This window comes from Strix aluco, chromosome 1 (assembly GCF_031877795.1).
Source record: "Strix aluco isolate bStrAlu1 chromosome 1, bStrAlu1.hap1, whole genome shotgun sequence".
In the NCBI taxonomy this organism is placed as follows: Eukaryota; Metazoa; Chordata; class Aves; order Strigiformes; family Strigidae; genus Strix; species Strix aluco.
In genome coordinates, this window is record NC_133931.1 from 16500902 (window position 1) to 16572990 (window position 72089).

Below are 72089 nucleotides of genomic sequence, written 5' to 3' on the forward strand. Positions count from 1 at the left end.
TTGGGAGGTCTACAGCAGACTCCCACAGCAAGATCTGCTTTATTGGTCCTTAACCTAATCCAAACACTCTCAACCCCGTTATCACTATACTTGATTTCTGAGCTCTCATAGCATTCTCTTACATACACGGCCACTCCATCATCTCTCCTTCCCTGTCTATCCGTCCTGAAGGGCTTGTAGCCATCGATTGCGGCACTCCAGTCATGTGAGGCATCCCACCACATTTATGTTGTAGCTACTATGTCATAGTTCTCGTGTTGCATCATGGCTTCAAGCTTCCCCTGTTTGTTGCTCATAGTGCGTGCATTGGTATAGATGCACTTGAGATGAGCTGATGAATCCAACACCTTTTTGTGAGTGTGGGCTCCATTCCCTACCAGACCCTTCTCAGGTGCTTCCACGGTTCCTAAACATCTTTCCCTTCTCTCAAATGAAGTGGCAGAGGGAGAGCCCTCACCAGTCCACCATCCTTCAAGCTTTGGCATGCTTCCCTTGAGCTTATTCCTAACAGGCCCAGTTATCTCCCCCTCCCCCCCTCATATCTAGTTTAAAGCCCTGTCAATAAGCCCTGCTAACTCCTGCCCCAGAATCCTTTTTCCCCTCTGGGACAGCTGCATCCCACCTGTCTCATTAACTTAAGACTTAAGACCTCCGTCTACCACCTCATCATTACCTGCCTGGATAACCAACAAAAGGTAGTAATCAGAGGGCTGCACCAGAGCAGTGACCTTCCCTTTAATATCTCTAACCCGAGCCCCAGGGAGGCAGCAGACCTCTCTATTGTATGGGTCTGGTCGACATATGAGCCCCTCTGTACCCCTTAGAACAGTGTCACCTACTACAATTACCCTCCTTTCCTTCTTAATTGAAGAAGTCGCAAGTTGTGTGGCTGAGGAACAAGCTGTTGATGACTCAGGTGGATCGATCAGGTCAACTATCTAGTTGTCTCTTCTGTCTTTAGCACATCATAGGAATAAAGCAAACACATTCTACTGCTTCCCTAGGCTATCTTACTCTCCCTATCTCCAACAATGTGCAGCTCATAGTCTGCCAGAGTGCTAACAGCATGGATGACCATATTTCTGTGCTTAAGCCTGTACTAGGGCTCTACTTAATTTACTAATATAGATGGAGCCTTTAATTTCTCCCTGTCCTCTATCAGATGACAGCAAAGGACATTGTTTTTCTGGGTTTCCCCTCCCTTGGACCTGTCTGGGAAGGTCTGCTCTTTACTTTTAGTCCTTGCAACTAGCTTGGCATCTTGCTGGAAAAACTACCTGGTATTTGCCACAGAGCCACATGATAATTCTACTAATGGTCTGAAGTGCATATTCTTGATGTATAGGGGGACTTTGAAATAGGAATGATGATAAAATAGCCAGTGGGAGTGAAGTCAGAAGTAGTTTAAAATGCAGACTGGATTCAGTGGTAACAGTGTTAGGTATATAATCATACTGAAGGTATATACTGTCTTAATTAATATTTTTAACCTTATTGAAAGTAATGACATCACCTTGGTAGTGTCCACAAAGAGAGAAGTTAATGGAGCTATATGATCGCTTTGGATGCATCTGAATTTACCAAATGGGAACTGCAAATTATTTCAATAAATTCAATAGCAAAGTTTCTTACTGTCTAGGAAAAGAGAAGAAATAGAAAGAAGTGAGATGTGTGGCATTATGAGCAAAACATCTAAAAATCAAATATTTTCTTTTCTGGCTTTTTATAAATCATTCACACATAGGTAGTTACAACACTTTATGGTTTTGAGAGTACTTCTGAATTTTTTTTTCTTAAATGAGAACTCACCACAACTTAAGCATGCCACATTTCATGGATCATGGCATGCTGGAAGCTTAATAGTTATTTATCTATTCTATTCAATCTAATCTATTTTTAAGGCACCTACCTATTTAACCTATTTTTAAGCTGTGTAATTACTCTAGCAAGAGAGCTATATAAGACATAGGTCATATCATGAATGTAAAAAAACCTGGGAGTAGGTCTAGGGATGTAATTTTATATGCTTGATTTAAGGGTGTGTTGTGGTTTAACCCCGGCAAGCAAGTAAGCACCACAGAGCCACTCACTCCCTTCTGGTGGGATGGGGGAGAAAATCAGAAGAGTAAAAATGAGAAAACTCGTGGGTTGAGATAAAAACAATTTAACAGGTAAAGCAAAAGCCATGTGCATAAGCAAAGGAAAATAAAGAATTCGTTCACTACTTTCTATTGGCAGGCAGGTGTTCAACCATCTCCAGGAATGCAGGGCTCCATCACATGTGACTGCTACTTGGGAAGACAAAATGTCATCACTCTGAATGTCACCCCCTTCCTTCCTCTTTCCCTAGATTTATATGCTGAGAATAATGTCATATGGTATGGAATATCCCTTTGGTCAGCTGGGGTTAGCTGTCCCAGCTGTGTCCCCTCCCAACTTCTTGTGCACCCCCAGCCTCCTCGTGCAGTGGTGTGAGAGGTGGAAAAGGCCTTGACTCTGTGTAAGCATTGCTCAGCAGTAACTAAAACATCCCTGTGTTATCAACATTGTTTTCAGCACAAGTCCAAAACATAGTCCCATACTAGCTACTATGAAGAAAATTAACTCTATCCCAGTCAAAACCAGCACAGGGTGTGTCAGCTCTATGCTCCTTATAGTATCCCAGCACAGCAACAGTCTGTCCCCTACTTCTGCTGTTCTCTGTATGTGGCTACTGAGCCACGTGCACTTCTGATCAGTATAAGTGCAGCTCCTACACCTTGGCTATGTTGTGTGATATGAAATAGGAATGCGATAGCACTGGGGTTACCAGATAAGTAAACATTTTGGTATGTAGGGTGATTGACCCAAAAGAGACTCATAATTAGGTTGAAAATTGTAACTCATTCTCTCTATGGAAATCTTTGGTACGAAGAGAAACAGTTACATGGTCTGAAGAAGAGCATTAGCCAGGGATATATTATATTAAAAATCATTACAGAATCAGTCTTAAAAAGGGATCATTGTCCCTGGAAGGTGCTAAGGACTAAAATAAAATCACACAGAGGTTTCAGCAGAAAATAGTCATGTGGGAAGTTTCTTTCTCATACAGCTTTTCTGCTTTGAAGGAGCACCCTGAATGTTTTTTGCAGTTGTGATACCTGCCTATACTGAAGTATATGTGGGCACACGGAAATTACTTAGTGCTTTCATGAGTTTATTGTAAAAAGTGAAATTACTGAGTCACAATAGTTACATTCTGGTGATTTTCCCATGTCTTCTTTTGTCCGTGATAAAGAAAGCTTTCAGGGCATAGCATTCTTATGGGTATTTCTCAGCTGCTTCAAGAGCATCCTCTGGCCTGGTCAGGACACCACAGTTCCTTCCAGACACAATGTAGTTAAAGAAATAGGATCTCTGGTGAACTCCTATTGCCAGAGTAGTGCACTGTCTATCCTCCCACCTGATCTCCATATCTTAACCATCAACAGCTTTGACTTCTCAACTCATAACATGAGATTAATTGCCTTACTTTCTTTCATGCACAGGTATTGGAATAGTCAAAAAGGGTCATAAAATAAATGAAAGCAGACTGTATTGTGATCGTACTTGTACTATACATGTACTTTAATTTCAAGAAAAGGAAATTCATATCTACTCATTTCAAACATGCTGAATGTACCATAAATGTTACTTAAGTTCTAGCTAGCAGTACAAGAGGGCTGGTAGGTTACTCATCCTCTTTTATGGCAGTGACTCCTCAAAGTACACAACTCATTGCAAAACCAAGTCATAAACCCCTTTCTTTGTATACATCATACACTAGCAACAGCATCACTGTATATTGCTATATAAATAACCTTTCTGTATTTAATGGCTCCATTGGGCATGTTCTTTGCTTACTAGCTGCTTGGATCAGGGACTGACTGAGGTTTTACCTCCCGTCTGTGTTAGTTTAAAACAGACTCTTAGTTTCCACTTTTAGTAATCTGTACAAATAGTGGCAGTGGCTAGTTGTAACAATGCATGGACTCAGGACAGGTGTTTGTGTGTGTAAGCTTCAGAGTAGCTCAAGCAAGAGCTAGCGACGTGTGCACACTCAACTGTTTGGAATACAAAGCTGGGACTTGAGCACAGCTAGTATTTACTCATTTTTGCTGCTGCTGCTAAGAAATACCTTTTTTTCAAAGAGCTCAGTAATGTCACTGAACTCCTAAGTGCTGGAGAAGAAATGAACCTTTTCTATTAAACAGAATATGTTGAACTAATCTGTTTAAAATGTTTTAAAAACTAACTATTTGAGCATGAACATCTCCTTTACAAGGCTATGAACTTACATTGCAGATACTGTCATTTTTCAGAGAGTTAAAGTACTTTTTTAAAAATTTCCTTTGAAAACAAAAAACCCAAAAGATTTTTAAAAATACAGTCAAAAGCAATTCTTATCCATTAAGAAAAAAGGGACTCACATTGTCCACAGTTGTTCTGAAAGGGTCCATTTATTTTTTAGGGTGAGGAAATTCTAAGCAAGTTTAACAGTATTGCTGATTAGACCTTTGTACAAGCTTGTGGTAAATGTTGAACACCAGCCTCCAGCCACAGTCCTCTAAAACCCTTGTCAGCACAAGGTAAGGAAACCTCAGCAATGTTAAATAAGTCTGTGAAAACTACCATGTGAAGCAGCTGGAAAGAACAGAATGTATGTAATGAAAATGAATCAGTCAGCAAAGAAACACAAAGGTTAGGAAAGCAACCTTTAACAAAATTTCTTAATAAGTTTGACAGTTGTGTTGTTTTGGGTTTGTAGAGTTTATGTGCTTTTTAGACTACAGAGAAAGCTTGAAAAGGGAAAGAAAGGGGAATTTTCTCAATTTTCCATCCAAATAGGTATTATGACTTCTTTGTATGAAGATGTCTAAAACTGTGTATTTGAAAACTACTTTCTCCTGATCCATGTACAATCACCATGCACAAACAATTACACTGCCTGTATTCTGATTTGACAACAAAGCTCTATTTAATTTCACATCTAATGAAAAATGTGGATAGCTAGAAATACTTTGTTAACAATAAAAATCCATGAACAGCCTTTGCTAACTCTTGGAATTGTCATAGTTAGGTTAGGAATTTCTCCATAAAAATTCTCTCTCTCTCTCTCCCCCTACCTACCTACCTACCTACCTACCTATCTGTCTATCCATCTATCCATCTATCCATCTATTTTTTCGCAGTTTGGGATACAGTACTCCTGATTAATCTACAGTCACATTTCTTAGTTGTGAAAAGAGGACTTTTACATAAAGGATCTTACTCTTATACACATAATCCAAGAATATTAGAGATAAGTATTAATGCCTCTAACTCATGGTTTTGAGGGTTCCTCATGGCACCCTCAAAACAGACCAAATGAACAGATTGCAATAGGGACTACCTATTTATGTGGGAATGTTCTGTACCACTACCTGGAAAAGGAGGACTGAAGAAATTGCAATTTCATACTGATCATCTCCTTACATGTAATCTTCTGTAGTGTAACTGTATCATGAGCCAGTGGTTAAATGCCAAACCTGGATCACAAGGAGAAACCTGCACTCATTGAAGTGAAGGACTTACTACACTGGGTGAAGAACAAGGTATGTGTCTTATAGGCATTATTGTTGTTGTTGTTGTTACCATTATTATTATTAGTAGTATTATTATTATTATAGCAAATGCTAACTATATATTAGGTAATTATAGTTCTATGGATCATGAGAAATAATATTTAAAAAAAAAGTTAGTTATTAGCCTGCAAAATGTATGACTGTCATGGTTTAACCCCAGCTGGCAACTAAGCACCACACAGCTGCTTGCTCACTCCCACCCCAGTGGAACGGGGGAGAGAATTGGAAGAGTAAAAATGAGAAAACTTGTGGGTTCAGATAAAAACAGTTTAACAGGTAAAGCAAAAGCCACATGCTCAAGCAAAGCAAAACGAGGAATTCATTCATTCACCACTTTCCACTGGCAGGCAGGTGCTCAGCCGTCTCCAGGAATGCAGGGCTCCATCACATGTAATGGTTACTTGGGAAGACAAAACGCCATCACTCTGAACGTCACCCCCTTCCTTCCTCTTTCCCCAGCTTTATATGCTGAGCATGATGTCATATGGTATGGAATATGCCTTTGATCAGTTAGGGTGATCTGTTCTGGCTGTGTCCCCTCTCAACTTCTTGTGCACCCCCAGCCTACTTACTAGTGGGGTGGTGTGAGGTGCAGAAAAGGCCTTGACTCTGTGTAAATGCTGCTCAGCAAGAAGAAAACCTCCCTGTGTTATCAACACTGTTTCCAGCACAAATCCAAAACATAGCTCCATACTAGATACTACCTCAGCCAAATCCAGCACAGTGACTTTGATACTGAATTAACTACCTGGTATATGTTAGTAAGATAAAACTTAAATAGCTATTTCTGCAAAAATTCCTATTGATTTTGAGTAAGGTAAGGAAAATGAAAACTATTTGATTTTGAATAGATTCATTAAGCAGTATAAATGGCAAAAATGAACACTGACTATGTTACTTATTCCTTGGTACTACTCACAGTTAATTTCAAGCACTGGAAGATGACATCAAGAGACCTACAGGAAGAGGAGTTGCAACTATATTAATGTAGAAGACAGAAAATGAGAAACTGCTGAAGAACAACTTTTGGCGTGGAGGAGGAAAAGATTTACTATAAAAGATTTACAAAGTAATTATTGGCAAAGCATTATCAAAAATAATCAATCACCTTTAAAAACAAATGTTTTTTTCCATTGGACATCAGCCAGTGACCAGGGCAAGTATGGACTCCTCAGAAGAATTAAACCTGTTAATGTCTACAGTATTTATTATGCATATTATTACAAAACGTTCCTTCTTAATGTAACAATTTCCTGAAATACTTCCTATAATTACAGTTTGTGTTAGAGAAGTTTATCTTATAAAGCCAAAAGATAAGGACTATTTCAGCTAAATGGAACATTTTAGGAATGGTGGAGGTTTTAATCTTATCTCCCTCTTCCAAGTGCTGTTGGAATTCAGCTGTCAAAGTGAAAGGGCCTCACTTTCATCTTTCCTTACCTTCCAACCTCAAACCATGTATGAACTCCCCATTTTAACACAATAGTAAAACAAGTTTCTGCTTATACAGCTCTTTTATTTTTAAAGTCTCTAGTACCAGCAAAATTTTCTGGAGTAAATGCAAACCACCTTTACAGAAAAAAATAGTAAAAAAGTAGTTGCTAATGTCTACAGTATTTATTATGTATGCTGCACAGGCAGTAGACTACAATACTGTGTAGAAATCTCATATTTACATTTTGCATATGAATGGACATTCATATATCCATTAGGCTCATAATTTCATCATATTTCCACTTATATTCTCTTGGAATGATGACTACTTGGGGGATATTAGATGGAAAGCTATTAAGGAAATTCTGTAATTTTTGATGCACTGCTCTGCAGCAGTTGAGGATAGGAGGAAAATGCCTTGTGGCTTGTCCATGCTTTGTTCTACGTAAGCCTAAGGCTCCCACTGTATGGTCTTACTTTTTGATTGGAAGACTGTGACAGTTTATACAAAGATTGTGAAATCTCATATCCTGGTCATGCAAGTGCCACTCATAGAGCAGATAAAATTCATATTTGGGTCCAGAAAATGCCACTCACAGAACTTCTTCATGTCACTGTAAATCCAGAGTAATACTGAAAATTTTCTAAGGAAGTGATTTTCTGTCATTTATACAATCCAGCAGACTTTGCACAATAATTGAGTCTAAACCATTCTCTGTCTATAGTAATATATGACTTTGGGTCTGGCTTCCTCACTGTCTGGGAAGATGAGCTGAGCAAAGATATATATGTATTTGCTGCTTCCATATTGTGATAGAAGGTATGCCTGATGTTTTTTATTATGATAGATCCTCTGCTGAATTTTTCCAGATTAATCTCTTGTTTGCTAATTCGTAGAAACCTGTCTTGAAGCACTGGCTGTCCTGGCAGCAGGAGTCATCGTATTTGCACAGATAGTCCATGCAGGTGCTGAGGGAATGATCTCTTCCTTGAGGATCCTAGATAACACAGGATGAGTGTCTTGATATCATTCAGTTGTGATGTTCATAGCAGGGTTGTTTATTGGTTAGTTAAAATGTCTTTTCATTAGTTAGCTGGTCTGCATTTTCAGCCTTTCTTGTGGGTACAACTGATGGGATTAAAGGTGATCTAGCAACCATGGTTCTACTGGTACAAACTATTTCCTCAGAGAACTCAAGTCCAAATGGAGGAAAACTAATCCAATACAGTATAACAGAATACAAATATGAAATATAGATTAAATGAATTCGGAAATTTTCCTTCCAAATGTAACCATAATCCATGGTAAGCATACTGAGGAACTACTGCGAATCCAGGATTACTCTATCATAGTTTCTTAGATAGTTTGATGGATATATTTAACATGTATCTGTAAGAATATGTGGTATGGACTACTATCCATTAATATTACTTCATTCATAACGAATGGCCTACTCATATCTGTTACACACACACTCCCAACAAGACTAGCTTAGTTTCTTATTCATTGGGAAATGAAAAATTTATTAAAGAGTTAATTTTACTTGACTGGTCAACTCAATATTGTGGCTGATGACAGAGAAAGTACCAAAAAATATTTATTTAATTTTAGTTATTGTAACACTAAAGATTATTCTCTTTATGTAGTTCTTATGCTTATGCTTAAAGACTTCAAAAATGAGTAGTAAATGTTAGTTAAATAATCCCATGCTTGAAAGTAATTTCAAAAAAATAAAATAAATCAATTACTCCTTTATAGAAATTATACTGGTTATAAAAGAATTAATGTCTTGTTTATTTTCTATCAACAGTTAGAAAGAATAATGGTAATTTTGTGATACTGCCTGCTGTCAAGAAAAGAGCTCTTAAGGGCCAGATTTTATGGTTTTGTTCAGATTAGTCAAATAGTTTGGTACACCGTCACTGCATGCTTGATGAGAGAGGGACAAAGGTTTCCCCCCATCTAGCCACAAAACTAAGGTACATTTACCCAGAAGCATCTGCTAATGCAATGACCACAACACTGACAAATATAAAAAATAAGACTGGGAGAGATCCTGAGACTGAGGGCACTGAGATGTGTGTTAGGGGTTTCTCTAGTATGTTCTTAAGGGACCTAAGTATTCCACAGCTATGTCAGGCAGTTTTCTCAAGTGCATCCTTTTTCTGTCTTTTCCTAACATCTGAATCTTAACATTCTTGCTGCAGTTTAAGTTCATTACTTCTTGCCGTCTCCACCATGGACTTGGAGAGACGTGAACAGGCTAAACAACTTAAGGTTTCTCAGTGTTTCCTTATGTATTACTGTGAGAGACGAGAAACCAGGCCTGAGAGAAACTAAGAAAAGCAGCCTGAGAAAGCAAAAGTTGAGGCTGATCAAAGAAATGCCTCAAACACTTGCAAGACAAAACTATGAGTCACAGGGTGGATAGTGTGGAGGTCAAAACTGATAAGGCTGCCCGAATAACGTAGGATGCAGCTGGAGGAGGGAGCCCTGTGGAGACAGGACAGTTCTGCTCTGGTACACCTGGTCAAATTTCAAGGGCCATCTGTCCGGTGAATGACCTTTGCTTCATTATCCATGAAATGCATATTAAAGTTAACATCCCTGAATATGCTAATGAAGACTAACAAGATCATGTTAATTACATCATCCCATGAAACACCTTACCCCTCCCCGTACATGGGATATGTAGGTATGTGGGTTGACCTAGGGGACGGACCCAAGGAAAGTGGGTATAAATCAAGTGGGGGGAAGAAAGGGGGGGCCCTGGAGAGTGTTGTGAAGCGAAGAAGACGGATGCAAGCAAGAAAGACGGATGCCTCCTGGAACCCTTGCTGGCGGGATCAGTGCAGAAACCCAGACTGGTGATCTGTATTTCCCCATTCCCTCTATCTCCTTCTTTTCCCTTTCCCATTAAGAAATGCAAGGCATATTGTATTGCTTGCCACAACTTGCTATATACCTAGCCAATTATCATTTGTTCAATTAGTACATTGTGGGTAGTTAATAAATGTTTGGACTTGGAGACTTGTTGTCCGCTCCACTGGGGATTTGTGAATCTGAGTCACTTGTCTCCCTCATCTGAGCAGGACATGACAAATACCTTTTTAACACTCCTGAGCATTCTGACTGTCCTTTAGATCCTCTCCAGTTGGTGATCTATACACCTCTCATTTTGTGGTTCCTCAATGAGATGACACCTGTCCAATGCAGAAATACAGGAATGATTTCTTCTTTGTATTCCATTTGTTCTGTAATTCTTTGCAGATACTTGCATCTGTTTCTGGAAGATTGCTAGGTCAGTCACTCTCTATAGTTTTGAAATGGAAGCTTCTTAAGGGAGGTTGGCTTCATCTCACAAGTTTTGCCATTTTGAAGATCTATTACCTAAGCTAGTTTTCTAGAATCCCTGTTTAGTCACTGTAAATAAAGCCTCTGACTAAGAGAGAAAATCCTAAGTCTCTAGTTTTTCATAACTTCTTCCTAACTAAGTTGAATTTTAGCTAGACTACTCGAGGGCTAGTTGTTCTGCTGAAATGGTACTTTTGCAGCAACATCTATCATGATTTGCATCGGTGGATGTGATGGGATGACCTTGCCAGGGTCCCACCAAAGCCACTCTATCACTCCCCTTCCTCAGCTGGACAGGAGAGAGAAAAATATAACAAAAAAATTGTGAATTGAGATAAGGACAAAGAGAGATCATTCATGAACTACCACCACAGGCAAAAGAGACCCCACTTGGGGAAAAAAAAATAATTAATTTATTGCCAATCAAATCAGAGTAGGAGAATGAGAAAACTAAATCTTAAAAACACCTTCCCCCCATGTCTCCCTTCTTCCTGGGCTTAACTTTACTCCTGAATTCTTTACATCCTGCCCTGCAGCAGTGCAGGGGAATTGAAATAGGGGTTGCGGTCAGTTCACCACACGTTGTTTTTGCTGCTCCTTCCTCCTCCAGGGGAGGACTCCTCACACTTTTCTGCTCCAGCATGGGTTCCCTGCCACAGGAGACAGTCCACCATGAATTTCTCCAATGTGAGTCCTTCCCATGAACTACAGTTCTTCACGAACTGCTCCAGCATGGTCCTTTCCATGGGGTGCAGTCCTTCAGGAACAGACTACTCCAGCCTGGGTCCCCCATGGGGTTGGCCACAAGTCCTTCCAGCAAGCTTGCTCCAGCGTGGGCTCCTCTCTCTCCATGGGTCCACAGGTCCTGCCAGGACCCTGCTCCAGCATGGGTTCTCCATGGGGTCACAGCCTTCTTTGGGCATCCACCTGCTCCGGTTGCTGCCCTCCACGGACTGCAGGTGAATATCTGCTCCACCATTGACCTCCATGGGCTGAAGGGGGACAGTGTGCCTCACCATGGTCCGCACCATGGTCTCCACTGGCACCTGGAGCACCTCCTCTCCTTTCTTCTTCACTGACCTTGGTGTCTGCAGAGTTGTTTCTCACATATATTCTCACTCCTATCTTCTGGCTGGAATTACAGTTGGTTTTTTTCCCCCTTCTTAAATATGTTATCACAGAGATGCTATCACTGTTGCATTGGCCAGCAACGAGTCCGTCTTGGAGCCATCTGGCACTGGCTCTATCAGACATGGGGGAAGCTTCTAGCAGCTTCTCACAGAATCCACCCCTGTAGCCCCCTGGCTACCAAAACCTGGCCATGCAAACTGAATACAGTGTATTTATAAGGTAGGTGGAAACTTGGTTGGACCACCAGGCTCAGTGGCTTATGATCAGTAGTACAAAGCATGGCTAGCAGCCTGTCATTAGTCTGTGAAGAGCCAATTGGGGCCAATTCCAATTTAACATGTTTATTGATGACCTGATAGATGGGATAGAAAGCACTCAGAGAAAATCTGCAGATGATACAAAATTAAGGGAGCCGTCAATAAGATAGAGGGCAGGACTACTATTCAGAGAGACCTCAGCAGACTGGAGAAATTGGCTGACTGAAGCCTCATGAAGTTCAACAAAGTAAAATGCGAAATCCTGGCTTTTGGGAAGAAAAATCCTATGCACCAGTACAGGCTGCAGTCCGACTCACCGGAAAGTAGTTTTGCAGGAAATTAATTGGGGGTCCTGGTGCACAAACAGGCAATGGCCTTCTGGACAATATGAGCAAGAGTGCAGTCAGCAGGTTGAAGGAAATAATTCTTCCTCTCTGATCAGCACTTGTGAGAATCCATCTGGAGCACTGTGTCCACACAACTGAGCAGATTTTGTTTCCTCTAGAAGAGTCAGATTATTAAGAGATGGGGAAGAATGACCTGTATAACCTCCAAACAGCAGATTTTGGCAGAACATGCAGATTAAAAAATGTTATTGCATACCATGAAAGTTATTGCTGCTGTGGTGTTGGCTAATTTATGTCTCACTCACTTTCTACCTTTATTTACTTGTCAAAATATACAAAACCCCATTTCTCAACAGATCTGGACATAGATTGAATACCCACTCATAGTGCAGAAGGGTTATCATGCTGCAAATATATTGTATGTATTATTATATAATTAATATCTAATGACTTGGACTGCTGACTCTCTTATTCTGGATTCTGTGTTACTGATTTTAGAATTTAATGTTATCAGTTGTCCTCAATATTGCTATATTCAGATAGTTCCCATACTTAGAACTTGGGTGGGAGGCTTAGACAGTTCTCTGTCCTGTTGAACAAAGTATTTTTTCATTTTCTTGAATTTCATGAATTCATATTTTTTAATTATCTTTTGTAGAGGAGGAAAGTTCAGATCATAATCTAGTTATTGTTGCAGCTTTTGGCATTACTGTATGGTCCTTTTTGCCTTGTCTTTGAGGATTTTTCCTTCAGTGTGATTTTGAAGAGAAAACCTAATCGTGTTGTGAAATTCCACATGCAAGTTACTCAGAGTTTAGAAAGGTTGGAAAGAAGACACTTGCAAAAGTGCTGATTGATCCAATGTACAAAGCAGCTGTTATACATCTTTCTGAATTAAACATTTATAGAAATTTCCTTTTTGCCAGAATGCTCATATAAACCATGCATCATATTAAGCTTGTTCAAGATCCAGCTCTATTCATTAACATGGAATAGATCTACCATGAGATTCTGCAGGAGTGTAACTCAGTTTTACCTTGCCATTTATGAAGCCAAACCACACAGAAATGATAGGGCCAAACAAACAGAGCCAATTGTAGGCTAGTTAATGATGCTGAGACTTCTGAGAGAATTAGATTCCATCCATGAATTTGGCATTTTCCATAAAAAGTTTAATCAAGACCAGTCAATTTGTTTGGTGACAGAGCAAAAATTCCTACAGAGCCTCACTTCCTACTATGCTTGTAATAAATCAATCAGCAGAGAAACTTATTGAAGCAATTGTATCACAGAAAAATATATTCCAGCTGCCTATTACATTTTGGCTGGCCACACAGCACTAGTGAGGATAAAAAGGTTTGATACAGACATAATCATTGAGCACAAACATAAAAGATAATTCATACTATCGGCTGGGATTTGTAGGTTATATGTCTTACATTTTCTGGATACAGAGGTGTTATTCAACAGGTAAGATGAATCCCATTCTAAAATTGCCTGGATCTAGTCACATTAAAAAGCTCATGGGCACTCTGAAGCTCTGATGCAGATGTTTCCCTTGTAGGTAAATGAGGTTAAGAATATAAGAACACAGGATAATAACTCCATACTTGATCAGAATAAAGGCCTGTCTAGGCTTGCAGCCTATCTGCAATAATGACTAATGAAATATGCAAGAGGAATATAAAGATAGAAGTACAGAGAAATTATATTCTGATACTATAATATACAGTATGCATCTTTCCTTACTTTCTCTCCTCTGTATTAGAAAGAAAGAATGTAAGCATAGAATAAATATATAGAGATACTTTACGAAAATAGTCTAGCATTTGGTTAACTGTGGCCTTGCAGCTTACTGAGTCATAAGGTGGAGTTCCTTGTATTTCTGTCTTTGATGTAGTTCTCTGCAATGAATTTGTCTAAATCTATTAAATGCAGGTAAAATTTTAGCAATATTAGGTGAGATACATCCTGGCATAGTTGACCACATATACTGGATTATGCTGAATGCTAAGATTTTTCCCTGTATATCTGCTGTATGTTTTAATGAAATACATATTCCAACTTTTGGAACTTGGTTCTTATTGTGATTAGATAAAGGATACCTGTTTGCATTTTGCAGCTTAAAAATACTTGGGCCTGAGGCAAAGTCAGAGTAAAAGGAGAACAGTTGTAGAAGTCATTACAGAGGACAAAATCTACATGCTCTTGAATTAAATTAAAAATAGGTTTAGCCCTGGGAAAGAAAAATCACTCATTTGTCTAATGTAACAAATAAACTTTTCAGGAGGTTCTAACTTCAGGAGAGGCATCTAGACAAATAAGGCATGACTCACATTTTTCTCTATTTTATTCAATTTCTTACTTCATGTCATGAAAGATTGCACAAAAAGATTGCACATGAAAGACTGTCATGAAAGAAAAACACATGTTATTGACTCTCTCTTTAACTTCCACTTGGAAAATAATTACTGAAAAGAAACTCTAATGTGATATTTTAATATTTAGAATCTTTTGAAAGCTTTTGACTTAGTTAACAAATTCTTTAGTCTTCTGTAATTTATCGCTAGCCTGTTAAGAATTTTGGGAAGCTAATATTTTAATCTTTATTTACAATAAATTCATTTAGCAATGGAGAGGGATTCATTCCTCTATATACTGATTTTGGCTGGGATAGATATAATGTTCTTCATAGTAGCTTGTAGGGTGCTGTGGTTTGGATTTGTGACCAAAACAGTGTTGATAACACACTGATGTTCTGGCTATTGCTGAAAAGTGCTTACACAGCATCAAGGCCTTCTTATACTGCCCTGCTAGGGGAGTGCAAGGTGTTGGGAGGGGACACAGCTGGGACAGCTGACCCCAGCTGACCAAAGGGATATTCCATGCCATATGACATCATGCTCAGCAATAAAAGCTGGAGGAAAGAAGGAGGAAGGGAAGAATTTTGGGGTTATGGAGTTTGTCTTCCTGAGTACGTGTATGATGAAACCCTGCTTTCCTAGAAATAGCTAAACATCTGCCTGCTGATGGGAAGTTGTGAATTAATTCCTTGGGGTTTTTTTGTTTGCATGCACAGCTTTGCTTTACCTGTTAAACTGTCTTTATCTCAAGCCACATTTTTTCTCATTTTTACCCTTCTGGTTCTCTTCCTCATCCTGCCAGGGGGGAGTGAGTGAGCAGCTGTGTGAGGCTGAGCTGTCTACCAGGGCTAACATGAAACATTCTATCATCTGTTATGGATTCCCTGTCAAATGCATTTGGAAAATAACTTTAAGATGTACATAAGACTCCATGCTGGTATGGCTAGGGCTAAAGGCCTAAAGGATTGCTATGACTGCCAGGCAGTACTGTCCTGCCACTTTTGAGCTGTAGTATTTCTTAAAACAAAGAATTACTGAGATAAAGCTGCTTATTAAATGTCTTGTGTAAAGTATGTGGCTTGGGTCAGAAACTAAAAGAACATTGTTTCTCTTCAGATTGTGGATCACATACTTGGCACATTGTTAAATTGATTTGGTCCCTGAAATATAGGCATCCTTCCCTAAATCTCTAATGAATCACCCGAAGACACCTATCTCTCTTCATTGTGTATGCCTAGCTTGGTCTGGGCACCTAAATTTGGAGGCTGAATTTAGATAAAAATAAATTGTACTTACAATGCTTAGAATCAAACTCTTTAATTTAGTTAACTGTTGGGGATGTCCTTCAAAGTAATTTCTATTCCTTCAGTCTCTGACCAACAAAACAGGAAAAAATATGTACTGAATATAGTGTAGAAATACTGACTGCAAAGTACTGAATACTGCTGCTGTCGCATATCCAAAAGATACTTTGCATTTTAACTTGCTCATATTTATCTCTGCTTCTTATGCATTGTAGAGGTTTGTAAAATAAATCTTAAAACATCTAAATATCGCCTACAATCCGTATTTGGGTGACTTTCCAACTTTTCCCTATCTTTACATTCCCATGAATGATAAACACAGAAATTATTTGCTGCAACAGAAATTTCTCACTGTAGGGAGAAGAGCTTGTGGAGGTTAGGATTATAACATTTCAGTCAAATTGTGATTCAGAAGTTACCTACCAGACTGTGAATCAGATGCAGTATTGTAATCCTATACTCTGAAAAGATTCCTGTGATATTCTAAGTGCCAAGTGTGGATGTGAAGGCTTTCCATCCCTGCAGGAATGATATGCAGTATATTCAGAATTTAAAATTGTGTTAGGATCTACAGTCCTTTGAAATAAAGTAAAAATATCCTGTTGACTACATTAGTGACATCAATGCAGCATTTAGATCATAGCATCACATCAGAAGAAAAATTTTTCCACATGTGTTTAACATCAGGATTGCTGTTCTAGATCAGTGACAACGGCTATATTACCAATCATGTTATAGTTCATTTTTGCCCAAACAAGGAAGAAACCAAAAGTAAGGTAATCTTCACTTGAAACATTTTGCCATCACTTCAGCATAAAATGTACTAAATATGAATATTGGTTTTTTTTCCCTAAGACTAATTATAAGAAGGGAACTTTATCTTCATTCAGCAGGCCAAGAAATGAGTTAAAGTTGTATATTTAAGAGTGAATTGTCTATAAAAGATAAAACAGATTTGTGGACACTTTCATATAATCTAAGAAGGGCAATTCATCCAAAGCCATAAAGACATAAAATATGGAAGTAACAACAGGAAAATACCAATTCTGGAACATTAGAATATTTAAAAACCAGTAGGACATGTAACTTAATGTTGGTTTTCATTTAAATTATCTGGAATATAAATGTCTAAGAAAATACAGAGCCATTCTCACATGCATCTAGCATAATCATTTCCACAGAATCATCATGAGTTACCTATTTACATCCTTTTCAAAGGTTTGGATCATAAGGCTATGAAAAGGATATTTACAAGTTACTAAGTATCTGAGAATATGCTTCTACTATCATCAGGTAATTCTGCTGAAGCATTTGATATTATCAGAGAGGACTATGGAACAGATAGACCATTTCTTTCTCCTACTATAAGACATTTTGTGAACTACAATATCAGTGATATACTTACTATTAGCTGCTATTAAGATAGTCCATTTATATTAGCTAGAAGGTGTCAGTCTAAACTAATTTACTTTTTTGATAATTATTCATAGACAAATGTAATACAATGAAACCACACTACTGAGTTTCTGATTTAAGATGGAGTAGAAGGGAATTAATACTAGAACTGAAAGATAGATGAAGGCTACAGAGAGTCAAGAGTAGGAGTTATTAGGACCAAAAGCAATTAAATAAGTGGTTTGGGAAATAGTGTTAGGATCACTTTTGTTTAATGGTATCATGGGTTTATTTGAAAAAATTGTTATGTACAGTTACTGTACTTCCAGGTCATATAAATTATTGTTAATATAGGAAAGGATCAGATTATCATACAAACAGATGTAAATAATCTTGTGGATTAGTGTCATAGAAATGAGATAATACTTTGGTGGTAGAAATTGTTAAATCTTTCTGCCTGGGAAGAGAGGAGGATTCTTGAGGTACTAAGTGATTTGAAGATAATGCCTATCAGTTTGGATGCAGTAGACTAATATGAATCTAAAATATAGCAGAATCTTTAGTAGAAGTGAGAAAATATTAGTATCACTTTACAAAATATTCATGATACTTTATCACGCTCTATCCACCCATATTCTGACAATAAGAATTTAGACTGGAATAAGTATTGCAAATACTTATTGGAATGCAAAGGAATTGGAATGCAAAAGGAATGCAAAGATACTTCTGTGTATTGCAATACTAAAGGTATGAAAGAAACACTCCATTATCCCCAATGCACACTAGGTTGTCATAAATAAAAAAATGTTATATTATTCTATTATTATAAAATATATATATTATTCTTTTATTTCTTAATATCATGCATATCTCTGAGCATTTGCTTCCCATGAATTTAGATCAACAAAGCTGCTAAGCAAGAAAAGTAAAAGAATTGCCTAGATAACCAGGATCCTAACAGGAACTTACATACAGTTGCCAGATTTATGGTTGTGAGTGTAAGATTCCTCCGTTCCACCCTTAAGGCAGAATTGCTTTGCCAAGTCAAAGAAAAGACATCAAAGAGCACTAGAGCATTAGGGAACTCCCTGGGCCTAGCAACAGTTAGAGTTAGACAAATGTCCAAAATCTGGCCAAAAGGTCCTAGTGCAGGAAAGAGGGTTACAGTGGGCACTTCAGTGAACTTTTCTGGACTTCAGTTAACGTCTCTGTGAAGGACTGGACTCAGCCTTTAGGGTCACTTCAGTTCCTCAGAGGCATATAGCATTTACACTGTGGAATACAGTAAGCCAGAGCAATAAATAAAACTTGGGAGTATTTTCAGCTATTCTGTATGTGACTGACATGCAACTTTTCATGTTGAGGTTATTGCATGTAATATGTATGGAAAGTGAGCCAGAAAATCGGAGACCCTGAAATGAATATACCTGAAGGTTATCTAGTGAGAAGATAGAAATACGCAATCATTTTCATTGGCATCTGTTAATATATAAGCTTGGAGGTGGTGCTGCCAGCCACTCGGAGAATAACTGTTTTCTTCTATAAATATATAGAGTTTAAATATCGCCTCAGGGATTTTTAAAGTATTGTTGTTAATCCAGTTTTCATTTGCCAGGTATATCTTAAATAGGTGCCAAGAGGCAGATATAATTGTTTGGAATATCATAGGTAGGTACTTCAGGAAGAAAAGGATTTTTAAAAGGGCATTCATTTTGATGGCTGTGATTATTATAACCACCTCATAGCAAAAGTCGACATTACCCACTCCCTGAATCCTTTATGAGTTTTATTCTTTGTGAAGAGGAATTCTTTTTATTTACTATTGTTTTAGACTAATGGAAACTCCTGATTTTATTTACAATGAAATAAATCTCCAAAGTCCATGTTCTAATCGTTAGATGTTACCATACTGTCTGTGTGGTATTTATCTACTTGCCACCAGTGGCTAATCCCATCTCATCCTAAAACCACAGAGCACTGATTTTTAGGAATGTAAAATGTGATATTGTTTGCAAGTAATAAACATTATTTGCTACTGTCCTTTTTAGGAGCATCAGAATCTTAATTTCTTTCATGATATTCATGAAATTCACTGTTGATACAAACAAATGTAAGATATTCTGGACCACTGGGTGGATAAGGAATTGGCTGGATGGTTGCACTCAAAGAGTTGCCGTCAATGACTTAATGTCCAAGTGGAGCCCAGTGATGAGTGGCATTCCTCAGGGATTGATATTGGGACCGGTGTTGTTTATTGTCTTTGCTGGTGACATGGACAGTGGGATTGAGTGCACCCTCAGCAAGTTTCCTGACGACACCAAGCTGTGTGGTGCATTGACACGCTGGAGGGAAGGGATGTGCCATCCAGAGGGACCTCGACAGGCTGGAATGGTGGGCCAGTGCAAACCTCATGAAGTTCAGCAGGGCCAAGTGCAAGGTCCTGCACATAGGTCAAGGCAATCTCAAGCACAAATGCAGGCTGGGCAAAGAGTAGATTGAGAGCAGCCCTGAGAAGAAGGATTTGGGGGTATTAGTGGATGGAAAACTGACTATGAGCCAGCAATGTGCACTCACAGTCCAGAAAGCCAACCATATCCTGGGCTGCATCAAGAGAAGTGTGACCAGCAGCTCGACGGAGGTGATTCTTCCCTTGTACTCTGCTCTTGTGAGAGCCCACCTGCAGTATCGTGTTGTTCAGCTCTGGAGACCCTAACATAAGAAGAACATGGACCTGCTTGAGCAAATCCAGAGGAGGGCCACAGAGGTGATTGGGGACAGGAGCACCTCCCCTGAGAGGACAGGCTGAGAGAGTTGGGGTTGTTCAGCCTAGAGAAGAGAAGGCTCCAGGGAGACCTTATAGTGGCCTTCCAGTACTTCAAGGGGGCCTACAGGAAAGATGGGGAGGAACTCTTTATCAGGGAGTGTAGGGATAGGATGAGGGGTAATATTTTTACAGTGAAAGAAGGTAGATTTAAGTTAGATATTAGGAAGAAATTCTTTACTGTGAGGGTGGTGGAGGCACTGGAACAGGTTGCCCAGAGAAACTGTGGCTGCCCCCTCCCTGGAAGTGTTCAAGGCCAGGTTGGACGGGGCTTTGAGCAACCAGGTCTAGTGGAAGGTGTCCCTGTCCATGGCAGGGGGATTAGAACTAGATGATCTTTAAGGTCCCTTCCAACCCAAAGCATTCTCTGATTCTATGATTGTCCTAGATTCAAGTCATTCATCCATACTTTAAAAGCAAAGAGGCAAAGTCCTATCTCTGATCCAAGAAATAGATTATAGGAAGATTACATTATTTATGTCTAGTGTTTTTGAATTAGCTTTTAAACTGCATACAAACAGTTATTAATAAAAATACTACTACTGTTAGATATACCTTAAAATTATTAACTTTGGACCCTAGTTTCTGCTAAGATTTCTCACATATAAGAAACAACATTATTGCTTCAAAGGACATAGATAAGACTGTGTTAAATGTCATTTTAAACTTTTCATCTTTGGTAACAAAAGAAAGGTTTTGCTGCCTATCCTAAAGATTTTGAAAAGAAAATAAAAGCTTTCCATAAGCCATGAAGGTGTAGTATAGCAGTGTGCTACACCATACCACAAGGCTGGGTTTTTTGTCTTCAGCATATCTGAAGCAAGTACCTTCAGAGGTGCTCAGCACCTGCAGCTGACATCTACTCAATCAAATTGATTTATTTTATTTATTAATTTTGTTTACTATTATTCTATATAAACCAATTACAAATATTAGGATCACAAAATTAAACATTCAAAAGTAAGGTAATGAAGTAACGTTTGGATTAAAGTTGTCTGTACAACCTTACTCTCACTAGATAACAGTAACTAATGAAGTTGTTAGAGACAGTTATTGCAGTTTTAATCTGCCAGAAAGAGCGTGATTCTTATCTTTGTCCTTCCACAGATGTAGTTTCATGTTTATGGTCAACAAACTTTTTAAAATGTAACCTTCACAGCTGTCTCCTTGATCTGTCTTTCCAAAATGACAAGCACTCAGAAAGGTGGTTACAAATCAGCAGATGTATGTTACATAACACTAAACACACCACAAATCCAAGGTTTTCATTGGTTGCCCAAATTGTCCATATGATGCTGATTTTTGGTCCTATGCCCAAACTATAAGGGCCAGATAATATCATCCAGTACCCCTTGGTACCGATGTGCAAAACCACTAATGTCCATTAAACTGCTCCATATTGCAGCAATGAACACCAGATGAAGTTAACTAATAATTCAGTTTTCACTGTAGGTCTGACTAATTGGCAGGGAAGGTTGAGTGATGTCATGTTTTACACTAAGAAGAAAATAAAATACCAATTACAAAAGGGAGCAGTATACATGAAAGAAGAAGGGACCCTATCGAGAGGTGAAAAAGGAAGCTGAATACTTAAAGGTAATCTTAACATCTAACCATGACAGGTATGTATACATGTTTATGCACTGTGAATGTGCTAATTAAGTTTTCCTGATTAATATTAATTATATCTTTTCTAGACTTTGTTCATTTGTCCTTCTGATGCTAACTTTCTTCTGGCCCGTGTCTTTCTTTATAAAAGAGATCATATATCAATAGGATATCACACTAGTGATTAGCAGTAGTGGAATCCAAAGCTATGTCTTATTGGGAAATTAGTGTGGGTCCACTTTGTAGAGCAGACACCAAAGAACTGATGTCCACTGTAACCGTTTTATGGAGATTTGCTTCAGACTCGCTCTCATCTGGTCCCATGGATTGGCTGCCATTAGTGAAAGGAACAGACTCAGGATGCATCTTCTGGTTCACTTCCACCCAAAAGGAGTCCAGTTTGTAACCACTCCCCAAAGATAATCATGCTACAGAAAGTGGGGATTATTGGGAGATTTATTTCAAAAGTGCACACCCAATCTGTTAAATATTATGAAGCCAGCCTTTATACCAACTACAGAAATCCTTACGTTAGGAGCTACCAGAGCAACTGATAACAATACTGTGCTGTCAGCTTCTCTGTGGGCACACAAAGCAATGGATGTCACAGGTACAGGCAAACAGCCAAGGGCTAGTGAGACTTGAATTAATTTGATTCTGTTCTTGGCATCGAAGAAGAAGGTGTTTAACTGAGCACAGACTCTTCAGCCAGTTTTCTTCCAAGCCTGCCTCAGTCCTCTCTTTTCTAAAAGCAGTTTCCCCTGCCACCTTCTGTAATGCAGTTCCAACATGCACTTCATCTAATTTCAGTTTCACTCTTCTTGCTCAGTCACATCCTTACTCCATTCACCTACAGGGAGAAGTAGCTCTTCTCCTTCTACTGTACCCTCATCCAATCTTCTTGCCTGCCTCAGCTCTGCAATTCCTGAGCCAAGATTTTTCATTAATGTCACAGAGACAGATGGTTTCTGATGAATATGCAGGATACAACTAAACTATTTTTACAATGTATTTTTCCTTTTTTAAAAAGGGAATAAAACCTCGCAGCTAAATTAGCAATGCCTAGTACTTTCAACACAGAATGTCAGACTGAGGAAATATTTTTAAACAAGAAACACATTTAATATAAATAATATAATGATTCTGATATTGATAAAGATCCTGTGTTTGCAAAATTATGTGTTAAATTTATTGTGTTAGTTATCAGTTTCGAATAATTTATTTTCTTGTCATGAACCTGAAGAAGAGAATGGTCAGAGTGGCTCCTGGGCTTGTGTTGAATTGAAATTGTGAAATGCATGACCACAACTGGCATGACTACTTTAAGTTACTTATGTTGATGTACTACTGATATATATGACTGAATCTAGCCCACAATTCTTAAGAAACAATGCATACAGATGCCATAGAAAACATTGGTGGTATCTTAGAAGAATGACAAAAAATATTCATTATGATGGCAGGGAAATTGTCCTCAGAAGAGGAATGGCTTTAAAATGGCTTAGAACCAAGCCCTTTTAGACATTGAAGAGAATTTGTTGGAGGCCCACTGAACTAAATGGACTGTTATCATTTGCATTGGTTTGTGGCCAACACAGTTTCGCTGAAGTCATTGTAGTTTTTCTGGCTTCTAACTGTTGTGAATGAGAACAGAATCTGGCCAGCAGAGCAGTACTGCTGTAAAGCTCCTGCAATAGAAACTGGGAGGAGATCCATATGATTAATGCAAACTTGACTTAAAAAATAGAGTAAGGTCAACACATATCAATTTCTCCACACTGAAAGAGCTGACAATACCTGTAATTAGTAGCATTCATACACCTACTAAAAATAATTAATGTCATTCTGTTCTAGCTGCTTTTTGTATGATGCTATCCTGCAAATAAAATCTATTTAATAACCCACACATTTGTAATGTTAATCTCTTATAAACTTAAATTAAAAAAAAAAAAAAACCAACTCAGTATGTTCATTTCCTAACTGAAGCAATTTTGTTTCTATGCAATCTTTGTTTTACTGCTTCTGCATCTAAGGAAACATGCTGTCCACATGGGGACATCAGATCTAAATGCAGACCATACCCCCTATTGTTTTGCTGCAACCTGACTTGGAATCATTATGCAAATTATGATGCTCATTCCAGCAGAAAGAAATTACTCAAAAACCTTGAAAAAAAAGTTTTTCTTTTAGAAAGTTAAATTTATTAAAATCAAAACTGTAGATGTGAAAAAACACATTTTTGACCACTTCTTCATTAAGGAGTATGATGCACAGGGATATATTTGCACCTGAAGAAGAATTTATAGGAAAAAATGAAATGTAGTGATGTTTAGTTAACCATACTAAAGAAAGGGATACATCTTAGGTCCTGAGCGAAAACCTTCTCGGTCCCCCTCACCTTCCCTGTTGTCATTATACAATAGGTATGAGGCTTTGGAACTAGACAGCCAGCCAAATGAAGATGGAAACGAGGACCCATCTGGTGAGTCATCCACAGCTTGTCCCTCAGCCCCACGACTTGCGACTTCTTCAATTAAGAAGGAAAGGAGGGTAATTGTAGTAGGTGACTCTGTTCTGAGGGGTACAGAGGGGCCCATATGTCGACCAGACCCATACCATAGAGAGGTCTGCTGCCTCCCTGGGGCTCGGGATAGAGATATTAAAAGGAAGGTCACTGCTCTGGTGCAGCCCTCTGATTACTACCTTTTGTTGGTTATCCAGGCAGGTAACAATGAGGTGGTAGATAGAAGTCTTAAGTCACTCAAAAAGGACATCAAGGCACTGGGGTGGATAATTGAAGGCTCAGGAGCTAAGGTCGTGTTTTCATCAATCCCTTAAGTGGAAGGGAAAACCACTGAAAGAGGGTGGAAAAAATATCTGATTAACACATGGCTCAGAGACTGGTGCCACCATCAGAATTTTGGGTTCTTTGATCATGACGAGGTTTATAAGGCACCTGGTCTGCTGGTGACAAATGAGACAGGTGGGATGCAGGGGAAAAGGATTCTGGGGCAGGAGTTAGCAGGGCTTATTGACAGGGCTTTAAACTAGATATGAGGGGGGAGGGGGAGATAACTGGGCCTGTTAGGAATAAGCTCAAGGGAAGCATGCCAAAGCTTGAAGGATGGTGGACTGGTGAGGGCTCTCCCTCTTCCACTTCATTTGAGAGAAGGGAAAGATGTTTAGGAACCGTGCAAGCACCTGAGAAGGGTCTGGTAGGGAATGGGGCCCACACTCACAAAAAGGTGTTGGATTCATTAGCTCATCTCAGGTGCATCTATACTAATGCACGCACTATGAGCAACAAACAGGGGAGCTTGAAGCCATGATGCAACACGAGAACTATGACATAGTAGCTATAACAGAAACGTGGTGGGATGCCTCACATGACTGGAGTGCTGCAGTCAATGGCTACAAGCTCTTCAGGAGGGATAGACAGGGAAGGAGAGGTGATGGAGTGGCCGTGTATGTAAGAGAATGCTATGAGAGCTCAGAAATCAAGTATAGTGATAACAGGGTTGAGAATGTTTGGATTAGGTTAAGGACCAATAAAGCAGATCTTGCTGTGGGAGTCTGCTATAGACCTCCCAACCAAAGCAGTGAGTTGGATGAAGCGTTCTATAAACAGTTGGGAGAAATCTCGTGGTCACTTGCCATTGTTCTTGTGGGGGACTTTAACCTCCCGGCTAAACAGGGACCTTTGGCTGCATCTCGAGAACAAAAGGAGAATCTATTGCCTTTGGAAGAGGGGCCAAGTCTCTCATGAAGACTATAAAGATGTAATGAAGTTATATAGGGAGAACATTAGGAGAGCTAAAGCACAGCTAGAGCTCAACTTGGCTACAGCTGTTAAGGATAATAAAAAATGTTTCTATAAATTCGTTAACAGCAAAAGGAGGATTAGGGAAAATCTCCCTCATTTACTGGATGCAAAGGGAAACATGGTAACTAAGGATGAAGAAAAGGCTGAGGTGCTCAACACCTACTTTGCCTCAGTCTTTAGCAGTGGAACTGGCTGTTCCCTGGACACCCAGACTCATGAGCTGGGAGATGGGGAGGGGAAGCAGACTGAGGTCAGCACAGTTGAAGAGGAGGTGGTCAGAGACCTGCTACACCACTTGGATGCACACAAGTCTGTGGGACCGGATGGGTTACACCCAAGGGTGTTGAAAGAGTTGGCAGATGTGCTCGCAAAGCCACTTTCCATGATTTACCTGAAATCATGGCTAACTGGGGAGGTCCCATTGGACTGGAAGGTGCAAATATGACACCCATCTAGAATAAAGTCAGAAAGGAGGATCCAGGAAACTATAGACCTGTCAGTCTGACCTCGGTGCCAGGGAAGGTCATGGAGCAGGTCATCTCGAGTGCCATTAAAAGTCATATAATGGACAACCAGGGGATCAGGCCTAGTCAGCATGGGTTTATGAAAGGCAGGTGCTGCCTGACAAACCTGATCTCCTTCTACGACAGGGCGACCTGCTTATTGGATGAGGGAAAGGCTGTGGATGCTGTTTACCTTGACTTTAGTAAGGCCTTTGACACCGTTTCCCACAGCATTCTCCTGGTGAAACTGGCTGCTTGAGGCTTGGATGATCGCACGCTTTGCTGGGTAAAAAACTGGCTGGATGGCCGGGCCCAAAGAGTGGTGGTGAACGGAGTTAAATCCAGTTGGCAGCCAGTCACGAGCGGCGTCCCCCAGGGCTCGGTTTTGGGGCCACTCCTGTTTAACATCTTTATTGATGATCTAGACGAGGGGATTGAGTGCACCCTCAGTAAATTTGCAGATGACACCAAGTTGGGTGGGAGTGTTGATCTGCTTGAGGGTAGGGAGGCTCTGCAGAGAGATCTGGACAGGCTGGAGCGATGGGCTAAGGCCAACTGGAGGAGTGTGGTGGTTTAGCCCCTGCCGGGGTCTGAGACTACGCGGCTGCTGCCCCTCCCCCACAAAGGGAGTGAAATACAAAGCCCCAAGACTGAAATAAGGAAAGGTTTAATACAACAGTGCAATAGCAACACCACCACCAACAACAATAACAATAACAGTAATAGTGATGGCAATGAACAGAGCAAAATAGCTACCAAATACAGCAGTTTGAAGCACGATGTACAAAACCACGAGTGCACTGCGCTCCCGCGCCAGGAAAAATGTGACCTGCCAGGATGTGACATCCGCATGGTATCTGAATAACCCGGCTAGAGCTCCCCCCCCACTGCTGGGGAAACTTAACCCTATCCTGGTTAAACCAGGACAAGGAGTTTCAATAAGGCCAAATGCCGGGTGCTGCACTTCGGCCACAACAACCCCCAGCAGCGCTACAGGCTTGGGGAGGAGTGGCTGGAGATCTGCCATTCAGAGAGGGACCTGGGGGTGTTGATTGACAGCCGGCTGAACATGAGCCAGCAGTGTGCCCAGGTGGCCAAGAAGGCCAATGGCATCCTGGCTTGTATCAGAAATAATGTGGCCAGCAGGGACAGGGAAGTGATCTTATCACTGTACTCGGCACTGGTGAGGCCGCACCTCTATTCCTGTGTTCAGTTTTGGGCCCCTCACTACAAAAAGGACATTGAATTACTCGAGCGTGCCCAAAGAAGGGCAACGAAGCTGGTGAAGCGTCTCGAGCACATGTCTTATGAGGACTGGCTGAGGGAACTGGGGTTGTTTAGTCTGGAGAAGAGGAGGCTGAGGGGAGACCTCATCGCCCTCCACAACTACCTGAAAGGAAGTTGCAGAGAACTGGGGATGAGTCTCTTTAACCAAGTAATAAGCGATAGGACAAGAGGTAATGGCCTCAAGTTGCGCCAGGGAAGGTTTAGACTAGATATTAGGAAACATTTCTTTACAGAACGGGTTGTTAGGCGTTGGAATGGGCTGCCCAGGGAGGTGGTGGAGTCCCCATCCCTGGAGGTGTTTAAGAGTAGAGTCAACTTAGTGCTGAGGGATATGGTGTAGTTGGGAACTGTCAATGTTAGGTTAATGGTTGGACTTGATGATCGTCAAGGTCTTTTCCAACTTAGACGATTCTGTGATTCTGTGACTCTGTGATGTCTGGTTTGTTGGCACCTATCATGCTTAGCAATGTACCTTCTCCTGAAATTCAGCATCTACTCAACTAACTAGTAAGTAAGTTATAATAAGATATCTGAATCTTAGTATTTAAAAAATAAAATCAGGAAGGAGCATCAGAATAATATATTGAATATTAGTGTTGTGTTAATTTTGAAAGACCGTGAAAGTCATCTATTGTCTGAAGACAAGACATTCTTGTGTGACATAATCACTCTTTCTTACATGGATAGAAAAATAGTCATTCATTTGGACAATGGGAGACAAAAGGTGAGCAATTCATGAGATGGATACTAGAGCATGGGGAGCCCAGGTAATGATGGTGAAATCTCTAAGTCTCCTAGATTTGAGACTGCCTTATCCTTTTCCTATATTTGCCAATATTTCTATGGTGTTTTCTCCTTTTCCTCCTTTATTCTGTGTTTTCAGATAGTTCTGAAGTAAACTGATGTTGAGCCTACCATCACTGGACATAAATGCTTAAAATAGCTGTTAGATTTCATAAATGGCTACTGTAGATCTGCCTCTCACAATACATGAATGAAAATCTGCTGGGAGATACAGATTAAAAATGGAATAAATCTACATTATGTGAGTTGAGAAGAATACTGAGTCATTAATATTGAGAGCAAATTAATAAAGAATAGGCTATTGGCAGTCAGACTATAAGACACCTGTGGTGTGTTAACCCCAGTAGGCAGCTAAGCACCACCCAGATTCTCACTCAGTCCCCTCCAGTGGGATAAGGGAGAGAATTGGAAGGGCAAAAGAAAGAAAACTCTTGGGTCAAGATAAAGACAGGTTAATAAGGGAATGGACAAAAAATCCCAACACAAAAAACCCCACTAACAAGTTATGTAAAAGCAATTACCCACCCAGCGGACTGATGCCCAGTCAGTCCTCAAGCAACAGCAGCTTTGGGAAAACTACCACCCAAGTTTTATTGCTCAGCACGATGCTACATAGTGTGAAATATTTCTTTGGTCATTTCGAGTCAGCTGTCTTGGCTGTGTCCCCTCCTCGCCTATTCACTGGTATGACAGAGTGAGAGACAGAGAAGGCCTTGATGTTGTGCAAGCACTGTTCAGCAATAGCTGAAGGATTGGAGTGTTATCAACACTGGTCATCAGTCTAAAACATAACACCATATGGGCTGCTATGAAGAAAATTAAATCCATCCCAACCAAACCCAGTCCAGAAATAACCACAAGTGCAGGAAGGCCTGACATTTTTGATTGTTGGAAACTGGATGCTTGTATCTTCTCCCATTTCTCATTTCTTATGTATTTTCTAAGAAGCTGCTACTTATCACTGAAGAAAGAAGGCTAGGATGAACAGATGAACTTTGGATCTCTTTCCAGCGAGACCATTTTTCAGATAGATTTATACAGCTTGTGTGCTTCATTGGGACCACATGGTGATTAAGAACTAATTTGTAGGACAATGTATTTTAAGCTGGTACTAGCCTAAAGTTAACTACTGGACTAATTGCACTGCGGTTTAGCTTTCTTCAACTATCCTTTTATTTTTCTGATAATGTTCTACAGTATCATAATCTAAGATAACTCACAATATTTTCAGCTTCTGTCTTCATAAGACAATGATATTTATACATATACACTCTCCTGGTAAATATATGGGGCATTTTGAGTTGTTTTTTTAAAAAGGCAGAGTATATTCTATAATATAATATAATATTGTATAATCTATTTATTGTGTTGAAAAAAAATCTCACATGGCAATAAACAAGGACCTGTCAGAGTTTGTAGCTGACTGTCCCCTTACCAACCCAGTGGCTTTGTACACATTTATTGACAAGAACGATGTCTTCTTCCCTTCCTAATACAGACAACATGATGGCATGTTAGACAAAGACCTAGCAGAGTACAGGGGTATGATAAAGAACTGATTGTTGTTCTCTTATTTCTTCATTTACCCACCTCTCTGTCTTCAATATACATGTTGCCATCTGAGAAAGAGAAACCATATACTCCAGAGTTTTTCAATCAATCTTACCTTTCTTCAGCCTCATTAAATCACTCAGTTGACTGCTGTGAAAATGATTTGAATGTCTCTGGTTTTTAAAATGTATGATACCCTGACCATGTAGGGAAACAGTTTCACTTTACTACAAACTGGTAGCTACTGTAAGCTTCATTAATTTAAAACAAATCAGGTGTGAAGGTTATTTATTGCTTGACAGATTGAACACATTTTGAAAGGTTTCTCAGAGTGTCTTATTTTGCAACCAAATCGTACTCATCAAAATGCTTTTAGATAGTTTGGTTTTTTTAGACAAGAAATTACATAATCTTATCTTCAAAAAGAAGACCTTTATTTAAAAACAATTGAAATTATTTGTTATGTGTCCAGTCAGAAGATAGTTAGAAGTAAGGACTTAACAACTTTTACTACTACCTGACCAGAGCCACAGCATGTTCTCCACTAACATTTGTCTCTCCACCCAAATTGCTCTATGTCAACATGGTAATCCTTCTTATGCCATGAACAAAACAAAACAATCTCAAGATCACAGGAATATCCAACATATTTAGATATTCCCAGGTGCACCCATCAAGTGGCAGATATTTTTTATTTGAAATAGGAGGTTGGTTATTAAGACCTTATAACTGCTGCCCAGCAGTCTCTAATTCTTTATTATTATAAATCCTGTAGATTACAGGGAATGGTAGCACTAAAGAAATTAAAGAATTATATGTGTTAATTTAGATAATCCTCAAAAATTTTGTGTGTTCAACTCCTTATACTGCAAGCCTCACAACTGATAGAAAAGTTATATTGTAAATGTAGATGTTGGCCCAGAAGTATTAGGGTATTGGAAAGAACCTTAGCCAGGAGAACAGTATTTAAGCCTTGAAGTGTGGCTTTTAGAGTAGAGTAAGCAGTAAGATAGGGGGGTATTGAGCATCTGAGAGTAAGTACTAAACTAATAAGAATTTTAGAGGTTTTATTTTTTAATTATTTTTTGCACAGTTTTTAACACATGGGTCCACAGACTCTTTTAGAGTCTTTATGAACCACCCAAAGAGAGTAATGTGTTCAAAAAACAGGACAGAATTTTTCATTTTGAGATACTAGATGTGAAGAACTCTTAAACTTCTATTAGGCTGATCCACAGGCAGTTTAAGAAGGGCAGGCAGCAGCAGGGTTGGGAAGTTTCAGTGGAGAGAGGGGATTTTAATTATTGCTCAGTGATGGTCATTCACTCAGTATTAATAACAGAAGAAATCAAATAAACTGCCTGAAAATGAAAAAAAAACCAAACACAAAAACCCAAATGAAATTAAATACACCTGGAATGTTGCAAACAGACTTATATTGCCTGTTGGTGTGTCATAGCTACACATAAGACACCATAGCTGATCTGCAGTACGAAGAAAAGATATTAGTAAATGTAAAACAGTCTGACATCTCAAAGGACAACAAATTAATCATTAATAACTAAGCAGGACCTTTCCACTTCTCCGAAGCTTGAAACACAAGTGCAACATTGGCCAGAATATCTGCAGTTTGGGAAGATATCCAAATTTGAAATATTAATCATTTTGCTGCCATAAAAAACATTTAAAATCCATATTCAGCAGCCCCACAATATATGAGGCAGTGAAAGATGGTTGTTTAAAGTATAAATCTTTAGGTCTGTTGGTAATGTTAAGTTTAGAATTATATACATCTGTTTATGTAACTTTACAAACTTTCTGATAAAGCTATGCTAAATGGATCAGTGACTCTGTCCTGACCTGGTTATTGCTTCAATCATCAGCTGGAATGATTAGATGCAGACTGTGCTTTGTCTCTGCCAGCTTTAACACCCCCTCAGAAGTGCAAATCCAAGAATAACAGAGATGATAGAAAAGTTCGAGTTCACCCAGTCTTCCCCCAGTGCCAAGTCTGGTAAATCCACCAGTGTGTGGAGACTTCACGTGAGATTTTCCTATACCTTAGGGAAGACTATGCATGGTCTCTGCTCAGAAAGTAGGCACTGGGAAGGCTCCATCTTTGTCAAGAGCTGTTAGGAAGCTGTTCTATCTGATCTGCATAGACCTGGGAGATGACTTTAGGGAAGGCAGGGTCTTGCTTGACAGGTGGTTTGCAATTATGCTATCAAATATGCCAACACTGTCCAGAGAGTATGGAGAGCCTGCAGCTCATATCTATTTGACCTCTGTCTTGGATCTTATTTGCTTTCAAGCACCATTAAGAATTCTCCTGCTTATTACAGAGCAATAAAATAGTTTTGAAGTAATTAAAAAAAAAAATCAGCCTTGGTACTGATTTAGAAATTATATAAAACATCACCATATAAAGGTGGGAAATCTGTCACTACCAAAAATCTTTGTGTGGAGGTCAACTGTTACCATTTCAAATGATGCCTCTTCCATTGATTAAAACTGTATTATTCTGTGTTAATAGCTATCATTGAAGAAATAGCTGACTAATAATGATGCAGAAAATGGCTTTTACAGACAGGCAATCAGATCTTTCCTGGGTTTGTAAAGTTTATTGTTATGCAATTATTAGGTTTTGCCTTCAACACTCTATACAGTATCTCATTGTTCCAACCAGATGTGAAGGAAAAAAACTGGAAGATGAGGAATGATGTTGACTTGAACACTGTGATTTCAAGATTAGTGATTGGTCTCTCATTGTATCAAATAAAGTCAGCAAAGATAGCAGTATTCTGCTGGGAAAAGCCATTAGAAGAAGTTATTTTTTTTAAACAAGGTATTGATGAATGCTCAAAAAAAATGGTTCTGAGTTGGATTTCTCAACAAGGGACAGGCCCCAATCTTTCCTTTTAGAGCAGAGCTGTGGGATTCCAATCTGCTGAACAAAAATATTTTAAAAAAGAATCCTCAGACAGCAGTGTAACTGGGAAAAGAATATACATTAAAATGGAAAGAAAATTCATCAGGAATATACAGTAAAGAGAGGAGACAAAATAATGATGAAGAAAGAAAAAAGAAAGAATATTTCTTTTGAGTCAACACAAGAATCTGCTTTTAGGGAAAGGTACTGGCCTGTGGCATGTTCTGAAGCTAAAACTGTAGTGAGGCTCACATACCTATATTTGTGCAATATGGCATTCAGGAATTTATTGTTGAGCTAGACAAAAGTAGGCTTTTCTTCCTCAGAGAATTATAATCCCTTCAGAAAAAGGGAACATAGCATCGCAATACAGGTATAAAGTTGTTACTGCTGTTGTAAAGGATAAAATAAGAAAATATGTGTAAAAATGCCCAATGTAAATGCTTTGCCTAGAGAAAACAAGCAGCATAATAATCTTAATTTCTTACTTCTATAGGTATGAACTAAGCATGATCTTGCCAGTAAAGAAGAGAATTTGGATGCTATAAATCATATTTTGTGTGAATCACTGAAGGGACAGCAATGATTATTGCAATAATCAGAACACTGTAACTAATTTACTGGAGGTGCAACTAGCAGATTTACCTCTTTCTTTTCCCCAGTGGAGAAAAAGAATCTTTTTTACCTGAGCCTGCATGAGCACAGGAACTCTTAAATCATTAAACCAGTATTTTAGGTATTATGCTTTTTGTTCTTTTTTAAAAATACCTAAATAAAGATCAGATTTCAAAGCTTCTTTGCACTCATCATTTCCCATTATGATGTCTCAGATCAGATTTTCAGAACTCTTAGAGAGTGAGTTCTTTTGAAAGTGCTTTTTCTACAAGGAAACAAAAGTATTTTGCAAAGCTTCTCCTAACTGTTGCTGCTTTCTAAAAGTCCTGACTAGAATGCTTATTACCTCTTCACAAAGTAATAATCTTTATTTCCTACTTTTATAATAAACCTGATTTTGACATGAACTTCTCAGTACAGAAGAAAATTTGGATGCTGTACATTATTATGTTTTCAGTTATTTATTATTACAATTATGTGCATAGTTATTTTAATTTCAGCTGTTACTATTACAATTATGTTTTCATTTTTCATTTCTAAAATGTTCTTGTTTGTTTCTAGGTGATACTTTTCTTTCACTCCTTCACAACTTCTCTTAAAAAAGTTAAAATTCAGGAAAAGAAAGCTGGGATAGAATACCCATAAAAGCTAAAAATCCTGTATCTTCAGAATAGATATGTCATAGCAAATTCTCTTCCTCCTTATTACCACAGGATTTATTATGCTGCCCTCAAAAAGTGTCTGTGTTATCTATAGGTGGCGAAAGTACTTCTCTGTGTCTGCTCAGGCATTCTGAGTGATAGGATGGACAGTTGTTTGTATATGAGTTAGGCAACCTAGAGGCAGTCCTTTAGGAGACATATATGTTTAAGGCATGCTCAGAAAGCTTTTAATCTCATCTATGTGAGATGTCTACTTTAGAATTAAACAAATCTCTTGTTAGAAGTCCATAATTCTCTCTATAAAGAGGTAATACACAATAAGTACCTACATTTGATTAGATGAGTCCCACTTCAAATGTACAGATTAGTAAACTCTGAGTAAAGGACTTGCTTTAGGCATAGCCTGTTGCCTATGGCAGTAGGCACAGGAGAGCAATGACATCACAGTTTTAAGTAAAACAGAAAGAGGTTTTCCTGATCTCACAGATGCAGCTGCAGCTTCTTCAACATGTTATTTCTTGAGAAGTTGCCTTCCACAAACACCACCTTCCCCAAATAGCTCATGTTATAGAGACCAAGAAAACTTCCTGGTAATACATACACAGGGCTCTACTGTCTTCCTATGCAACCTCACCCATTTGTCCCTATTTTGAGAACAGCAAAATTTAATTTTGTTCATAATACAGAGAAGTCTTCAGCTGTCTATAAATGGGACTGACAGGAACAGACCAAGATCTGGGCTTCTTATGATGCAAGACAAAAACAATTTTACTGTCAAGGAAGTTCTTGAGATATAAGAAGGGAAAGTGTTCAGTGAAAGGTCTGAGTACAAAATAAGGGAGGCTGAGAGACAACTCAGCAAAGAGAATAGGAGAAGGGACAGTAGGCTTTCATCAGATTGTGAGATGTCAGGGAACATATAAGCAGGTGTGTAGTTTCCTTAATTCTCTCCCAGCCACTGTCCTATCCCTCTCACCTTCTTCCTCAAAATCTCTGTCCCTTTTCCTCCCTCCAGTTCACCCCCACTTCCATATTCATATGGGTCTTTATGCACCCACCCTGAGAATACATTGCCTCTTCTTATTCTTCTCAAAAGTCCCTATTTAGTCTCTTACACCACTTGGCATGCTGAGGGAAAGGCAGGAGAAGAAGAGGAATGTGGCTAGGACTAATAGCCTGCTCCAAAGGGGTCAGGGTGCAGTGGTCCAAGATTCATGGCTTGCTTCTCCCTCTGCTGTCTTTGGTTGTATCTGGGGTGGTGTTGCAGAAAAGCATCATTACCTATAACAGAGACTTAGTTGTCCTTTACATCTCTCGGCCATCTTTCTCTGCCCAGCTCCACACTTCTCCATAGCACTAATGTTATTTGGGTTAATTTTATATCTCTGGGTATAGGAAGATCAGAAAGCATGCTTATGCAAAACAGATCACCACCTAAGCAGTTGCTATTTCTACCTATGCAATAAATTGGCTCTGAAAGTTATCAACATATTTGTATCAGTTTGCAAGCCCCGGGACATCCCAAGAGGGATAGAACTGTCTGCTCCTTCCAGCAGGAAGAGGAAGGAGACCAGGCACAGGCAGGAATGGTGTTTATCCTCCTGCTTGGAATTTTATTCTGTTTTGATGAGCCTATGTCATCCTCTATCATCCTCCTGCATTCAAGAAAGGGCAAAGGAAGTACTTGGTACTGGCATGAGTTGAAACTAAATGAAAAATAGCAAAAATACAAAATAAAAACAACAGAAAGCATATTTTTATTAAGCAGAAACCTTCCTTTTCTTCCAGCATTGACTTCAACTATAATATTATGTTCTACGGTACAGATTAAAAAAATTGTCCAATTGCCTTCAAAAGAATTGCAAGAATTATAATTTTCATTTTTTTCATTTCAAGGTTTCAGAAGTGTACTTTGATAATGAATTACAGCTAGATATATGCTACAGCATATTAGTTATTATCAACAGCTCTAATCTTTCTGCTTTGCACAAAAAAGTCATGCAAAGAACACTAGCAAAATTTCTTTTATAGTTTTAAGACATATATCATATTTTAATTTAAACTGCACAACACAGTAAGTTCTTTGACTTCTTAAATGGAGTACTGTAATTTAAAATCATGCAAGGACAAATAGCTGGACCAAAAATTCCACTCAGTTTCAGAATTACTCTGAAGTCATAGCCAAAAATTATATATAATTACACATAACTACAAAAAGTTTTCTCCATCTACTGGGTGCCACATTATTTGCTGCTTCATTAGTAATAAGGCATATTATTCCTTGAGAGATAGTGCAAACTATAATTAGAGGTTATTTTGAGGCTTTCATTAGAATCTTCTGGTTTTATGTGCAGATGAATTTCAGAACAATCCTTCTTTGGGGGTAAATTTTTCCAAGTTTGGTCTCGCCTAAATGTTTGGTTTTGTTTGCCTTTTGAGGTATGAAACTTCTGAGGCAAGTAACTCCAGGTGTTTTGGAGGGGAGAATAAATGTAACTATTCAACATCACTATAAGCTTCTTTTTCCTTAATAAATAGGTAGCTAAGACAAAAATGCCCTCTTAGGCCCTGCGGTTTGGAAGTGAAAGCTTAAAGAAATCAGAATGTTTTAAACCATTGACTTGTGTGTTGGCAATGCTGGGATGTTCTGCAGCCCACCTAGGTATCATCACTGGCCATGGGCCCTTGGCAAGTGAACCCATTCCTCTGAGCTGTTTTCCGTTCACAATAGTGAATGGGAATCTCCACTGACAGATTTACAGCAGTCAATGTCAAGAGAGTGGCCTTGGCTATCAGAGCAATGCTCCACAATGATTGTGCCCGTGTTGTTTCTCAGGGCCAGCCCCTTGAGACCAAACAGATGTATCCTTCTGGCATAGGTTGGAGTCTGTTCTTCCTTGCTCCCTTCCTTGTTTCCTCCTTTTCTCCCTTTCTCTCCTCTCTCTTCTTCCTTTCCTTCCTAGTGGTTTTGTGTCCTCCTGAATTCTGGATAACTTCTGCAAGGATACGCTTCAGAGGATTTATGGGGCAAAAGGAGTAAAATTCAAGATTTTACAGTCAGTACAGGGCTGTACTACCCGTTTGTAGCTTTCTCAGACATAAAATACCCTGAAAACTGCACCCAGGTTTATGTTTCAATGAGACCCATGCAGTTCAACTAGTTGAGTAATAGAAGAGAAATGACAAGATTCCATGCCATTCATGGAGTTCCCCACGAGCAATGTGAAGGGCAGCATATCCTCCTAATTTCTGCTTCTGCCTCTGGTACCAGACATAATACACACCATGGGCCCTTGCTGTGAATTGTTGTCACCAATTCAAGTCCTGGCAGTCCCACCCACCCACCCAAATAGCAAGTGGCATCACCTCTCAACAGTTGACAGGTTTCCTCTGCAGACAGTGAAAACCATAACAAGATTGGGTTTTATTTGTACAGTGCAAAGATCAGCTTTTACTCATCCCTAAGTGGCAGTGCAGGGCAAGATGGAGCACAGCCCTAAGATGCTGGTGAGTGAGTCCACAGTAAAAGAGACAGTCTTAGCAAACCTAGGATAACACAGTTATTCCAAAAGGTCTTTATTCACTTCTGTCCTATTGCTGTTTTCCAGTACCAAGCTCAGTCTCACGGACATCTCTACCACAGACTGACCTGCCTTCATCCAGCTTAATTTCAAGACGCATCTTGGGTAAAAGCTGTTTAGAAAGGACAGGCAATTGGATTGGCATTGTCACATAATTTGGACTCTTCTGGGGAAGGAGCTTGCCAGCACTTCCTCTGCTGCCTTGGCTGAGACAAAAGAGGCCATGCTTGCCACTGGTTTCACACTGAGACAGTCTCTCTCCAATATTGCTATTACAAGGCAGGGGTTGTGTCGGCTGTAGAACACATAGCCCCAGGCAGAGTCATCCTGCCATTTAAGAGCTTCCACTATTGGAAATAGCTCTCCCACTTCTTTGCAGGGTTATTTCAACTCTCAAATGGCTGTCTTTGGAAATATATGTGTCTTTTAAAAGCCAAAGCTGTTACAGATAAGAATGAACTAATAGCATAAATATGGTTCTCTGGGAAGATTCACAGCCTCATTTAGTCTCATTCCTTTTTAAAATTGCCATGTTGATGTTTCATCTGAAAGAGAAGATGACTTTCTTGTTTCTTGTATACTACAAAATCTTTCTTGTATCATCTCCACAGCCAAGTACAGAAAAGGTCTGCATCTGAGATATCTGGAAAATTCTGGTGCAAGGACTGTGAGTCTAATACTTTTGGGAAATCCAAACACAAACCTAAGGAGTGTTTGAATGCATTTTTTGAATTTTGAGATGCTTTCTATATCACAGACTATACTTTTCTATTTAGACAAACTGCTTGAATTCCTGGCAGTGACTTCTCTTGACATTACCTACTTCTTGTGGAACTTTTCCTTCATAGGAAAGCTAGGTTAGGCTTCATTCCCCTGTGACTTTCAGTTATCATGTGGAGCTTTTTGTGGCATCTGTCTGACAACAGAGCACTGAACTATAGGAATTCCTGTTGTTTGAGGATTTGTCTGAAGACTGTAGGGCAGAGAACAACGAAGTGTTCTGTTGTAAACTGTCACAAAGTCAAAGTCAACATGAATAAAGTGAGTAAAGTGTATTGTGTCCTTTGACCCACTGACATGAGAAAGGGCCTTATGTCCTATATCTCCTGCCCTTGAACAGATCCTCTTTGAATCTCCCAACTTGCGCTTTGCTGTGCTGTACCTCTTTGTACTGGCACATGCCTGAATTCCCAAACACATCTGTAGCCTCTCACCATGGAAAAACGTTTATGCTTTAATGTACATTAAGATAGATAACTAAAGAACCTCTAGGAACTCACCAAAGTACCCTAGCCCCAAAGACAAAAAAAAAAAAAAAAAAGAGAGAAAAGAAAAAAAAATAATTTTTTAAGTGATCCAAATCCATCAGCATGATATCATGCCCCGTGTGGCCCTAAGTCCTGTAGGAGTAGTTTGAGGAAGTCTAGCATCCTATATTTAACATTTGAATCATGACCCAAGGTGTCCTTAACTTGTCCTATAACTTATAGGGAAACAGTTTCATACATTTTTGAGGTGTATTTTAATAGTGACTGGTGGGATAGTGTCATGTATATGGTTCAAGGGGACTATGGAAGTGGTCCTGCCAGTGAGTTGCTACTAGTTGTGAGTTTAGTAGTGTGCCCAAACAACTCCCATCCTGCACAACATAGAAATCTCTGGGGTGTTCTGGAGTCCTGTTCCAGCCTAGAGCATTCTCACTTGGATGGAAATTGGGTGAGATCTATCATAGCAGCTTTGGCTCATTTTATCTCTTTTAGGTTTCCATCATTGTTATAACAATATTCACTTGTCATTTTAATAATTATTCTCCTGTTATAAAATATTGTAAGAAGATATAAAATGACTTCTCAATGTAGTCTGGTCCTTCAGGTAAATATGTTATCAGCTCCTATTTTTAAAAGCATATCATGTGCACAGGGGGCTGAAAAGGCTTTTAATAAGTCTTCTGGTATGATAGGTAAATATTTATAAATAAAGCAACGTATTATTTACCTGATAAATACCCTGTCAGACTGTTCTGGTCTTTTGCACGCTGTAAATATGTGTTCAGGTGGATCTCATTATTTTTAATTGTATATTGTGAATAGTTTTACTTTAAAGATTGTTAAATTGATACCAGTTAAATACCTCCAAAGCTGTGACAGATGAAGTTCAGAAGAACACTGACCTAACACTGACCTCATCTTCTACCTGAAAGCAACAGCCTTTGAAGGTGTTGAGAACTAGTTCATTATTCATTTCTTCATAGGATCATGTCTTGTTTCAATTTAAGTTGTCATGTTGGTTCTTCACGGTGATATATTCCTTTTCATGGCAGATGAAGAGGCTGAGTTAAACCCATTTTATGAAGGTCATCTGCATCCTTGAACCTTGATCTCAGTAGTGAGATACAAGTATTTTATTCAGTGTGTCAGGTTGTCCTTCTCACGTACAGTGACAGGACATAGTTTTTTAACTGAAGTCAAGAACTCTTGTGACAGGCCCATAATAACTTGTCATTGGTGTACGTATTAAAACTATTAACAAAAAGCCAGAGCTGCTCCTAGAGCTTTATTGCAGGAAGCATATTCAGGCAAGGTGATCAACACTTGTTAAATATACATAGTGAAATAATCTAAAAACTACTGATCATAAAAAATGTTTACAAATCAAATGCTCCGATGCTTGAATTCCTTCTCTTTTTTTTTTTTTTTTTTCCAAATTGACATGGATGATAGCTCATTTTAGAGCTGGCCAAATTCATCATAGAGAGGATGTCACCTGATGGATGCAGCTCTTTCTCTTTCATGTTGGTTGTCTGAATATGGTCACAGTCATCATTTTCCATTTAGACCATGCATTGTTATCCACATGGGAGGTCTGTTATACCATTTCCCAGTTTGTTTCATTCTACTCTGAGTTGTTACCAGATTCCTTTCTCAGGAAAAAAAAAAAAAAAAAGACAGACATTCTTGGCTGAAACCAACTGCATTCTAGAATCCTGCTGCCTCCCATTGCTTTCAGAAGGTTTTTTAGTTTTTCATCTATTCAGCTGGCCTTGGCTATTTTTGTTTACTTTGGTGCTAAAGAGGAATGGTAGGCACATTAGTATTGTCTCCCAATTTTTGGCAATTACTGTTGACAAGCAACTATAAAATTCTGGTATTTATCAAGAGTAGCACATAAATTTTAAAGCAACAAGAAGTTGATTGACATAGAATACACCAAAGAACACAGGAAAATGTTGTGAGTAAAGAAATGTACTGGATTTTAGGATGTATGGGTTTAATTTTCCAGTGTTATTTTAGATTCCCATAGTCTTGAAAGCTGTTGAAGGAAATAAAGCAATAATGACATTGCATCATGACTGGAATCAATTCACTATTCCAATGCAAGGTTCCCTTAAAGAAAATGCACCCTTTCAAAAAGAAATCCGTTTTGGTTGAGAAATAAAGTAAAATCATTTGATGATTAGAATATTACTGACAAATGAAAATCAGAGACAAAAATAGTTTTCCAAGCGACTGTCCTACTTTAAAAAGAATTAGAAAAACAAACTTGTTTCTAAATCTTACTCAAAGCCCAGATTTTTGACAGTTTTTGTCTCTTCTGATTTTTCTTCATAATGGTATATGTCACCTCTGAGAATTTAAAAAATACTGGTGTGACCAGAAAATGACAGTTACAGTGAAACAAGGAATGAAGTGTTGCATTCTGGCTGAAAAACCTCACTTTTTGCTTCAGAAATCTTTTTTCTTTTGCTTAGGTAGAGTTATTGTATAATTTGGATAGTTTCCAGTATTTGATTGTTATAGTTGGGCATGCCATCATGATCTCAAATTCTCTTTCTAAAGAAAGCGCAGGGCAAGAAACCCAAAGTGACTGTGCCTCTGTTATTAGACTTAATAGCTTGAAATCATGATTAATATATCACCAATATGAGTGTACTGGAAACTGTAAGTTGACTACATTAATGTAATTCAAATATCTGTCTGTTGGATGATGAAGTTAATAATAAACATCCAGGCACATACGTTTAATAAAACCCCAAACCTACAAATCCAGACAGTAAAACCAGATAGCTCTTATAACTGCTACGGTTTCCAACTCAGCTATCATCTGTTAGTGGTGTTACAGAAAGGGATAGGAGACAAATCTTTGTTTACTATGTGGAAGGTGAAAAAAGATATAATTTTGATTTTTTTCCAAGGAACTCTGTCTTGTGTCACCATAACATCTTGTGTCACGTGGAGAATGTCTTGACATAAAATGAATTGGTAAAGTGTTTCTGTATGAGGGAAAGGAATAGTTTACATTAGAAAAAGAATCCAGACCAAATATAAACAGATGAATCAGAGATCATTAGAGCTATTTACCAGATAGTTAACTAAAACTAGTTAACTAGAGAAATGAAATCTTGTTCCATCTAAAAAGCTGGAGATGTTTCTCCAGAAAGTGTTTTATTTTTCTAAGAGGATTGGGTAAGGAAAGGTGAAAAAAATCTTTGATTTCCCTGCTGCATAACTCCTGTATTTGAAAATGCTGTTGGAGTAGACATGAAGCTCTGTAAGCAAGGCTGGATTTCTTTAATCAAAGCAGAAGAAAGCACAGTCTGATACTGTGTCTCTGTCAGAACTAAGGGCTCTTAATTCTCAAACTGCCATAGTCATTTCTTACTTGATTTTGTTTTTTGGGTTTTTTTTCCTAATTTACTCACCACTATTTGAGAGTTAACCTGGAAAATCATTAAAACTTCTTTTGAGATAAATGATAATATTGTATTCACCATGCATCCTTTCATAAATAAAACACCTTAAAAATCTGGGCATGTTAAGAAATATTCTCTATATTGCCATCTTCCCAGCAAAGATGGCTAAAATCCAGAAGAAACTGTTCTGGGATACTTAGTTGTGCCTTCTGGGTCAGACTCTTGAACTAAAAGACGTGGAGTGTGTGAGATCTGGACCCACAGGAATGGCTCTTGCGCTAATGTGCTTCCTTACATTTATATTGTGTTTGACATTTTTGAGGCTGGTTTCTTCCGTGAACTCTTAGTCTATGGCTGGGGGCTGGAATGAGATTAAGCTCATTCCCAACATAAAAGACATGAACAAGGGAAAAATACAAGCCTATATTTCTGACTAGCTGAAATACGACTTTTGGCTTGATTGCACAGTCGTTATTCATATTAATAAAAACTTATTGAGGAAAGCAGGCTTACCAGTTTCAGTAGGAGAAAAAAAAATCCAACCACAAAACAACCTAACAAAAAACTCTGTGACTACTGTGAATAAGTATTTATCCACAGAAGCAAGATTTGCACAGTCTAGTCCAGTTAATAGTAAACTATTATACACATTTACTTGACTATCTTTTGTATGATTCTTGGCCAGAAAGCCTTGAGGATAGAGTACTCTGCTTTTCTTACTGGGAGAAAGAAGAAAAGCCAGTTCTGATCAGACTTATTTGCATGTAATTTACCCACAATTCCACCTGCTAGCTTTTGATTTTTTGATTTATTTGTGCCAGTGGGTGGTTTGGCACCTTACTGCTCCCAGGAACAAGGGAGGTATAAAGTTGGTTTGGAAGCTACCTTTTCCTCTCAACTGTGACAAGTGTAAATTCAGCATAGCTGAATGCTCTGAGTTGGCCCCACAAAAGTAGTTTGGCACTTGAAGTATCATCAAAGTCCAAGCTCCAGCTCAGTTTCTTGCTGCCTAACCTTGCAGCTCCTTCCACTTTTTAGAGTAAAAGCTTCTTGATACTCATCTAGATTCTTAAATGTCTTGTAGTGGGCACTCCAAGAATTGCCCATACCCAGGCTGTGCTGCTCATTAGGTGCCTTGTTCATACTTGAGATCTACAGAGTTACAAATCTGACTTTTTTTGACTCTTTCATTTTAGGATCTGCTCAGGAAAATGTGCTGTGAGCACACTGATTAGTTCATTAAAACATGGTGTGAGTGGTAGTGAGTGCCTTAGCTCCTTTCTTCTTCCTCCTTAGCATGCTGTCTTCAACTACATGTGCAAAATGGAATGACTGAACAGAAAGGACAAAAGAAACAGAGTTATACCAAGAAATATACTACAACCAGACACTGGAGTCCTTATTAAGGTCTGGGAGGTAAAGACTATATTCTCAGAGAACAGAAGAAATATTTCATCCCATATGCCAGCTAAACACTGTTGAATAAAAAAGGAACACCATCAAGAGTTGCTAGCATATTTTACAAGACATGTGTGTGTGGCTTAGTGAGAGTTTTCATAAGTGTGAGTTGAAGGTGGAAGGAGTTGCCTTCTGTCAGCCAGAGATCACTGCCAAATTCAGTTTGAATTGTGGTTCTTAACGCTCTGCTTGAGAATGTCCCATTCAGCAGTCTGGCTTCCATGAAACTGTTCTGAGCAGCTAACTCTGCCCGAAGAGGCAGATCAGGGGCCTAACTCAGGGCTTTGAGGCACTCATCTTGGTATAGCTAACTATTAGGTTTAGTTATGTTATTTATCTCAAGAGAGATATGTTTGGTCTCAGTTGCCCTACCTAAAAACAATCTAACATGGTTTCATGTTATATGCATTAGGAACAGATGTAACAGTTACTCAGTGATCAAGTGTAAAGGATTATACTGGAGAATAAGATTCCTCTAGTCCTCTAAGATATTCAGTTGCCAATTTTAATTTTCATAAAAATACAGTTTCATAAGCTTTCTATCTTCAACAGAATGTACTGCATATAAATATTTGCTTTCATTTGCATTAGTATATTTTCTTCAACAAATTGATTGTCAATAAGTTTTTTTCAGGATGTCACTGACATTTGGTTCATAGCTGCTGTGGCAAGTGGATTAATATGTATGATAATTTGGATAACTAGTACTAAAGGCCAAAGAATGATCAAGAAATATTTTAAAAGTTAATGTGTTGCTTACCCAGATAAGAGCTTTATATATCCATGTACAGTATATAAAAAACAACACATGGACCAATTTTTCTACAATCACATCTTGTCCTGCTCACCCATTTCTCTGTTCCTACTGCTTTCTGAGGATTTTCAACTGTGCTTAGGCTTTGCATCACTTTGTTTGATCCTAAGTAAATGGCACTAAATCCATTTGCTTAGTTTTATAAATAATTCTCCCTGACAGATTCAGTCTGCTAAAGACTGGGCACTGATTGTAGGTTTTAAGTGGAATGGAAAATATACTTTCATTGAGGAGAAAACTGCATGCACAGAAGGAGGTTATTTGCCAAAAAAAAAAAAAAAAAAAAAAAGAGTTCCTGCTATGTACATCATGGGAAAACTTGTTCATTGGTAAATCTGGAAATGGCCATTAGCACAACACTGCCTGTTTCGTTCAGTTTACACCACTTGCCCAATATGAGGTTCCACCTCTGATATTCCTCTCTGTCTCATCAGTTGGAGGTAAGGGGAGGAAAATATGAGTCTGCCTAATTTTGTGCATGAAGTGAAGGTGTTTATGTTAGGAGGTTCATATTCTTAGACTTCCTTTATCCTCAAACTAAAAAAGATTATCAGTTAGATGATCCAGAGTGGGAGCTTATAAGGCACTCAGATGTGTTTTCTGGAAGAGTTTGTTCATCCCGTTCTCCATCAGCTGTACACAAAGCTAGAGGCACTGAGCTTCTTAAGCCAGATGCCTAACACATACAGAGAATACCTTCAATGTCTGTGATGCTTTAAATTTTGAAGCCAGTTTGTATGCTTTATAGGTTACCATATTTGACATTAAAGTTTGATTTAGAAATAGTTTAGTATAAATTATTTTTTCTTGTATTTGCATATCCTACAGACTTACAGTATAGAAAATTAATCCCTATGTTTGCATTTGCTTTGTCAAAACAAAGAAGTGGTATTGTCAGAAGGGAAAAGAAAAGGAAGCAACATACTGTAGAATGAAAAAGATATTTAAGTGACACAGAAGTTATTGAACAAGTTATTAACTTCAGGTCACTGTTAGTTCAACTCTTTTTACATAAAAATATGAAATCAAGAAAAGAATCAATCCCTCACAATTTTTAATTACAGATTTTTTCCTTCTCCACTTCTTTTCCTTGAGAGCTATGTTTTTAGTGTTTTGTTAGAGATTCTCAGAAGTGATTTGGTATCCTGTTTTCAAGCTCTGCCACCAGTCAGCCGGCTGTTTTTACTCTTGTAGATGATCTTTCTTAATAATGAATTTCTTAAGGAAGACCTATCTTGTATCCAAAACCATTACCATTTCCATGTCAGTCTGGAAATCTAAAAGAAGTTTTGAGCAATTGGACTGTGAAGATACATGCTTTGATGTGAGCACAACAGAACTAAGCAGTAGCTGAGTAGCTATTTGTGCTGGTTGCTTTCAAATGGTAGATGTAAGTGCACCTTAATCTTCTTGTGAATCTAACTCTTTGAGTTGGTTTTGTGAATCTAGATCTTTATTGCTAGTTATTTCAACTTGAAACAGGATATTGTTTGCAGAAGTACTGAATATTCAAGGCTGTAGCTAAGGTTAATAGAGAATCTACTGCAAAAAAAGTTACATAGAATTTTAATTACTCTGAAAAAACAGAGTACTTGCCTTGATAGCACCTTGGCAATACAAGAGTTACCACCTTTAGTTTAATCTCAACATGCCTTCATACATTGAATGGACAGTAAATAAAAAATAATGCCCAAGTCACACATAGACTAAAGAAGATTAAAGGAAATATTCAGCTGTTTCTGGGGTGAGATAAAGAGCCAATGGGGGAAAAAAAAGCATACAATTATGTAGTTAACTATTTAATCATATGCAAATATACTAGGAGGAGAGCTGACGTGTTCTGGGCAGCTTTAATTTTGGCATTTCTTAACTTTTAAATGGCGCACTTCCAATCTGAAACACAGTTAACCATAACTATAAATACTAGTCAGGAATCTGCTCATCTGTGTATATACAAGCATAATTTTGAAGTTTATGTCACTAATTTGTTTTCTTAACTGTTTAAGATCAAACATGGAGATTTTAAAAGATACTTTCATTATAGCTGTACTTGTGTATTTTAGAGGATGAATTTCAGGTTGAAGGGAGAATTGAAAATGACTTTCATGTACAGTGATGAGGTGTGCAGTAACAGGATTACTCCCCTGAAAAGATGTAGCTGGTGAAGGGATGCATAAGCATATGCCAGTTGTATCCATTCCAGGGAAGAAGGAATGACTGTGAGAAAGGTGTACAGATGGCCAAGGCATTTCAGTTCAGGTGAGACTATCATTTCTATCAAACTGTGATCTGGGAGACCTGCATCAGTACTGATGTTGCATATGAATGCCGAAAAGTCTGAGCAGCTCGTTAGGGAAGAGTGACAAATAACCTTTGATGACCTTGTTGCTACTTGGACTGCAGTTCTATTTGAGCAGGCTGGGTTACAAACAAAATGGGTTTCTCTAAGCCATATTCATCCTTGGCCTCAAGAAAACTCGCTAAGGGCTGCCTGGCTGACAAATTGATTTATTCCCCAACTTCCTTTCCAGGTTGCTAGTGATTACTGTGATTTTTATGTAAAATCATAAGACTTGGCTTTGTATTTTACATTTTTTTTAAAGATGCTTTGGATACAAGTAGAAATGTTTGGCTTGATTTTTAACACAGAGCTTTATGTTCCCCTTTGGTGTATTTTTATTGCTTCTGTCCTTAATTATACTTTCATGTCCAAGAACACAGAAATAATTTTCTCATACCAGCCTGACCTAGTATTGGATATTACAGTGTTTGAAAAAGGAATTCTATGCCCATGTCACTGTACAAAGCTTCACTTTTGATACCTGGCAGTATCATGGTTTTCACACTCTAATCGTTTGCATTATGCACCCGAACAGTAAGCACTTATTATTTTCATTTGATAGTTGTGGAAATTGAGGCACACAGAAATATGTTGCCAAAACTCTAGAAAGCTGGGATTAGAACTAGGTCTCCTGAATTCATCTATGAGTCACTATGCAGTCTGTCTAAATAGATGACTGTGCCCTGCATCAGCTGAAGTTCCTAGCTGCTTTGAAGTGCATGATCTTTGTAGGTTTTGAAGAACAGCTTTTCAGACGAAAAAAAAGGTGTGTGCATGACTAAGGATTGAAGGCTGAGAAAGGGAACAAAGAAAAAGAAATCTTTTCTTCTAGTTAACCCTAGAAGAAAAACAGAATGTTGAACAGTTATTCCCTGAAAAACTGAATACTGAACACATATTCTCTTCGGACCCAGATGTGTTTGGCTATAAGGCACTTCCTCTTAACTACTAGAAGAGGAGAGGAAGTGCCAGAAGACTGCATAGCCTTTGTCCCTACTTTGATTGCTTATGAGCCTTGTACACAGTCCATGTACAGATTATCACAGGCCATTCTTAAAAAACTAACAAAAATTTTTGGCATGCTTTACAGATCATTTCCATTTTCAGAGAAATGAAGAATTACATGCCATTTTTTCCAACCAAAGAACAACTCAGTTTAACTTTTTTTACAAACACTTTCTCTCATATCCTTGTTTTCCACAGAAGTTACTCATTTGAGTACTGACAAAATATATCTCTGCATTGCCTTCTGAGTGTGCAAGATCACAGTCTGAGGACTGTGACAGCAAAAAGGGTATGAGCAAGGTTTAATAAATTCCAGTGGGTTTTGGATGAGGACCAGAGAGAGATGGTATTTTTAATGAAGTTACCTTGAACCAGACTTTCTCTCTTCTCTGTCTATCCTTTACATTATGCTGAGATTTGGTTCTGAATAAAGCTATGTGTGTAAATCACTGAAATTAATTTTTTACTTCTGAAGTTACTTCTTTGTCTTATCATGTAGAAGTATGTGCTCTTGAGACTGGAGGTTATCAATTCTATTTACAATGCTGAATGCACAAGGTTGCCTGACAATCTTGTTGTTCAGATGGGCACAGATCATTACAATGGTAAGGGCAGTACACTCTTGTTTCAGAACTTTTTACTTCAGGGTAACATATCATATCTAAATGGAAAGGAAACTTAACACTCAGACTGCAGCCTGAATTTCTCAGACAGAAGGCAAGGTGCAGTCTGACACATGAATTCCATACGTTTTAAAAAAGTTAGGAAAATCCTCTTCACCTTTTACTGATTCTGCTGCTCAGTATTTCTATCACACAAAGCTTACTGTATAATTTCACTGATCTGACACATCTTCCTTTGGGATTGGGCATAATGCTTTTTTTAACTTTTAAAGATTATTTTTTTTTAGAATGATGGAAAGAGGAGCAGATTTTAAAAACTACTGCCATTTTAATGGAAAAAATCACACACCAGCTGGTTCAAACTGTAGGTGAAATATGACATGTGTGAAAGTGCCATTTTACAATGTGCTTATGTGATTTGCTCCAACAATTAATCAATGAAAATTAAACAGTTTGGAAATAAACTGTGCATTTTTGAACTTGAGGTTTAGATAGCATTCTCTTAAAACCCAAAGGTCTAGAGTACTGTATAGTTTGAAAGTCACTGTCAGAGGCTGACATAAGCATTTCCTGGGATGACATCCAATTAGTGGCAGCACAGATACAGTCAAATATTTTCCTATTGGTCCATCTATCTGCTGCATTTATTTAGCAACTTCATCTGTCTGGCCCCTAAGAGTACAGTATCTGAATGCCTCCAATTTAATGCCACAATCTAAATAGATTAAAGAAATTTGTTTATTGTCCTGTCTAGGGAGAGAGTCCCAAAAGAGTCCTTAAATGATGCTATGATATGGATGGAAAAGTTATTTACAGAAATAAATTTTACGATTCCTTCTAAAGTGTGTATAAGTGGGTCTCATTATCTAGGCCCCATCTTCTCTTAATGTTTGTCTCATGCATCAGTCATCTCTTCATTTTTCAGCAGGAAAAGAGTTGTCATGAGATGTCTTGATCCATGGACACAGATCAGATGCAGCAATTTGAAAAGAGACATTAGTGTCAAAGAGTGCTCCAGCTTTGATCTAACACTAAACTTGTCTTCGTCAAATTATTGTTTGCCTCAGGAAAGGTGGTAAACTTCTGAATGTAAGAAACAAAAAGAAATGTTTTAAGTCTTTTAGTATGGGTCCCAGATGTTCTACATTGACATATATTATTCAGAAAAAGTAGAAGTCAGCAGAAACACAGGTGGTCTTTTTTGCTGTCACAATTTTCATGACTGCATGAGTAGACCAAACTCTTGGAAATATTGTATTTCTCACCATAGTCTCAGGGCCAACCAAGGTGAAGGAAGAAGTGCAATTTTGCAATAACAGAGTCTTAGTACTGTGTTTGTCTCTGGAATTATATGTTTATTCTCTGCTCTTTACATTATATATAAAAAAAGTTATCAGCTCATGCCCTAGAATGTGGATGTGTAAGTATACATATTATTTTAAGTTTTGGAATGATGCTTGGGGTGTAAGTAACCTTATGGTATATATCATTTGATAGGTAATCTTGACAGGTTTATTGTATCTATTGTCCAAATTACTTCACCAAAGGTCTCCAAGAATAGTTATTATCCTGGAAGTCTGATTTATTAGCCTGTAATCTAATGTCTATTATTTCACACATAGCAGATGATGATTTTTCATGGCAAGGAAATAGCTAACCAAATCATCTCCTGTGTGGTAGGTTGAAATCTGTCATCTTCTAAAAATAGCAGAAGTGTCTTGACTGAGACCAACTGGTATGAAAGGCCACCATGGGAAGGTCTTTCATCAACAGTTCTGAAAATAGAAAATGTTGTCATGAGGTCATGTGAGGAAATGGAAGTATTGATCCTGGTATCTGGCAGAAAACATGTAACGCAACATCTACTTGCGGTGAACCAAATAAGACAGGAGACAATAAAACTGGTGTATCGTGTATCAAGCATGCATACAGAAAGTGTTACCTCTTTAAAACAAACAAAGGACACTTTAAATAGGCTAAAAATAAGCATAAGTTGTGCATAAGCATTATCTGCAACCCTGGGGAAGGACAAATGGGATAGCAAACTCCACAAAATTCAGAAGTGAAGCATTTTGAGAGAATGCTAATAAAGCACTGAGATATCTGGTACATGCACGGCACATGTAGTCATGTTAGTAAGAATCTACAGTTTTTATGGCTTTACCTAAGCATGTTGAACAGTACTTTTGTGTCACAAAATCAATTTGTCTGTGGCATAGAATAGAGTATAAAGAAATTCAGCTTGACCACACTACTGATGTCCTATTAACAAGTATGTTAGTGAAAAGGGAAACAAAATAGCTTGAATTCTACACTTAGCAATGTGTCACTGTGGTGGTTTGACCTTGGCTAAATGCCAGGTACCCACCAAGTCGCTCTATCACTTCCCTCTCTTCCCCCTTTTCTCTCAACAGGGCAAAGAGGGGAAAGAAAATAAGATAGGAAAAAAAAAACCCAACCCTTGTGGGTAAAACAAAAGCAGTTTTAATATAAGCAAAGCAAAGCAAAGGTCCGTGCGTGGAAGCAAAAAGAAAACAGATTTATTCTCTACTTCCCATTAACAGGCGATGTCTGGCCTTCTCAGGAAGCAGGGCTCCAATACACGTAGTGGTTGCCTCGGAGGACCAAGGGTGACCCCACCCCCTTCCTCCTTTCTCCCAGCTTTATACTTGAGCAGACGTCATATGGTATGGAATTTCCCTTTGGTCAGTTCGGGTCAGCTGTCCTGGTTGTGTCCCCTCCCAAGATCTTGCCCACCCCGTCCCACTGGGGGGTCAAAATGTTGGAAAGAGCCTTGGTGCTGTGTAAGCACTACTCAGCAGTAGCCACAACACCAGTGTGCTATCAACACCCTGCCAGCTCCCAACATAAAACACAGCCCCATGGGGGCTATAGGGGAAAACCCCTGCTATAGGGGAAAACCAATTCCGTCTCAGCCAGACCCGGTACAGTCACTAAATTTGAAAATGGGAGAATTAAAAGTGAAGCAATGTATTCAAATATCTCTTAAAGTTAATACAAATGTATTGGTTTGGGAAACATTTGAGAAGGTAATCAAGGAGCACAAATTTGGAACAAGTTAAAGGAAAAACATGAAGGTACAGTTTTTTCCTATAATTCATAAATACATTATGATAAGAATCATCCTTTTAGAAATCTGTTATTTCTAATTTAATAAAAATCAGATCATCATGAAAAATTAATCATCCTGCTTACCAATATTTATTGCTCTAAACAACTTCAGATATGTTCTTAAAATGCTTAGGCAAAACAAATTTGAATTTATACACGATTACAGACTGAAATGTCAAGAAAAAAAATCTTTGTTATCCTGAACACCCTCTTCAGCAACAATGTCAGCTGATAGCAGATTTAATATTCCTTTTATTGTCTTCATTAACTTTAACTCCTTTGTTTCCAGGCAAAGCATCAATCTATAATCCATTTAAATACTATCAAATGGCACACTGGAACAACATATTAGCTTGACCATCTCTAGGAACATTTGTGGTACTTTGTGTATCAGGATATGTTTCCTCTTGGTAATGAGAATACCTTCAAACACATTCGTTCATCTCTCATTTCCTTATAGGATTAGTAAATGCTTTGTTTGGGCATTTATGTAAGGTCTAGTAGATTTATATCAATCAGATGAATAGAAATAAATCTACCAGTACTATTTATAATTATCCTGAAAACTTTACTTTTCAGTAATGACTACCCAAAAATCCTTACTGATATTAAAGCTGGTGTTAAGGTGATTTTCTAGCACATTGACCAACACTGTCTCATTACTGAATGTGTCCATCTATTGTATCTTCATTTGAAATAACAATGTTTTAAAGTTAAAGCATTTTAATTGCAGAATAATCTTGTGTGTGTGTGCATTGCCCAGCACATTCAAAACTTCTTCACAATGATAAGTACATTCCTTCATTTCAGTGTAATAGCATTGTCCTGGATTTAACCTGTTTGGAAATTATATATTAAAAGTAATGAGGGGTTGAATTATTATTTCCACTGGTAGTTGCGCTAAAAGAACAGTGAATTGTGTTTTCTCAAATTACTTAATCTTAAATGCAATCTCTAGTCTTCTGAAACAGAAGAAAAATCTAATTGAAGAAAAATGTCCAAGGAATATCCAGGAACTGTATTTCTAATAATCCAAAACTCTGATTTCCTTTTATCATAAACTGTTGATAACTGTTTCTTTGGCATTAACCAATAATGCTCCATATAATAACTGCAAATACAGACAAATACAGAGGTACACATAATTCTGGGAAGTGTATTTTTCTCATACTTGTCTGTGGCCACAGCAACCAAACTATGACTTTACTGTGCCGTGCCTACTAGCTGTTGTCCCAAGAGTCCACAGCCCTCATACACACACTCTGCAATGAAGTGAAGAAACGGGACATACAGTGTAAGAAGAAAAATCTCTGTTAGTATCAGAGGTACAAGGAAGTAGATATGGGGAGGACAGCATTTATAGGAGTCCTGGTATTACAAAATGGAACCCACTCTATCAAGTAGTGTGAAATAAAGTGTCACTAGACATCTGCATTGAGAAAAAGGATCCTGAGTTTCAAACTGTGGTATCAGTTCCATACTTAGACATTCATGCCAACTCATGCTTTTGTAACCAGCACTGAAATGGAATCAGTTAAGACAAGAACAATTGCATACACATCATGCTCTATGCCACCCCTTTGAGGCTTGTGGATGGTTCTAGGTACTGATGTTTACCTTCAGCTGCATGAGTCATCCAAAATGCAGATTTTTTTATACAGAAGAAATTTGTATTATATATACTTTTTACCTAGTGATTGCTTACGCTGAGAGTAGACCTCTGTGTGTGTGTGTGTGTGTGTGTGTGGACAAAGAATCAGTGTCTTAAAAGATTAATCTGTTTGGGCTTTTTAAACAAATAAGATGTGATGGGATGACGGATGGTATTACTACTTCATCTATTCAGTTTGCTGCATGTTACACTCTGTTAGAAAGATGTTTGTGGGCAGCAGAGATGAAAGCTGCCAGTTTGCCTCGGACACTAGTGAAGGGAAACTCCTACAGTAAAAAAGGGACGTTGCTGCATGCCCAGCTACTGGGCAAGGAGAGCTGGAGTGAGGCAGTGTCTGGACTTTGGGATGAGGCACACAGGGTGTGAGGAAGATGGCAAGCTGGCAGCACAAGGGCAGATGGGAGCCTCCTAACAACACATAGGCAGACTTCTGAGAGGGCAGAAGAAAGATGTCTTTTTCTAAAGGCCCAGAGAGGGGTCAGTGTGGTTTGCTTGAATTTGGGAACTGCAGAAAGGTGCTAGATTGTAAGAGAGAGAATATGACTGGCTTTGCAAGGAGTCAGGGGAAACACTTGCTGACAAAACCTTTTATACTAATCCATCCACCGAGCAAATCCGAGTCTTCACTATTTTAAAAGTTACATAATTTATACTCTAATAATCAATAGCATTAGGTATTTAAAGGTCTTTTGCTATTCCTGTGGCACAAAACTGTGGTTAATTCAAGGTCCCATAATGGATGAAAAGATTTCTTTTTCTTTAACATGTATTGAAGAAGAAATATTATTCTGGTGGTTTCTAATGCCTAAACTACAAGGGCGAAGAAGAAAATTGCAACGGAAGCTAGCTGCTATCCCTTCATCTTCCATGTTACTTTAGACTGTTATTTCACAGTCCTCTGACTCTGTGCAACAGCTACAAAATATTTTTCTTGTGTTTCTTCTTTCGACAGACACGCAAATTCCTGTGGTGCATGTTTAGTGCCTCTGTCAGAGACGGCAGCAGCTAGTGGCCAATTTGGTGTTTAAAAGTCAAAAGCTGTACTCCAAAGATTCCTGCCTATATTGGTGACATGGTGTGAACTAATTATCATGAGATACCTGGACTGCCCCCAAAAACTTGTTTTTTGGATCCTACATAGAAAAGGAATACTTCTAAAGGCCTGGGAAAAAACCCCTCAAGTATTAATAAGATTAATAAAATTACAAGAACAGAAGTGGCTTAAAAATAGGCTTTTTACATGAAAAATGTCTTGTTTTTTTAAAAAATCCTTTTTTTAAAGTTCACCATAGTTTAAAAAAAGATAAAAAAGAAAAATTAAAAACTTTCAGGAAACACTTTCTCCAAATATTATAATTAAATAATCACCCCTGATTACCAAAATTTTCTCTCAAGTTATTTGGAAGTATTTTTTCCAGTATATTTAACAAGAACTGTTTTGGGTGGTGAGATGGTCTGGCTGCCAGACCCCCACTCAGTTGCTCTCTTACTTGGCCTCTTCAACTTGTCAGGAGAAGAAAAGAAGATAAAAAATCTTGTGGGTCAAGATAAAGAGATCACTTACCAATTACAGTCACAGGCAATGAAGACCCAACCTGAGAAAAATTAATTTAATTTATTGCCAGTTAAAATAGAGTTGTATAGTAAGAAACAAAGACAAATTAAACTAACAGCTCCTCCTTTTTTTTTTTTTTTTTTCTGGGTTCATCTTTACTCCTTCATTCCCATCTCCTCTACCTTCACTACATCCTGAGAGGCACAGGGAGGAGGGATGAGGAATGGGTGTTGCACTCACAACAGTTCCTCTCTCTCTCAAATTGTTCCTCACACTTTTCCCCTGCTCCAGCATGGGTCCTCCAGGGGCTATAGTTCCTGTCAGGAGTCTCCTCCTGTGTGGGCTCTCCATGGACTGCAGTTCCTTCAGGGCATAACCACCTCCTCCAGCATGGGATCCTCCACAGGCTGAAGAGGAATCTGTTTCTTTTCTGACCTTGGTGTTTGCAAAGCTGTTTCTCACACTTTTTTTCCTCACTCCTCACTGCCTGGCAGTGTTTTGTCCTTTCTTAAATGGCAACACCAGCTTGACTGATAGGCTCAACTATGTCCTGTGGTGAGTCTGTTGGACCCAGATGGAACCAGCTGTGTCCAGCATGGGACAGGCTCTGGTCTCCTCACAAATGCCACCTCAGTAGCACCCCATTCCCAAAATTTTAATTTTGTAAGACCATAAAAGGTTTAAGGCCTCTTTTCAGACTGCCTGCTTCCTAACCAAAGTGGACACACTACATCTAATTCTTAAAGATTGATTTACTCTCAAGCAATATCTAATTTTTGTGAGTGTTTAAGATAAAATATTTTATTCATTTTGAAGAAAGAAGTTTTTTTGCAGACAGCTGAAGATGATCAGAACACACTGGCATGAAGATAAAGAAGGGACACAAGTTCAAACACATTGTGGAATTGCACATAGATAACTTCTTGACCTTCTACTTCTTAGAGTACTGAATAACCTTCATATAGTTTGATCTTGAACTCCACTAGGATTAGCTTAAAATTAGAGGTGTGACTTTTGTAGAAAGTCTCTTAGGTACAGAGGTCTCTCAGCAACTGATATATCTATGTCATAAATCATCTTCAGGTCATGAGAGAAAAGTAAAAAAACATATGATGTTTCCCCAGTGTGGTTTCTTTTCCTCAGCTTCATGTTTTTTATCTGTTTAGAAACCTTCTGTGGATTTCTCTTCCAAGTATTTTCCTAGTCTTCTCTTGAACTCATTTATGGTTTAGATCTTTAACATCCTTTGGTGAAGCGCTCCAACTATTTCCTCCTTGCTACCCAAAGAATGACCTCCTTTTGCTTGTTTTGTAATTCATGCATAAAATTATCAAACTCTCTTAAAAAAAAAAAAAAATTATCCCTTTATTAGAAGGCTGTGCCAGAACTTCTCTTGAAAGATGATTTAAAAGTCTTCCAATTTCCATTCTAAATGTATTCATGGTCAATTCACTCCCATTTGTTTTGTGCTAATTATCTGATAGTTAATATGTTGATTCTTTCACAAAACTTGCTATGTCCTTTCTCAGATATAATTTTGATAGACTAATCAAGTCAAATTTTCTAGCATCTGCTCACAAATCGTTTTGTTTATTTCTTTAACTATCTACCCTGCACATTTTCTAGTCTTAATTAATATTTGTTGGGGATTAAAACAGAGATGGAGAAGAGAAATAAATCCAGACTTTTGCCTCCTACCTGTGGAGATTCTTTTTTAGAGGTTATTCCTTTATGGTTCTTTTAACTGTGTTATGCTAGCATACTCTGTGTAGCTGGTGATGGTACCACTCTTAACAGAATCTTTAATTTTCCATTAAAGATGTTGAAGAAATTAAACACTGGATTGTCATTTACCCAGAGATCTGTAAACAGCTCTGGTCTTCTAATAAATGGAAGCAAGAGTATATGCACAATTTGCAAGATATAACCCTCAAACAAAAAAACAGTTGCAATTAGAGACAGACCTCAGCCATACCCACTGCATCTTGGTAATCTTTGGAGAAGATCTAAGTCCAATGCCAGTCCTGAATTTTGTGGCTCGATCCTTGCCAAGACGCAGGGAGAACAATGTTGTACAGGGCTCAGAGAACGACCTGGCATCTGAAATCTGCCAGGTTCCCAGAAGTCTGGGTCTATCAGTGTTATTGGCACCCACAGGTGTCTATATGAATGTGTCTGTCTGTGCTGCCTTTTCTATTTTAAACTGCTGTTTTCCCCCCTGGGGCAATCACCACATTGACGTCAGAACATAGCCCAGCACCTCATTTATGTCTGAGAAGAGAGGGAAACAGTGTTGAGAAGAGAGCTCAATGGAAAAAATAATATTCAGTGTGTGTTAAAAGCATTGAGGGAGGAGGAGTAAGTGGAAGAGAAGGGAAACTTTAAGTCAGTGTATTTATGTTATTCTAAATACCAAAAAACCTGGTTATTTGGGATATAAATACTACATTAGTATCCAAGAATATAGTTAGGCAAATTTTTTGGAATATCTGAATACCTGATTATACATGAAATAGCTTGAAGATGTTTCTCCTTATTTTTTTCTCCATTTGAGAGTTTTCTTATTGCCATTTATCAAAGTCATGATAAACCTATGATGTCTTTTTCTTTCATTCCATGTGCTTTCCTTAGACTAATCACACATATCTTTGCAGCAGATATTAGTTATTTATAGAACTCTATCTTGTTAGTCATAACATCAGGTACTTATCTGAAACTGTTGTGAGCTCCAGATGGAGCTAGACAGTATTTTGTCCAATAGACTCTGGTGTTAATGCACAAACTAGTCAATCTATGCTCACATGTCTTCTTGAATCAGATAATGACAGCATGGAGTTGTAGTGTGTATATATAGTGTGTATATATTTGAATTCAACGCTCAATGCCCAACACTTTTTTTTTTTTTTTTTAATAAAGATTTGGCTGTTACAGTGGACCAGAATGACTTTTAAGAGACTTTTTATCATCTCTGTGACCAAAAGCAATATAGGCAAAACATCATGTTGCACAGCATACAAACTACAGTCTCTTTTACATCTTACCTTTCACTTTTCTCTCCTACCAAACTTTGTTATCAATTTGTATCCCCATTTCCTGTTATTTTATGTCATTCATTCTCATTTAACTCTTCTTCCTTCCCAGTTCTGCAGTCCAGTGGATATGTGAGAATCTTGGCTTTCATTTTTTAACACGGAACTTCTTGTTCTTAAGATGGTGGATTAGGGCCAAATAACCCCAAATGAAAGTATATTATTTATTACTGTTTGAAGATTGTTTGGTTTAAAAGCTGGTTTTATAATTTGGAGAGACTGGTTTCATATTTTCTGAAGGCTTGTGGTTGGCAATATTGCGTGGAACTTCTCCAACCTTGGGCATCTGTAGAGACACTGATGACAAAAGCAGTCTTTGTACTCCTCTGATCTTGGACACTGCTCTCAAATATAGCTGGCTGATACTTTTGTGGAAAAACAGTTTGGTTAACATTTTGATTTTTTCACCAAAGAAGAAGGGAATCTCTATCCCTATTTGTTTTTGCATTTTGCTTTTGCAACTTAAGCACAAAGAGGAAGGATATCCTGACTTTCCTACTCTTCAGTTAAAACAAAAGCAAACTGCCTGCTTTTCATTTTATTGCTTAAATGGTGGAATAACAAAACAGCATTTGAAATGTTGTGGGAAGTTTGTTTTTCACCAAATGAGTAGAACACTTGTCCAGTGTTCCTTAAATCTCTGGACATTGCTGTTAACTGTCGGCATTAAGAGTCCAGGCTTCCAATTCTTCACACCACTAACAGCTGACAACCCAGGAAAAAGTAATGTACACCTTCTCCAGATAACCCAAAAGGTCTCCTTTTCTGTTCTTTGTAAAGCACAGTGCTTTGCTGAGGGACATTGCCCTCTGCAGCCTGTGCTTGCAAACAGCGATTCGCTGTTGGCCTCACTCTGGGGTCTGGAGTACCAGGGAAGCTTAGCTTATTTTGGTTACACTAGCTCTATTTAACCTAAGGTTTTTGTTATTGTTGTGAGGGGGTTTTTTGGTTGTTTGTCTGGTGGGTTGGTCGTTTTTTTATTAGAGGTTTTGGGGTTTTTTTAAAGAAAATGGCACAGAATGTGAAACAACTTAGCAAAAGTCAATAGACACTAGTTCTGCAGGTAAAAAAAAAAAAAAAAAAGAAAAAAATTAATTAGAGTTATGCCTGCCCACTTTTCTCAGGCAAAGATACTGTTGTCTGTTATGTGTGCAAGGAATTTGGGATCAGACTCAGTCATTAGCGCTAAACCCTGAGACACTAGCTGGTTAGGTAACCTGGCAGCAAAGAGTTGGAAACATCCAAACATGTCTCAAACATAACACAAAAGAGGTTGATTTACTGCTTTCCTTGCAGCCAGAGCTTGTTTCCATAGAAATAGCTTTGGGTTGCTTCCTGGTTTCATGAGTCCTTTATATACCTCTGGTACACTGTGTCGCAGCATAAGGGAAAAACATGTGGAGACCTGATTCATCTCTCACTTGTAATAACTTTACACTGGTGCTAATCAAGAAATGTGATTAAATTATTCCTGATCTGTAGAGCACTTCCTCTTAGTAGGCTAATATTGTTTATTTTCCTTTAAGGAGATGCAGTATACTGCTTATAAGCAGAAGAAATGAATGTAAATTTTTTACATTAAAACAACTTTTTTACAGTAAACTTTTTTACATTTTTGCATGTAAAAGTTTTACCATTTTAATAGTAACTTGGAGCTATGTGATCCTATTATATTCAGAATAATTATGACAGAGCTAATTTTAGAAACAAGAATAAGCATCATTTTTCACTGCATTGTTTTTCTTTTCCCTTTTTACATAAATATGAGAGTTTTATTTCTCATCAAAATGCAATATTTAAAGTTATTTTTAAAAGAAAAACATGTTAATGTACAAGCATGTTGGTTTATTATGCATAAGTAATTATTTAATACAGAAATTTCAAATCAGCCCACTTGCAATGAGTTACCTAAACCTATAATATGTCACCTCAGGAAAGTTGTCAGAAATGCTAAATACAGCAGTCCCCTCTCAAAGAGGCCATGCCTTATCAACTTATAGCAGATGTCAGTATCTTATTTATTTCTAAGAAAGCTAAGGCTATAATGACTAGAGAAATCAGGTATCAAGCTGATAAATATGTAAAATGATGGCTATAATTTCTTGATGGGCAGAATAATAAGGCACATACCAAAGTTAGACATTTCAGAGAGTCCAGGTCTTCTTATAATTACTTTGGATGAACTGTGTCCTATGCTAATAACAGACTATTGCTGGCAGATGAGACACTAATGATTTGCAGCATTCAGTGCCTCCAAATTCAAAATGTCTGTATTTCTTCTTTAGTGTGATTTTGTGTTGCTACATACTAAGGTTGCTAAGGACCCATGTGAAAGCACTTACACACATGCCTGTTTCCATTCCTACTTACTAGAGTTCTTAAGGATGTTCTTCAAATACTCTTAAAGTCAACTGGAATTGTGCATATACCTAAATAGTGAGATGAGTCTGAAAAGACAGACCTTACTGGGAGAGGAGATGGTTCAAAACTTAATGAAGTCAAGAAGAACATTTCAGTTTGAATTGGCTTAGGTAGTACATGTATAAGAAAAAAATTGTTGCTGCTTCAAGACAGCTCACCATCTGAAAATAAAAGAAAGCAAGCCAGATGGTTAGAAACTGATGGGTCAATGGACACAGCAAAGTAGATTTGCTGATATTCAACAGAAGCTTTCCTTATTCACATGGGGTATCAGGAAGAAAGCACAAAACTGAAATGAAAATAGAGAACAAAAAGGTATTGGTATCAATGTAGTTTTTAATCCATCCCACTTTAAATCACATTTTTTATCCCAGTTATTTATCTCTCTTCCTCTTCTTCTTGTACCTAATAGTAAAAGATGCATTACTGCAACAACTTTTCCCAGTTCCATCCTATACTTTTGCAGTATAATTTTTGCCCTATTGAATTTATGCTGCAGGCTCTAATTGTTTCTAAGCCAAAGACGCAGTGTCCATCTTCATCCCCAGTGTATCTGGCAGATTATTTCAGCACTTTTGATTAAACTCTTCTAAAATTTGTCTTCATGGCCAATTCTTTCCTCTACCAGTGCTCTTGTGAGTCTATGGACCTCTTCAGTGCATCCTTCACAGAAATTTCCTTATAATCTTCTCTCTGAGGTGGTCTCTTAGCAATAGATTTGCATTTGGGGCTATAGTAGCCAGGGTCCACCTGTGAGAACTACCAATGTTGTTATATTCAGCAGTATTTTTCCCACCTTATTCAAATATGGACTGCATTATAACTGAATTCTGGATATGTCTCACTTTTTCATACTTAATCACAGTGCAGCCTTCATAGCAAATAAACATTTAGTTACCATCTTTGTACTGTTCTATTTAGTTCTGCTTTCCAAAGTAAAATCATGGCCTTTCTGATGTTTCCTTATGGATTAGTTTTTAATTTGTAATTGCACATGTGCTAAAGGCTCCACTGATCAGCATGTTTTGTAAATAAGAAAGTTTGGTGCATTTTAGGCTATAAATAAGGGGAGGTCAAACTTATAACTGGTGCAGACCTGTACAAAGAGAAAGTTTCCAGTTCTAGTCTATGTACTTAATTACTCAAGACAGTGAAGAACTGTGGCATGTGCACCCGCCCAATGAAAACAGAGCTTCTTGGCTGCTGAAGTGTAGCAGCTCCTGATTGCCTTTGCTCTTGGGGCCTTCGACCAATGGAAACCACTATTGACCACAGATCAGATTTGGCCTGGGTATAAATGCAGTCCCCTGGGGAACCATTTTGAGCTTGTCCCCTGGAGCAGCACACTGTGGTTGAGGACTCTCACCCTGGGTCAGGACGCTGCCCAAGGAAACTCCTTGAGGTGACTTGGGTCAGGACACTGCCCTGAGCAGGTCCTCGAGGTTGAGAGCCCTCACTTGTTAGGTGAGTGATGGAGCGTTTTGGGTTGTCGTTAAACCCTAAGGAGTGGTGCTTTGTCCTGTGTTTTGGGTTGTCCTTAAACCCTAAGGAGTGGTGCTTTGTTCTGTGTTTTGGGTTGTCATTAAACCCTAGGAAGTTGTTCTGTTCTCCTCTCACAGACATTCGAACCTGCAATTTGTGGAGGGTTGGTTAATTGTGTTGACAATAAATTTTTAATTTTTGGTGGTTGCTTGTTTATTTGAGAGCCTCTGTAACAAGAACAAACCCTCACCATATGACAGCTGTCCTGAATGTGGATATACGTACCATTTTAATTTTGTACAACAGCCAGGCGAGAGCAAACATATGACCTACCGCATTTTACACCAAAATGTTATCTTTAAAGTATAAAAAGAATATAATTAGAAAAAACAGAAAAGAGATGAATTTATAAGCAGAATTTGGAAGTCTCCAAATACAGCCTGTACATAACCTGAGGCACTCCAGGATTACCTGGAGCTTTTTGAAAACATAATGATAGTGCAAATATTTTGCCTGTGTCAGAAATAACAAGTCAAAGAAAAAAAACCTACCGCATCAGAAAACAGAGTTGGAAGAGAAATTTTACTGTGCTCTGATAAAATAAAAATAATAAAACCCCTCCTCTTTCAGATATTTGGATTCTTGGTGATAATTGTGCTACAATTGGGAAGAATGTTGATGTGCAGCTTTGAAGGAATGTAATAACCTACAGTTTGGAAATCATAGTAATGAGAATATTTTTAAATGTGTATTTTCAATGATCCTACCACCATATGGAAGCTGACCAGTCATGCTGTGCTACATGAAGTAAAAGAGCATCAGTATCACAAATGTGATTCCTTATAAGTGAAGTTAATGGAAACATGAGCTAGTCCTTTCTGAATAAGGACAAATAATTCCAAATAAAGGATAATGGTAGAAAATTCCTACCCTGTATTTCTGTCTTTGTATCCACTTACTGTGCACGGATAGTAGTTTCATGAGAATTACTCCCGCTTCTCTTTAGTTATTGTGCATTTGTTACTATACCTCGTGGTGCTTAACACGGCTAGAATGCCACTTGTATCAAAGTGTACTATACAAATTAATTTGTTGATATGTCTACAGTAAAGATTGATCTGTGAAATGGGATGTGAAACAGTGTTCTACCAAACTATTTGTTAAACATAAAACTCTGTCAGATTGGTGAATTTAAGACTATTTGAAAAATGTGGATTAATTCCTTTGTTAAACTACTAAACTTCTCAATCTCCTTTGTACTGGGAGAAATTAATCTCCTAGGTAATCATTAATCTAAGAATTATTAGGTTTACAGTTCATGTCTGATCATCCAAGCAAGGTGCCTGAGACAAATAACTGTATTTCCAGACCATTTGGTTGGTGAGGCATTCCTGACGTCAGGGCATTTCTGACTCTGAGATGCTTAGGTGCTTCAATATAAAGGTAGCACTAATGGTGATGGAACAATAGGCTTTGGGTTTGCATACAAAAATAATTTGGGAAAAAACGGAGATTCTGGCAATCAAAGTGGACCAAAAAAGGATAAACTTCTTCAATATCTCTAACAACGCACAGTATCTCTCTTCCGAAGTATCCACAAGTAAATATGACCTCATGTTTTTCTCAAGCAGAATATGTTGAGCAATTACCTATTTCATACATGTGACTGTTGTTTGCTATTGCTGTTCAGGCAGCAGTTAAGCTATTGTTTTATGTTCACGATTTTTCTTTAAGCAGAAGTGAATTTTTCAGATGTCTGTCTGTCACTGAAAACATTCTATGTGCCTTTTAGGCACTATTGAGATGTAGCCCCAAACTAGCCATTTCCTAGTTTTTGTGATCTCTGTTGGATCATACTCAGTCCATCATACTTGCCCAACCATATTTTGAGAATAGAGTGGAGAGAGTTACTGTGGTTTGGGGAAGAATTTTGAAATGTGGTTGCATTCCACTTTGGGAAAAAAAATAGAAGCTTTGATGCGTTGATGAAAGGGAATATCACCCTTACTCCAAGGCAGTCTGTCTAGTGGGCTGCCCCCAGAAGAGATCACAGAAGCCCTGGTATTTCAAATTGCAGACAGTCTGGCAGACAGGTTTGCCAAGAAAGTAGGAAAACCTGACAGGCAGGTTTTATAAGACTCCTGTCCGGATTCCTTTATTTGAATTTTATCACAGTCTCTTTCCATGAAACTTTATCATTTTGATTAACTGGGAAATTCTGAGGAAATAGAAATTTCATTCAAGTGTATTTTCAGTTAATGGAATTCATAGAGTTTATTCTTACTGTTCATATTTGCTGTAACATGATTTCAGTAAAATTCTGGTATCATGAACACTTAAACAAAGGGAAAATTAAGGAAATCTTCCAAAAAGAGTAAAAGTTGTGCTGAAACTTTAAGAAGCATTTTCCTATAAATGTGGAATGAAAATATTTGGGTACTGTTTTGATAGAAAGATAGCTACTGCCAATGCCTTAATATAAGACCAAATTTTGTCTTTGTGGTTATAAGAGTACCTGAAAGATGATATTTCATTGTAGGATGAAGATTCATTTTGTGAGATGTTCTGCAAAGGAGGTTACTGCCTGGGATTGGAAAACACTGCTTGAAAATAAACAAATAGTAGGGAATGAAGCTATTTTAGGGTAATGGCTTCTGCTTTCTGCAGTCTTTGGGGAATACTTAGCAAGAAGGGAAAAATAAGTATGAAGAGCAAGACTGAGCAAGACTGAGTGCTGGGAAGGAATAATGTTAATATACTAGCTGTACTGCAGTAAGCTTCTCAGACAGGGACTAAACCATTCTTCTGTTTGTTGCCACCAATAGCAGCAGCAGTAACCAAGTAACACTGAGACAAATTATGGAGATTCTTCTTTACTTTTCCCCACAGTGCACGCTCTTTGGGAACTCTCAGTTTTGAGAACTGGTTTAATTGCAGTCATTTCTAGCCTGCACAGCTATTGCATGAGCATAAGCAATGTGTAAAATGACTGGGATTCATTTATTTTCTTTGAGTAACAGTGGATCCTGATGTACATTTATTTTGTTTTTACAAGAAAAATAAGCCAAGTGGTTTGCAAAAGTCCAATAACAGGTGGTGGTTTTATTGCCATCTAATGCACATAATGGTAATAACCTATATTGATAGTCTAATATGGAAATATTGTTATGTCCTGTTAAAATGCAATAAATACAATGTTTTACAGACAAGTTAAAGAATTGCTTGGGAATATAATCATTATGTCCATATGCCAAAGCAAAGCAGGGGAAAGGGAAGGGGGAGACAATTTAGTTTTCAAGCAGTTCAGATAGATGGGCTGCCAAGAAGTTAGAATACTTAATTCACATAGAAATGTGTGCACATCCAAAGGCTTTGGAGCTGTAGAAGACACCTCATAAACCTCTGGACTTATTCTTCTTGGAGCACAACTTTCCAAGTTCTGGAGGAGACTTCCTTATGTGCTGGAGGGAAGGTCACCATAGTGTCTTGGAAGAAGGAGGTTGTTAAAGTTGACTGTTTCACAGTCTCTCTGGAAGAGTGAGATTAGCAGCAAGCAACCCACACAAGAAAATAAACACACAAATAAAAGCTCAGCTTTCATTAGAAAGGTGAATACTTTTAGAACAGTATTAAACAGAAATTCTTCCTCACTGACTAGCAGCATTTTCAGTGAAATTGTCTGTGTAGAAGCCAGCATCAATGGCAGGAACTGTGTCAGGTATACGCTCAGTGGAAGCTGCTTCTGCTTCTGACATTTCATGAAGGTTGGGTGGGTGCATGTATTTCAAGGTTGAGAAATTTTTTCTTCTTTCTACATGTTTTTAATTAGGGTAACATTTACTGGACCATGTCCTGAAGTCAGGGCTAAGCCATGATATGACCAATTGAACATGACATTCCCCGCACCCCAAGGTACTCTAACATTAATTAGAGCCATCAAAATGCATTATTATCCTGTTTGGTTATGATTTGCATGGATTTTATATTAACTTCAGAGACATTCTGGTTCTGAACACAAGCCTGTGTGTCAGGACTGGATCCATATCCGATTCAGGTGTAAATGGCTGTCAGGGGTGGTACCTGATGGGTACACTTTAGATGTGTATATATATATATGAAATACCATCCCATTACTTTTTTTTGTTTTGTTTTAGACACAGGTTTTCCATCTCCTTTTAGTTACTATGAATCATTATGGAGATGCAGATAGAGATGCAGAATTTAATCATGATATATTTTACTGTTCTCACACCTTTTAATCTGAGAACCTGTCACTCACCTTTGTCTCCATTTGCTAATGCACAGCTGTAGCAAGGTCAAAAAAAATAATGAGAGCACAAGCATAGTAGTGTAAACTCTTTCTGTCATTTTAATTGGGACTAAAACCTCTAAAATACAGATACGAGATTTCTGTCTTTATTCCACACAAAAAGTTACTTCAGCAAACAATCTAGGAGAAGGGCTCAGTATTCCCAGGATCAATATTGTGGGTTTTTTTTTTTTTTTATATATATACATATATTTTAATTTCCCAACTTTTGCGTATCCTATCTGTGATTCAGAAGAGAAACTCAGAGGTTTTTGGTTTTCATCTTGTGTATAGAGCATGTAGTCCTTTTTAAAAATACTTGACAGCTGGCTGGCCTTCTACCTATACTCAATCAGGTCTTCACTAAAGAGTTGATATATCAGGAAGAAATTGGTCTGAACAGTGAAATTTCATCACTGCTTTCTTGTCAAGTCATATTTAAATTTTTAATTGTTTTTCACTTTTTGTCTTTCCTGTAAATAAATTACTAGCGAAGCCGTTTCATTTCCACTAGTTGAAAAATAAGAAAACCAGATAACTACTGTTTCTGGCAATCTGGTTTTGACTGCACTTGAAGAAATATTACTGCAGATATTTTCAAGATTTGATGGTTTAAGCTTTAAGTAAGCTGCAGGTCTTCTGGAGATGCAGGAAGATGATTTTTCAAGGGCAATGAAGAGTTTCATACTGAGGATCTAAGCCTAATAAACCCGATAAACCATCTTTTCATTCAAACCATAGTTGATTCTGAGAACAAAGGCAGAATGATTAATGGAAAGGTAGATTTAGAAACCTATGCATAGAAGTAAAAACCAAAACCTCTAACAGATCAGTATGCTCAAATAGTGAAAACAAGGTATTATCTATCCTACTTTTAAAAGAACTGACTCATGAAAACAGTCCCCTACCAAGGCTACTCAACAAATACATTTAGTGTGGAGTAGTACCCTCTGATGCTCTATCAGTAATTAAAAAGGAGATTGGAGAAATTTATCTCAACAGTTGCAGAGCCAGTAGTGTGACCTCTGTACAGTTATAAAGCAAAGAATGATAAAGGACATGGATATTCATGTAGAATTGTATTAAATACAATCCAGATTTGTTAAAGGTAGATCATGCCTTTGATATGATCATCCTTTGATAAAAATCCCCTACTTTTCTAGACAGAAAAAATCAGTAAATCTCACCCTTTTTAAATACAATGACATAGGAAAAAAACCTTAATTATATTGGAAAAGCTCGTGATTAGGACAAGAATTATGAAGAAGACAAATTGAGTAAAAGAAAGATAAAGTTTTGTGTTGAAAGAACAATTTCAGGCTGGGGAAGGCTACTACTACTATCAGTGTTGCAAGTGATCTTTAAAGTACTCTGACACAAAAAGGAGGAGTGGGTGAAAGAAACATGGTACAAACCAATTTTTTTTTTCTCTAAGTATCAAAGAAGGACAATTAGTCTGATAATTTGTACCCTATAAATTTACTATTTTTTTGATTCATGCCTGTTGCTTGCATTATGTTTTATTGTGCAATAAATTAATTTTATTTTCTTTAACTGCTAGATTTCATACGGACAAGCCATCCTCTAAACTTCAAAAGGAGTACTCACATCATTCAACCTGTGCATATATTTAAATATTTTTTTCGAAGAGTCCTTCACATTGCAGAAAATTTGTAGAACTTGTTATATATAATTGCTAATACCCAGAGTAATTCCCTTCATATTTTCCTAATTCTGAGTCTTAAAGGATGAGTTAACAGTGATGTTTCATTCCTGAATTTCTTAGTTGTTGCTACTTCTATTCAGATCCATGAAATTATTTAAACTACTTCCAGATCTATGAAATTATTTAAATGACTTTTTTTGTATTTAATAAACTGTACTGTTCTCTTGGAAGACACTTTATTTCATTAAAGAGTGAAAAGGACAAAACCAAGTTTTTTAAAAATTGCTTATCTTAGCATAAGTTTAAAAAAAAAAAGAATAATGAGTAAACAACAAAAAAAAATCCTACCCAAAATCCCTGTAGCATGTCATAAATCATCAATGTAATAGAGTAATGTCATAAAGTTAGCAGCTATAAAAACTATTTAATGGGAGATGAAATGCATTTGAGACTCTGGGTTTTTCTCTGTCCCAAATATCACTGGAATTCTAGATAGCAATGGAATACTTGATAAAAGAGATGCAGAATTATAAAATTAGAATTGGAAAATGGATCTGTTTTTAATCTTTCCATCACCACTTCACAGAGAAGGATCTATTTGCAGAATCATAAAATCTTTGAATTATATAAAATGGACAGGATCTAGGGAGGTCTAGGCAGATCTACACTTCTGCTCAAAGCAAGTCCGGTTAGAGCCTAGTTAGGATTTGTCCAGAAAAGTCCTGAATATCTCCAAGGATGGAGACTTCACAGTGTCTTTTCAGTATTTGACCATCCTCATGCTAATTCCTCCCCCTCCCTTCAAGTCAAAGTTTCCTATGTCCTAGTAAGGGCATTAAATAATAATGGCCCCTATATTTGTCCCTTAGTGATGACACTAGTAACCAACCAGACTTCGTATTGTTGATCACAACCCACTGGGCACAGTGATCCAGCCGGTTTTCTCAGGCTTTTCCATTTATCAAATTTGTATATCACCAATTTCCCTCTAAGGATACCATGGGACACTATGTCAAACACCTTACTTGAGTCAAGGTATACAACAATCAATGCTTTCCCACTTGTCCACAAAGCCAGCCATCTCTTTGCAGAATGCAATCAGTTTGGTCAGGCACTATTTGTTGTTGTCAAGTCTATGCTGGCTGTTCCCAATTGCTTTCTTGTGTTCATGAGCCTGGATGTGACATCCAGGAGGATTTGTTCCACAATTTTCCTGGAAATCTAGGTGAATCTGACTGGCTTTTAGCTCCCTAGATCTTCCTTGCCTTTCTTGAAGGTCAGCTTGTCTGTTTTTTTTGAGTCAGGAGTATGCTCCAATTACCATGACCTTTCAAAGATGATGGCTTAGGTTAGATATAAGGAATAAATTCTTTACTGTGAAGGTGGTGAGACACTGGAACAGGTTGCCCAGAGAAGTTGTGGATGCCCCCTCCCTGGAAGTGTTCAAGGCCAAGTTGGATGGGCCATGGCAGGGCAGGGTTGGAACTAGATAATCTTTCAAGTCCCTTCCAACCCAAACCATTCTATGATTCTATGACTCTGCTAGTAGGCTCAGGGGCCTGGAAGGCCTGAGAGACTCATATCTGTGATAACAAAACCAATACAAAGTATTGAATACCTCAACTTTCTCAGTGTCCCTTATCACTAGGTCCTTTTCCCATTGAGCTGTAGGCACATGTTTTCTTCCACCTTCCTTCTATTTTTCATGCATATCTAGAAACTCATCTTGTTGCCCTTCACATCTCTTTCCAGTTCCAGCTCTAGCTCAACTTTGACTTTCTTATTTCCAACTTGTAGACATGAGCAATGTCTTTGTACTTCTCCTGGGTAGCCTGTCCTTTCCTCCACCCTCTGCGGACCTCACTTCTGCAACTGAGCTCAGTCAGGAGCTCCCTGTTCAGCCATTCTCTTTTTCTGCCCAACTTACTCAACTTTGTACGCTTCTTTTCCTTGAAGATCAATGACCAATTTTGAGAACATTTGAGCTCTTCAGAGAAGTATCCCATGTGTTCCCACCAAGTAGATCCCTGAGTAATCTGAAATCTACCCTCCTAAATCCCAGGGCTATGATTACACTATTTGTCTCAATCACTTGGTTGCAACTCTGCCCTTGACTTTCATGTCCCTGCATTTTGGCATCTAAACAGTTTGTATGTTGTTTCCAAATGTCTGGTAATATTGATACTAATAGAATACAACAGAGAAAGAATAAAGATAGATTGAAAAGCATTAGTTTGGGCAATGAGAAGACAACAGTATTTTAGACTGGCGTCTTCCTGGATAGAGTCTATGTGAGCAATAATCTTAATGAAAATAAAGACTATATAGACATAGTCCAAGTATTACCAACTTTTTCCATCCCTGCCAAACTGTCACTGCATAAAGATTTACATAAGGCCAGGAACTGCCCAACCCACTGGAAAAGAATGAAAAAAGGTCTCTAGTGAAAGAGGACAATCAAGAAAGGACAAAGAAGAGAAAACACAAAGGAACTTTTGAGGAATCAGAACCAGCATATATATTTTTCATGAACTGACTAATTTAGGGAGTCAAGATGGGCCTATTGATCAAAGTCTGGCAATGTCACACAACTAATTTAAACTATTGCTTAAGAACTTTCACATTTCATGGTTTGACATGTATCCAAATGATAATTTTTTCAAGACTGCTTTTAAAACCATAACAAACCTATAATGATGTACTAAGCTTCATTCTCCAGGTTAAACCATATTTCAGTCACTATTATTTTGGTTAATTTTTTATTAACTTCATACTGCTCAGGTAGATTAAATATTTCTTGAGTTCACCTGAGAATAGGGTCATGGTAAAAGCGCAGAAATGTCTACTTGTACATCCAAACATATTGGATTTGAGAAAATAAATATCTAAAATGTAGCTTTTATGTTTATTTTTATTAATTAAATAGAATGAGTGTTTTCTTCTTGTACAGCTAAGTAGGATTTTAAAAATAACTTTTCAAAACCAGTCAGCTTTTACTTGGATGGAGTTAGCTTTCAAATTTGATCTCTTTGGTTTAAAAGTTCATGATATCATTAACAAGTTATTTAGTATTTTTTGCATATGTACATATATTTCAAAAAGCTAAAAATAAGTGATAAAAGAAAATTATTAAAATATTGATAATAACAAATAATTGTAAAGCACAATTTGATTTATGACCACTAGTATTTTTCAAAAGGATACTAGGACTATTGAATTTCAGACTTCAACTGTATATGACTCATCTAATTTCTTAGGTTTCCATTAAAAATTTGAAAGGTCATCAAGACAGTTTTTTAAAGAAATGGCTAGCTGCATACAAGAGCAATGTCAAACAGGAGAATAATCTGATTTGAAATAACAGCAGTATTTTCTATGTAAATAAGAACAGCCAACATTGGGAGTTTCAATGAAATGAATTCCTGCTACCTTCATTAACGGACTATTGCAACTATCCAAGCATACTGTTTTTGATCTAAATAGTCATGTTAACCTCAGTGACCCTAGAAAGTAATGAAATGAGGTGTTCGGTGGTTCTTTAAGTACTGGTATTTGCAAGAAACTTTAATGTTTTGACAACAAAGAATCTTTTAATACTCAGGCTAAAAAGATTAAATATGTTAGAATGAGATATCTCCTCTTGGCAGAAAGTACCTTTAGGACATGAGCTGTGCTTATCACAAAATCTGTGCTTTTGCCTTGTAGACTGTTTCAGGCCAGAAAACTAATGCTTATTCATGAAAGTAGACACAATAAGCCCCAAACATAACACTCAGAGATACTGGCCAGATAAGACAAAAAATAAATTTTCAAAAATCTGAACTTTGGTTTCTCAGAAAAAAATGGAAGATATTTAAAGCAATCCTAGTTTTGATTTTAGCAAGTCTCAGAATTTACAGCTGGAGTTTTTTCATAGTAAAGCCTTTGTTTGGCCTTTCCTCAGGCTTTGGCATCTAGAAGTACTGAACCTGGATTTACATCATTATTGATTTTGTATCTACAAAACCAAAGTACTATTTTTCCTTTGAAGGGATGCAGTCAGCATAAGTGCTTAGGGATATGGTGTTGTTGGGAACTGTCAGTGTTAGGTTAATGGTTGGACTGGATGATCTACAAGGTCTTTTCCAACCTTGATGATTCTGTGATTCTATGAATATTTTCAGGACCTTGAGTGGACTTTTTTCCCAACTCCCCTCCAGTAAATACTGAAAAACCACAAGCAAGCAAGGAAAAAAAAAAAAAAAAAAAAAAGAATACAAGTAATCTCTTCTCTGGGCCTGTGGATTAGCTCTAGAAAAAAGAAAATAGAGATGTGAGAGCAGGGTCAAATCGAAGGTTAAGGGTAAATCCCAAACTGTCTTCATATGTGCTGAACTGAACATGGTTATGCCTTTCTCAGTGGAGAAATCTCTGTCCCTTT